This window comes from Pinus tabuliformis, chromosome 7 (genome assembly GCF_031772625.1).
Source record: "Pinus tabuliformis cultivar Carrire ecotype Pingquan chromosome 7, CPIR1, whole genome shotgun sequence".
Classification (NCBI taxonomy): domain Eukaryota; kingdom Viridiplantae; phylum Streptophyta; class Pinopsida; order Pinales; family Pinaceae; genus Pinus; species Pinus tabuliformis.
Window position 1 is genome coordinate 1,294,921,281 of NC_142293.1, and position 72,089 is coordinate 1,294,993,369.

The 72,089-nt window shown below is 35.7% G+C and overlaps 1 protein-coding gene across 1 annotated transcript; it reads right to left on the bottom strand.

The window, feature by feature from the left end:
- Nucleotides 1-19,872: 19,872 nt before the first annotated feature.
- On the bottom strand, nucleotides 19,873-21,827 carry LOC149252245 (cytochrome P450 750A1-like). Its single transcript, XM_089459661.1, has 2 exons — nucleotides 20,832-21,827; nucleotides 19,873-20,723 (listed from the first exon to the last, which is right to left on the bottom strand). The coding sequence occupies exons 1-2, from the start codon at nucleotides 21,786-21,788 to the stop codon at nucleotides 20,100-20,102; spliced, it is 1,581 nt and encodes a 526-aa protein (XP_089315787.1). The 5' UTR covers nucleotides 21,789-21,827; the 3' UTR covers nucleotides 19,873-20,099.
- Between the last annotated feature and the right edge of the window lie 50,262 nt (nucleotides 21,828-72,089).

Here is a 72,089-nt window from a genome sequence, read left to right on the forward strand (position 1 = left end):
CAAACTGCTTCCTTGCTTGCATGAGTGGCTGCCATGTATTCTGCCTTTGTAGTTGATAGTGCCACTACAGATTGTTTCTTACTCATCCAATTGACTACACCTCCAAATAGGTTAAATACATACCCACTTGTAGATCTTCTCTGATCCAGATCTCCAGCCCAATTTGCATCAACAAACCCACAAATATCCAACACCCTGTCCAATCCTGGTCTTCCTTGGTAGCACAAACCATAATCACTATTGCCACGCAAATACCTGGAAACCCGCTTCATTGTTGTCCAGTGCTCCTTCCGTGGTTTTGACATAAACCTTCTCAATACTCCCACTTCATGTGCAATTTCTAGTCTAGTACAGACGATCGCATAAATCAGGCTAATGACTGCACTTGCATATGGAACAAGAGACATGTCCTCTTCCTCTTCTTATGTCTTGGGACACTGTTCAGCAGATAACTTTACACCTACAAGAATAGGAACCTTCACCGGTTTACTATCCTGCATTTAAACCTCTGCAATATTGTCTCGACATACTTCCTTTGGTTTAACCAGAGCTCCTTCTTTATCTGATCTCTTTTAATTTCCATGCCAAAATATAGTTTGCAGCACCAAGATCTTTCATGTCGAATTTGGAGGACAAATGGGTCTTCAAATCCTGGATAATTTCTTTGTCATTTCTAACCAGCAACATATCATCCACATACAAGACTAGATAAATAACATGGTCACCAATTAATTTAAAATACACACAATGATCTTCTTTGCTTTTGGTGAAGCCAAGTCTCCGTATAAATGTATCAAATTTCTGATACCACATCCTTGGTGATTGTTTTAACCCATACAGAGACTTCTTTAACTTGCATACCAGTTCTTTCTTACCCTTCACCGCAAAGCCTTCAGGTTGCTTCATGTAGATCTCCTCTTCCAGATCCCCGTGAAGAAATGTTGTCTTCACATTCATCCGTTCTACCTCAAAATCAAAAGCAACAACAACAAATAAAAGTAATCTATTAGAAGTTACCTCGGCAACAGGAGAAGGAATATCACCAAAATCAATTCCCGACACCTAGCAATAGCCTTTTTCTACCAACTGAGCTTTGTATTTCTCCACCTTTTCTTCTGCATTTGTCTTCTTCTTGAACACCCATTTTTTGCTAATGGGTTTCCTTCCAGTCGGCAACTCCACCAGATCCCAAACCTCATTTTTGTGCAAAGATGCCATTTCATCAACCATGGCCTCTTTCTAGAGTTTTCCATCCTCTGAATCTATTGCTTCCTTCACAGTTCCGGGATCATCATCAGTAATAGATAAAAAAAAATTTGAACAAAAAGCAGATGGACTATACCTTTCTAGCTGCCTTCTTTCTCGAACTGATCTTCTCACACCCAGAGTTTGTGGCTCTTCATCTTCTGATTCCTCCTCTGCTGTAAAGTTTGATTCTTCCTCCTTTAGCTCCAACTCTATCTTCTCAGGTTCCTTTGGTTGGACTTCATTTTTAATAACATCTTTTACCTCTTTGAACACCACATCTCGGTTGTACACAACCTTATTACTGGTATCCAAAGCTTATAACCCTTTAAACCATACTTATACCTAATACAGATGCACTTTTCAGATTTACTATCCAACTTGGTTCATTTCTCCTTTGGAACATGTACATATGCATCACATCCAAATACCCTCAGATGTGAAAGAGAGGGTTTTTTACCAGTCCATACCTTTTGTGGAGTCTTATCCTCCAACGCTGATGAAGGTGATCTATTGACCAGGTAACATGTTGTCTCCACCGCCTCTACCCAGAATTCCTGTCCTAACCCGGCACCACTGAGCATGCTTCTTGCCCTTTCCATCAATGTATTGTTCATTCTTTTTGTAACTCCATTTTGCTGAGGTGTATATGGAGTAGTCTTCTGCCATGCTATACAACACTTCTTAAAGAATTCTTCAAATTCCTTACTGAAAAGCTCTCCACCATTATCTGTCCTCAGCACCTTTATCTTCTTCTCTGTCTGGTTTTCCACTAGAGCCTTAAATTCTTTAAAATTGTCAGACTTCATATTTCTTCTCAAGGAAATATATCCATGTATTCCTTGAGAAGTCATCTATAAATGATACATAGTACACAGACTTACCCAGTGATGGAACCTTCACAGGTCCAAACACATCACTATGCACAAGCTCTAATATCAGTTTCGCCCTCTTACCACAAGAGGGGAAACTCACCCGATTCAGCTTCCCATATACACAATTTTCACAGAAATCAAAATCTAGAGAACTATTACTCATACCTTTTACCATACCTTTACCATGAAGTATTCGAAGGCCCTTCTCTCCAGTATGTCCAACCCTTTGATGCCACATCATGGTCTTCTCTCAAGAGACCACTAGATTTTTTGCTTCACTTCCAGGAACCACAGAGTTGTTGCACCCATCAACAATAGTGCTACCTTTCAGCTTGTATAGAGTTCCAATCCGAACTCCCCGCATCAATACCAGTGCTCCCCGAACCATATGGTAGGTATCCTTCTCGAACACTGTTTTTACACCTGCATCATCCAGCTTTCTTACAGAAATCAGATTTCTGGCTAATGCAGGAATATGCAGAACACCTGAAAGTGTTCTAACCCTTCCACCTTGCAACTTCAACTTTATTTTTCCATGACCAACGATTCTAGCCTTCCTGTCATCCCCCAAGAAGGCGTCACCACCATCATATTTCTCATACTCATAGAACCACTCTCTATGGGGAGTGAAGTGAAAGATGCACCTGAGTCAATCAACCATGACTCATGATATACATGTGTACTTGAAGAAGCCAAGTACACATCCCCACCTTCATCTGAGGTGGTTTTCGCCTCTGCAAAAGGAGTATCATCAGATCCCTTTCCTTTATCATGAGCTTTAGATTTATAGTCCCTTTTGTAGTGCCCTTCCTTTCCACATTTCCAACACACCACCTTTACAGGTTTTCTTGGAGATTTAGATCTCCCTCTAGATTTAGATCTCCCACTCGATGACCTATTTTTGTTTCTGTTCTGGGACCATCCTCGTACAGACAAGGCATCACCATTTTTGCTCTCCATATTTTTCCGTCTCATCTCCTCTGTCAGCAAGGATGAGATTATTTCATCAAACTGTAAGGCAGTTGCGTTGCTACCTATTGCAATAACCAGACTATCCCACGAATCTGGTAGAGAACACAACAAATCTTCATCTGAAATTTTAATATCAACAGATGATAACTGACATACCACAGTATTAAATGCATTCAGATGCTCTATCACCGAGTCTCCATCTTTCATCCTTAGGTTATACAGCTTTTTCCATGGGAACAATTTATTCACCAGAGACTTAGATTGGTTCAAAGTCCCTAACTTGTCCCACAAAACCTTCGCTGTAGCTTCCCGTGATACATTCAACAATATTGAATTTGGGACACATAATCATATTGTGCTCTTTTCCTTCCAATCCAACTTCTTCCATTCTTCATCGGACACTCCCATTGTTTTAGTACCTGGATCTACCATAATCCCCTGATCTTTATCCATCAACAGATCTTCCATCTTGAGTTTCCACAACTCAAAAATCTGACCATTAAATTTCTCGATCTCTATCTTTGCATTACTCACCATCTTCTTTCACCACCAGAATCGATCTCGTAAATCTCCCACTGAGCAAGGTCTACCACAGGCTCGAGCCAAACCCCTCAGCAACAAAGGTGTCCCCTTGAAGCCAAAACAACTCTAATACCAAATGTATGTTTTAACCTTGTACAAAAATTACCTGCACACGAATTCTAAAACACAGAAAATAAACAATGCGAGAGCATAACACATAAAACACATATACATAGAGATTTTCCCCCGGATCCCAAAACCGGGACTACTAGCTTGATTTTTCATTATGTTCCTTTCAATGTTACAATACATATTTATACATGCCAAAGCATCCAATACCATGGACTCAAAACCATCGTGTGCAAAACCATGGACCGAAAACCATCGCATCCAAAACCATGTGCGAAAATTCATGCACAAAACCATAGGTAGGTCCATCCAACCTAATATAGGGTCCAAAAACAAAATTTTTCAAACCCCCTGTGACTTCCCTCACTATGGAATCAGTGCAATGAAAGGGGGGCTCCACCCCCCTTCTAACCCCAGTTAACTACATGGGCTAGTCGTGGAAAGAATATAACAAAACCCAATAGTAAATATATAAACCTTTTTTTATATTTACTCCATAAACATTATATTATGAAAACTCAAAAAATATGTTTTATTTAGGTGAAGCCTATGGCCCAAACACCATGGGCCAAATTATTATTAATACCATAAAAAAAACATTATTAATACTAATATTAATATTTAAAGATTAATATTATTATTATTATTAAATCTAATATTCATATTAATATATTATAATATTAATATTATTAAATTTAGTAACTTTGGATTAATACAATATTATTTTTTTTATATTATAATATATATTAATATATCACGATATATATTAACTCTAGAAAAATATAAGGAAGGGAAGAACAAAGATATAAAGTGATAGAGGTGGAGACATAGGGGGAGTGACAAGGGAGAGATGGAGATAAACTGAATGAGAGGCGAGAGGAGGAATGAAGAGAGATAGGGAGAGATGAGTGAGAGAGGTAGATAAGGGTAAGAGAATGAGAGGGAGACACAAAGATGGAGGGGGGGAGAGAGAGGAGAGATGGAGTGAGATATTGAGAGGATTGGAGAGAGAGAAGGAGAGAGAAATGGGGGAAGAGAGGGAAATGTGGGAGAGAAAGCGGGGGGAGGAAGGATGAGAGAGAGAACTTGTGAGAGAGGAGGAGAGAGGAAGGGGAAGAGAGATGGAGTTGGAGGGTGAGAGAGGGAGGGATAGAGAGATGGAGTAGGAGGGGGAGAGAGGGAGGGAAGAAGAAAGACATAGAGAGTGAGAAGTGGAGAGAGAGAAGGAGTGAAAAGGGAGAGTTGGAGAGAGAGAGTGTATGTTTAGGGGTGAGATAAAGAGACAAAGAAGGAGAGGTGGAGAGAAGGGGTGAGATAAAGAGACAAATAAGGAGAGATAGATATAAGGGAGATAAAAGGAGAGAGAAGGAGAGGGGGAGGGATATAGTAACATAGTTAGAGAGAGAGAGAGAGAGAGAGAGATTGAGTGATGGGGGAAGAGAGAGGATTGGAGGGAAAAGAGAGAGAGAGAGAGAGAGAGTGATGGGTGTTACAGGGAAAAGTGTCTATATAGAACTGCTCTATCCCACTAAGGTGTGACATCTGCCTTAGAAACAAATAGATTAAAGCTACTTTCGTTTTTCCTTTATGAATTATAGATAGAGAGGAACATAAAGACCAATCTCTGTCTTGCACTAATCTCCTGATTTGATTCCTCTCTTCCTTGACAGTCTTTCACTACTTGTTCCCTTGCACTACCAGCTTCACAAAGTACCTGTAAGATCATAGTAGCATAGCACTATACAAAGACATGGATCTATAATCGTAAACAATCTAGGATCAGATGTAAATTGACCATACAAATGCAGCAAATATCAATGACACAAGAGCATGGAGGAAAACTTGAATAGCGTTTATTGATAAACAAGAAAGAGCCAAGAGGAGTTACAACTAGTTGTTCTGACCCAACATCAACCTCTCAGCAAGGAAGCCCTCTTCACCTCATACAAAGCTTAGATCACCCAACAATCTGATGTTTGTCTCAAGAAACCAACAGAAATTCCTTACAATATGCAAAATTCCATCCTCTGGATCTCTGGGATGAGGGATCCATATATAGATATCTGTAATGGAGATGAGTCAGCTTATGATTTGATTAGTGTTTTCCCTCTGATAGTTCTTGCTTCCACTTGGAGATTGATGATCTCTTACTCATCCTTGGTCGAATTCAGAGAGGCAAGTGTCACAGGAGAAGTTTTTGGAAACTTCCATTGCCTCTCCACCTCGCGGAATGACACTGCCATTTGTCATTTCTCACCCATCGCACCCCATAGAAGGGCTTTTTGAAATGAAATGCACCCACACAGTGTATCTAGGTGAGATGCAACGCACCTGGCCAGTGGAGCAGCTGAAATGATCTTGTTTTGACTAATTCTGAGCAGTTTTTCATGGAGAACTTCTGGGAGAAGCTGTAATCTGTTGACCTTGTTCCTTTAGGGGTTAGAAAAACACTTTTAGGGACTTAGGAGCCCTTGGTTTATTGACATTTCATGCTTGGGGTTGTAGGGCCCAAAAATGTCTATAACAATGGGGGAAGAGAGAGGGAGGTAGGAGAGAAAGGGGGAGAGAGAGGAAGAATGAGAGACAAGACTTGAGAGAGAGGATGAGAGTGATAGGGAAAGAGAGAGGATTCGAGGGAAAAGAGAGAGAGAGATAGAGAGAGAGTGATGGGGGGAGAGAGAGGGAGGTAGGATAGAAAGGGAGAGAGAGGAAGTATGAGAGAGAAGACTTGATAGAGACGTGGAGAGACAGAGGGAGAGACGGAGGGAGAGAGGGGGAGAGATGGAGGGATAGGGAGATGGATTTGGAGGGGGGGAGAGGGAGGAAAGAAGAAATACATAGAGATTGAGAAGTGAAGAGAGAGAGGGAGTGACAAGGGAGAGATGGGGAGAGAGTGTGTATGTTTGGGAGTGGGATAAAGAGACAAAGGAGGAGAGATGGAGAGAATTGGGGAGAGAAAGAGTGAGGAGAGAGGGATAGATATAGTAATAGAGTTGGAGAGAGAGAGAGAGAGAGAGAGAGAGAGAGAGAGAGAGAGAGAGAGGAAGGAAGACAGAGAGGATGTGAGATAGTGGAGAGAGGGAGGGAAAGAGATATGGAGTTGGAGGGAGAGAGAGAGGGAGGTAAGAAGAAATAAATAGCGAGAGAAAGGTTGAGAGAGAGAGGGGCAGTGATAAAGGATATAGAGAGAGGGATAGAGGACAACAGGAGGGAAGAGATATAGAAGTGCGAGAGGGAGAGAAGGGGAAGAGAGAGAGAGGGGGAGAGGAGGAGGGAGGGATATATAGGTATATTGGAGAAAGAGAGTGTTTCTTTTGGTGTGATATATAGAGACAAAGGGAGATAGAGATATAGATGGAAAGTTAAGAGAGAGAAGGAGAGATGGAGAGACGGAGGAAGAGATAGAGAGATTGATATATATGGAGTGAGAGAGCATGTGTGTTTGGGGGGTTGACATAGAGAGACAAAGAAGGAGAGACGAAGGGAGATATAGATATATATGAAGAGGGGAGAGAGGGAAGAATATTTCTTGCACTCAATGCATTGATTTCAGTGTAGATGGTGATTTCTAATCCTATTTTCTTGTTTGCACTGGATGCATTGATTTTAGTGTAGATGTTGATATCTAATTATATTTGATTTCTTGCACTAGATGCATTGATTTCAATGTATATTACTTATAATCCTATTTAATTGTTTGAACTAAATGCAACATTGACTTCAATGTAGATGGTGATTTATAATCCTATTTGATTTCTTGCACTAAATGCATTTGTTTCAAATGTAGATGTTGATTTCTAATAATATTAGATTGTTTCCACTCGATGCATTGATTTAAATGTATATGTTTTATAATCCTATTTGATTTCTTGCACTAAATGCATTGATTTCAATGTAGATGGTGATTTATAATCCCATTTGATTGCTTGCACTAGATGCATTGATTTGAGTGTAGACGATGATTTCTAATCCTATTTGATTTCTTTTACTAGATGCATTGATTTCACTGTAGATGGTGATTTCTAATCCTATTTGATTGATTGCACTAGATGCATTGATTTCAGCGTAGATGTTGGTTTATAATCTTATATTCTTACTTGCACTAGATGAATTGATTTGAGTGTAAATGTTGTTTTCTAATCTTATTTGATTGCTTGGATTAGATGGATTGATTTTAGTGTAGATGTTGATTTCTGATTTGATGTAATTGGATGTGTGATGGTACATTACTTTTAAAGTGATTGGATTAACATTGTGCATTGATTTCAGTGTAAGCACAAAAAATTATTGACAATGTACATTGATTTTTTTGTTGTAGTAATTCAACCTATTAATATTGGAGAGAAAGAGAGACAATGTATGATGTTTAGTGCAATAGCTAGAGCTAAAAATTTAAATGGTTTATGATTTAACCTTTCATTTTCATATAATCAATATGAAAATATGAAAATCGATATGAAAAGGTGACAAAAATAACTAGGGTGATAATAAGAATAGTAGAAGAAAATAGTTTGAGATTAATCACAATGAAGAATATTTATATTCTTATCATTCATATTTTCTATCATTCAACACTTTTACATTGTCACTTTACATTGAAAATTTATATTTCATCTTTTTCCATCATTTAGGTTATTAATAATATTTATCATCTCAACAAACTGAGGTAACTAAGAAAATTTAAGATTAAAATGACTAGATTAATCTGAGACACATTTAGCATATTTAAAATGATTATATTAATATTAGATGAATTTACATATTATTGATAAGATTAATCATATGTTTGTTAGATTTTACGTAAATAAAGTAGTGTAATAAATTAATTTAAATGAAAAGTTGTAACTGATGAAGGTATTTATGGAATTTACAAATGTTATCTCATTGGTGGAGATGGGGGAATAAGTAAATATTTGTAGCTATTATAATTGTAAATTAAGAAGAGTAATGATTTGAAAACTCTTTTTTTTTAATTATGTCTTCTATATTATAAAATTAAATCTTATATAATGTATAGTTTTATCAAAGTTGACTAATGGTATTTAACTAGAAGATCAATTGCTAATAGAAAACGTTTGAGTCTTGTAAGTATCTTTTCCAAATAATAATTTAAAATTTTTTATAATTTAATTCAAATGCTAAGACTATACATTTATAGACAAAGCAGTTACCAGTAGAAATCTCTTTCTAGTATATTGCTACATATTTTGTACATCCATTACTACATCACAAGATCTTCCCATCAAGGTAGGTTTTAGGGAAATCCTTTGAGAACAAAAATATTGAAAAATAGAGGTGCTCTAAACACATAAACATGTAAACGTAAACATAAACACCTAAACAAATTAGGTAGGTTTTAGGGAAATCCTTTGAGAACCAAAATATTGAAAAATAGAGGTGCTCTACAGCCCACTATGGGGGTATATCTCACGCAAAAACGTAAACATAAACACATAAACATGTAAACGTAAACATAAACACCTAAACACATTAGGTGAAGTCTATGGGCCAAATAATTATTAATACCATGGTCCAAATACCATATTTATAAAAGAGGTATGGTAAATAAATAAATATAAATGAATTTTAAAGAGGTATGGTAATTAAATAAAAATATATCATATAGAATTAGAAATACACACACACACACACACACACACACATATATACACACACACACTAAGCCTTTGGGCCAAATAGGATGGTAAATAAATAAAACCTCTTTTTATGTTTCCTCCATAAGCCTCTTTATACTTACTAACACTCAAAAAACAAGTTTACTTAGGTGAAGCCTATGGGACAAAGACCATGGGCCAAATTATTATTAATACCATGCAAAAAAAACATCATTAACCCTAATATTAATATTATTATTATTATCAAAATCTAATATTCATATTAATATATTATAATATTAATATTATTAAGTTTAATAAATTTGGATTAATAAAATATTAAATTTGCTATATTATAATATATATTAATATATCTTATATATATTAACTCTAGAAAGATATGGGAGGGAAGAACAAAGACATAGAGTGATAGAGGTGGAGACACAGGGGGAGTAACAATGGAGAGATGGAGATAAACTGAATGAGATGGGAGAGGAGGAATGAAGAGAGAGAGGGGGAGATGAGTGAGAGAGGTAGAGAAGGGTAAGATAAGGAGAGGGAGACACAAAGATGGAGGGGGGAGAGAGAGGAGAGAGGGAGTGAAATAGTGAGAGGATTGGAGGGAAGAAAGAGAGAGAGAGAGATAGAGAGATGGGGGAAGACAGAGGAAGGTAGGAGTGAAAGGGAGAGAGAGGACTTGTGAGCGAGGAGGAGAGAGGGAGGGGTAGAGAGATGGAGTTGGAGGGGGAGAGAGGGAGGGAATAAGAAAGACATAGAGAGTGAGAAGTGGAGAGAGAGAGGGAGTGACAAGGGGGAGATGGATAGAGAGACTATGTATGTTTAGAGGTGAGATAAAGAGATAAAGAATGAGAGATAGAGAGAAGGGGTGAGATAAAGAGACAAAGAAGGAGAGATAGAGAGAAGCGGGGAGAGAAGGAGAGGGGGAGGGATATCGTAACATAGTTGGAGAGAGAGAGAGAGAGATAGAGAGAGATGGGGGAAGAGAGAGGATTGGAGGGAAAAGAGAGAGAGAGAAAGAGATAGTGATGGGGGAAGAGAGAGGGAGGTAGGAGAGAAAGGGCGAGTGAGGAAGAATGAGTGACAAGACTTGAGAGAGAGGATGAGAGTGATGGGGGAAGAGAGAGGATTGGAGGGAAAAGAAAGAGAGAGAGAGAGAGATGGCGGAAGAGAGATGAAGGTAGGATAGAAAGGGAGAGAGAGGAAGTACGAGAGAATGGAATTGAGAGAGACGAGGAGAGAGGTAGGGGGAGAGGAGGGGAGATGGAGGTAGGATAGAAAGGGAGAGAGAGGAAGTACAAGAGAGAGGACTTGAGAGAGACGAGGAGAGAGGGAGGGAGAGAGGAGGATAGATGTAGGGATAGGGAGATGGAGTTGGAGGGGGGGGGAGGGAGGGAAGAATAAATACATAGAGAGTGAGAGGTGAAGAGAGAGAGGGAGAGACAGAGAGAGAGTGTGTATGTTTAGGGGTGAGATAAAGAAACAAAGGAGGAGAGATGGAGAGAATGGGGGAGAGAAAGAGAGAGAGGAGAGAGGGAGTGATATAGTAATATAGTTGTAGGGTGAAGAGAGAGAGAGAGAGAGAGAGAGAGAGAGAGAGAGAGAGAGAGAGAGGGAGGGAGAGGGAGAGAGAGGAAGGAAGACAGAGAGGATGCGAGAGAGTGGAGAGAGGGAGGGAAAGAGATATGAAGTTGGACGGTGAGTGAGAGGGAGGTAAGACTAAAGAAACAGAGAGATAAAGGTGGAGAGAGAGAGAGGAGTGATAAGGAAGATAGAGAGAGAGGGACAAAGAACAATAGGAAGGAAGAGATATAGAAGTGCAAAGAGGGATAAAAGGGGAAGAGAGAGAGAGAGAGAGAGAGAGAGAGAGAGAGAGAGAGAGAGAGAGAGAGAGAGAGGAGGAGGGAGGGCTAGATAGATATATTGTAGAAAGAGAGTGTATGTTTTGGGGGTGATATAGAAAGAAAAAGGGGGATAGAGATATATATGGAGAGTTAAGAGAGAGAAGAAGATAGAGATGGAGAGAGGGAGGAAGGGATAGAGAGATTGATCTATATGGAGTGAGAGAGCATGTGTGTTTGGGGGGTTGAGATAGAGAGAGAAAGAAGGAGATATGGAGGGATATATAGATATATATGAAGGGGGAAGAGAGGGAAGAATATTTCTTGCACTCAATGCACTGATTTAACTCTAGATAGTGTTTTCTAATCCTATTTTCTTGTTTGCATTAGATGCATTGATTTTAGTGTAGATGTTGATTTCTAATGATATTTGATTGCTTGCACTAGATGCATTGATTTAAATGTAGATGATTTCTAATCATGTTTAATTGTTTGCACTAAATACACCATTGATTTTAGTGTAGATGGTGATTTCTAATCCTATTTGATTGCTTGCACTAGATGCATTTATTTCAATGTAGATGTTGATTTCTAACAATATATGGTTTCTTTCACTCGATGAACTGATTTCAATGTAGATGATTTCTAATACTATTCGATTTCTTGCATTAAATGCACTGATTTCAGTGCGGATGGTGATTTCTAATCCTATTTTATTACTTGCACTATATGCATTGATTTTAGTGTAGACAGTGATTTCTAATCCTATTTGATTGCTTGCACTAGATGCATTGATTTCAGTTTAGATAGTGATTTCTAATCCTATTTGATTACTTGCACTAGATGCATTTATTTCCGTGTAGATGTTGGTTTATAATATTATTTGCTTAATTGCACTAGATGCATTGATTTGAGTGTAAATGTTGTTTTCTAATCTTATTTGATCACTTGCATTAGATGCATTTATTTTAATGTAGATGTTGATTTCTGATTTGATGCAATATGTGTATGATGGTACATTAATTTTAAAGTGATTGGATTAACATTTTGCATTGATTTTAGTGTAAGCACAAAAAATTATTGACAATGTACATTGATTTTTGTGTTATAGTAATTCAACCTATTAATATTGGAGAGGAAGTGAGACAAGGTATGATGTTTACTACAATAGATGGAGCTAAAGATTTAAATGGTTTATGATTTAACCTTTACTTTTCATATAATCTATTTGAAAATACAACAAAAGTAACGAGGGTGACAATAAGAATAGTATAAGAAAATAGTTTGAGCTTAATCACAATGAAGACTATTTATAATTGATTATATTCTTATTATTCACATTTTATATCATTCAACACTAATACATTGTCACTATACATTCAAAGATTTTATTTCATCTTTTTTCATCATTAAAGTTACTAACAATATTTATCATCTCAACAAATTGAGGTAACTACGAAAATTTAAAATTAAAATGACCAGATTAATCTCAGACATATTTACAATATTTAAAATGATTATATTAATATTAGATGAAGTTACATATTATTGATAAAATTAATCATATGTTCGTTAGATTTTCTTTGGACGCACACGATTGAAACCGACCTAGATCCATCTTAGCTTCAGATCTATCAAGCTCTGAGAGGGATCAAATCTCTCGAGGTGCAAACCTTTCCTGAAGTTTTTCACTCAAAAAAGAGGTTTTCACCACGAGAGATTTGATCCCTCTTGACGCTTGATAGATTCAGAGTTAAGATGGATATAGGTTGTTCTTTAATGATGTGGAGAATTCGATTCTCTTCAGGCAGAAAGAAAAAATGGTCAGATAGCATACAATTAAACGTAAATAAAGTAGTGTAATAAATTAAGTGAAATGAAAATTTTTCACTAATGAGGGTATTTATGGTATTTACAATAGTTATCCCATTGGCGGAGATGGTGGAAATAAGTAAATATTTGTAGCTTGTTATAATTGTAAATTAAGAAGAGTAATGATTTGAAAACTATTTTTTTTAATAATGTTTCATATATTATAAAATTAAATATTATATAATGTATACTTTTATCAAAGTTGAATTAATGGTATTTAACATGAAAATCTATTTCTAATAGAAAATTTGGAGTCTTGTATCTATCTTTTCCAAATAATAATTTAAATTATTTTATAAATTAATTCAAATGCTAAGACTATATATTTATAGACAAAGAAGTTACCATTATAAATCTCTTGTCTAATGTATTGCTACATATTTTCTACATCCATTACTACATCACAAGATCTTGCCATCAAGGTAGGTTTTAGGGAAATCCTCTCAAAACCAAAATATTTGAAAAATCAAAATAGCCCAATCACAGAGTTGTGTATTTTTCCATTCCTCCACATTTCAGCTTTGTTGGAAGTTTAATACATTGTTGTAGAAAGAAAACATAAATGTAAACAAAACAGAAAATTCCATAGAGACTCCTATGACTATACCAAAGAAAACATGCTTATATATGAAGTAATCCTTCGTGAATTTATTTAGTGGTTTTGGCTCCTTGCCCAATACATCTACTAGGGTTGTAACCTCACCATACTATGAGGTGATGATGCAATACAAAATCTAGGAAATTGGGAATATCCAATAGTACCAAATCCACGATTTGGGCATTTTTTTGCATATTCATTCAAAACCCATTAGGAGAAGATGATTATGTAATTAAATTAGTCATAACCAACTTATCTTGGCTATATTAAATAGGAGAAATATTCTTACATAGAAGTTTGGGAATGAATAATATGAAAATGAGATTGAAAAGAGAATAGAACACTACTGCTACTATTGAAGTCATTTATAATGGAGACTTACATTAACCAGAAATGAAAAGTAGTTAAGGATGAAGAACCAACCAAACTTCTTAGTTGTACATTTGGATTGAACCATACTTTAAGCAATAAGAGTGTACATAACTATCTATAAGATGATGTATGGAATCTCAATCACCACCTATTAAAATAGTTACCAAATATTACATATGTAAATAGGAAGTTATTCCAATTTTTGGTAAATAAAGAGTTTGAATGTATAGCATAACATGAAAAGGTGATACAACACCAACCTTAGCGATAGAATAAGATAGTGAAATGTACATTCATGCAACCCTTTCTCTCTAGAACACGGTTCTCTCAACAGTAAGGATAGGATGTATAGTTGAACAATTGTTGGCTCCTAAAATTATAACTACTCTAAACAAAGCCCTAACAGTGATAAAGAGATCCTTGATATGTAGTAACATATTTCTTAGTATTAGAGAAGAGTGTATATCATACATATGATACAAAATGAGAGCATCAAACTTTTTGTTGAATTTTCTATCCAAACAACATAATGTTTTGGAAAGCAATCTCTCTTACCAAGTTAAATTTCAAGTATATACTATTTTGTGCTAACCTTCTACAAGATCCTTCTAAAAAGCAAAGCAAAAACAAGTGTGACGAATCATCTAACAACATTATAATCAAGACTCCACAAGTAATTCCACCATTTCTTCCATAAATGGGATGTGAACTATCTGAAGAACGAATCCAAGTATTGGGTGGAAAAGTATATATCCCTTACTCTCAAAGATGGAGCATTGAGTTCTTTAACCAAGGCTTTATTCCACCTTTATTTCCAAGGAAAATGATGAAATGTTAGACTGTGAGTTTCCAGTGGATATCTTTGTATTTTGTAAACTTGTTGTGCTAGCTATTATAAGTGGAAGGATTCTATTGCCAAAGGTTTGATAACTTTAATGCTTACATATGGAGGGAATATTTTTTGTAATTCGTTTAAAAGTATATCACCAAATGATGTTCAATGGAAATAGAGATAACTTCCAACATCCATGTAGTTGGGTTGTATTTTCCTTTGATCTTTGGTATTCTTGGAATAGCCTACAGTTTGTGATGGTTAAAGTAAGAAAATTAACTCACATTTAGACACCAAATTAACAATGCTCTATTCAAATCATTCATTTTCTAACTACAAGACTCTGCTAAGTGATTACCTCAAACTATTCAAGAATCTTATGAGAATTCTAGCCCAACATCCTAAAATAAGTGACTTACTCCTCTTTTCATCGAGAATAGTTGAACCGAAATTTATGGTAAGTTAGAAATCAACACCACTCATAAATAAACAATATAAGTTAACATATCATATATACATTAGTTTAACTCATCAATACATTCAAAGATGTTAATGTTGGGATGATGATACATACAATTGTACTCTTAGTGTCTATTATATTACAAATAGTTTGCATAAAATTTGTAGTTACTCTGGCATCCAAAAGAGAAGTGGGATCACCCATGAAAATTATAGGAGTTCTAGCAAGCTCAACACCTATTTTCAGCTTTTTCCTGTAATGCTATATGGGCATACTAGTACATCTCTCAAATTATCTAATTCCACAGGTTCCATGACCTCATCAACAAAATCTTACAAATTGGAATCTTTTGCAAGTGAGTAACATCAAAATTTTGCACTGTGTCTATAAAAAACTTGATTAGTTTTGGAGACTTACAACTTTGGTTCTTTGTCAACATGCTTCATCAAAATTTTGCACTATTTCTAATAAAGGAACTTGATTAGTTTTAGAGACTTACAACTTTGGTTCTTTGTCAATGTCCTTCAACAGGTAGAGAAATGATGAATATAAAATGATTCATGGATAATAACTTTGGAGAATATATGTCATTTTGCTCACAAAAACTAGAACTGCAAGAAAAGGTTTCTCAGACATTATGAGAAAGGATAAGTTGTATGGATATGAATCCATATGACAGTTGTGTAGAACCCAACAAAAAGAATGGCAAGGAATGATTGCGTAGTAACGATAGTGGTGGAATTTTCACAAATTTTGGTGGAAATAATTGCAGTGACGTAGAACGATTGAGTGAATGATCATTTCATTATATTCCAATGTGAAGATTGTAATCAGATATTCAAAATATGAACCAGTCAAATACTCAAAAACTTGTTTTTTAATAAGATTGAAAATGTTTTTTAAAATTAAACATTAATCAAAGCTCAACTAGTCATAGTCAAAAATAAAAAAATAGTGCCACAGTAATAAGCATCATGATAGAATTACTCAACCAGTCATAGTCATAAATAAAAAAATAGTGCCACAGTAATAAGCATCATGATAGAATTACTCAACCAGTGATAGTCATAAATAAAAAAATAGTGCCACAGTAATAAGCATCATGAGAGAGTTACTCAACTAGACATTGTCAAAAATAAAAAATTAGTGGCAAAGTAATAAGCATCATGATAGATTTTGTTACAAATCATGACTTAACAATGCCAAATACCCCAAACACTGTAATTCATTTTATTACACTTCTTCATATGACTATTTTTTTTAATTAATGAATTTAAATAAATAGGAAAAAACAACATAACTAATTTAAAATAAATGTCAACCTTTTATTTGTATATACTACTAAAAATATTCTAGAATATGCTATAAACCTTAAATCCGTACTATGCACTTAATAATTATTGATATAAATTAAAATTAAGTAAGTCCAATACCAAAATAGACATTCCGGTAAAATTACTCTCATTTATAAATGTAAAGGAAAAGAATAATATCAATGTAAATAAATCTAAGTTAATAATATGCATTGATAATATCATTAAGGTTTTTTTACGAGATGTATTAAATTATCATTATTTATAAGCATATAGTAGAAGAATAATGTTAATGTAAAATTTGACAATATAAAATTTGACATTTTTCTAGAGAAAGTTTCAAGGATGAAAATTTATTTTAAAGTTTATAAATTTTGGCCAATCTCACTAGTATCTAGTAAGAAAACTATAAACTGTTTGTTACTATAAAATGTTTGCTGATATATTTATAGAAATATCCAAATTTCTAATTATTTTATAGTTAGAATCCATATCATTTTGGCAATTTGTAGGGTACAATTGGCAAATTTTCTTTTGGAAAAATCATGGCAAATTAATCCACTTGGAAAAATCATGGAAAATTAACCCACTTGGAAAATTAGAAGAATGTTCATATTAGTATACACAAATGAATGGTTGAGATTTATTTTCAAAGTAGTTATGCTCTTCTTACCCTTTTAATTTAGTTGATTAATTTAAAAAGCTTCATATAAACTAATATTATATTGGTCCATGATGTTGTAACAAAGCCAAGTCAAAGATTAAGACTTTCCATGGTAAAGTGAGGCTAAATAAACATGGTTAAAAATCTTGTTCCATACTTTTATAAATATATATACGTTTAATTTATATATTATTCTTTTTATAATTATTATTAATTTAAATTTATTTATTTTTATTTGTATATATGTTTAATTTTTATATTAATTATTTTTATAATTATTATTAATTTATTTTCTTTAGCAATATAAGATGTATGTTGAAGTTTTTTTATACTTATTATGGATTGATGCCTATTGAAGTATTTGGAATAAAGAGGCTTCACAACTCAAACTTGTAATTTAATAATTCCAACAATTCCTTGATTGATTGAAAGATTATCCAATAATAGAACTATTCAATTTTATTGACAAAGCTTAAGGCAATTGCATGGAAACTCATCATGTAACTTGAATTACATGGAAGCTCATCATGTCACTTGTAAGAATTGAACATATGTGGAAAGGGTCCCAATCATTCTTCCCAACAAAATCCAATTTCTCAAAATGAGAACCTCTTTTTGAGTGCAAAACTTGAGGACAAGTTCGGACCTCAAGAGATTTTGATTGCTCCAGGTGCTTGGTAGATTGGAAGTTAAGATATATCTATACTAGTTCTAAAAAATAATACTATTTATATCACATATAAATTTCACTTCTCTATATATAATTTTTTTTTTTTAATTTTTAATTTTAGTATTACCGTAATAATACATATTATTACATATTAATGTGGGAAGTGAGATATTTTGTTTATATACTACATTTTACACAGTGAAATGTTTTTTTATTATTAATATATTTTAAAATACATGCTAATATTATTTAACTATGTATATTGAAAATTTTCATTTGTCTCCATTGAACTTTTTTATTATTAATAATAATGATTTAAATCCAAAACTTTTTTTTTATGGGTGCTTCACCACTAGGTGGCCGGCCAAACAAGCAGGGCCTAACCCCAAGGGTGTTCAAGGAGATTTGACCTCGCTACCTCCCAACTCGAGAGGTACTTAGCAACCGGTTTGAGCTTCCAAAACATTAATTTTATTTCAAAGTTCAAATGATTTAGATATCTCCCTTTTATTCAGAATGTGATTGAACCTTTTTATTTTGAATTACTCTTTTTACATTGAATTATTTCTTTTCTTTGTATATTGAAATATTTTATTACAATGATATTATACACTTTCTATAAATATGAAATTAATATTAATATAAATTGAATGACATTGATATTTAAATAATTTATATAAAAATTTTACTGAAATAATTTTAAAAAATTATAAGAATGGTAACTTTTTAATATTGAAAAGAAAAAATATAAGATTTTTATTTTTATATGAATATGTTATAAAATTATATTTCTTGGAAATATTTATTTTGTTTGAGAATAAGAACTACTTGTAATATCAATTGGCTTAGTAAACACAGTAAACTAACAAAACATATATGTCCATTATTAATTTGTATTATAGTAATCTTCATATTATTATTTATAAAACATTTTATGTTTACTTTAAAAACGTGACCACATAAATCACACTTCGGCCTTATAATTGAACAATTATATAATAAGGACATTTTCACTTAAGTAAACGTTACATGATGAAATGTGATTATATAATATTAAAAATTACTAATCAAATAATTAACGTGAAACTTTTCTTATATATAAACAATATTTTTGATATATATTTTTTCCAACCTATAAAAAATAATAATAATTAAAATATGTTAAATTAATTATCTACATTGCGTTGCGTTATTTTATTTTGTTTAAATTATTTATAAAAATGAGTTAAAGTATCTTTATGAAGATTAATTAATATTGGTGTCAGTTTCCATACATGGAAATCTTAATTTGATTGTCCTCAAATTTTCTTTTGAAGAGGTCGCGGATTGCTGGTTATAACAATCCCAGTCAGCAATCATAAGTAAAGTACCAAAATCAGCACGTTAACGTAATCAAGTAACGCAATTACCATAAACTAAATTAGAACAACATGTGGACGAAACCATCGCTTGCGAAATTAGAATACCATAAACTAAATTATCACTCTCAAACTGGGTACCTGTTTATATGCTGTTTCCATATAAAGAATTGAGCAAAGTTACATTCAGTCATACGTGGCTTAACGGTGATATCTGGTTTAAAGGTAAGTTTAGTTAGGTGATAAGTAAAATTAATAAATTGTTGTTTAAATCTCATTTGAGTATATTAAGTATATTATTTGTTATGATTTCGGTTTAGGAAATATACTCTTCATTTCAAAAAAGAAAAAAGAAAATTGGATTAGTAAAACAAAAAAATGGATTCTGGACTTCCTTTAGATTTATCCAAAAAAAAATTAGTGATTCACCATAATTAAAAAAAAATGAAAAAATTACCGATAGCTAGTTATATTATTAACCTTCCAAATTCTATGCTAACAATCTCAAACACCAAATAAGGTAAAGTACCATGATTATAATGTAATTACCATAAGGTAAAGTAGAGTAACATGTAGCGAAAGCATTGCTAGTGAAAGTAGAATATCACTAAATTAGGATAACATGCAACGAAAATAATATCACTAGGGAAACTAAATAGGTTGTAGCGTACTAGCGAAAAAAGGAAACCCGCTCCATAAGAAGCCGCACGGTACCTCGCCCCTTCTTAGACTTCATCGCTGGACTATAGTGGAAAGCCGACCCTCAATCCTGGATATGCACACAGCGGAACTTGCCTTGGCATCATCAGCCCACACGATTCCGTCATATCCAGCAGCGATGGATCACCTTCAACTGTCCAGTCAAAAATGTGCATCAGCTGAGCCAATGCGAGTTCAATTGTGGGAATAGCCATGGGGGTCCCTGGGCATCCTCTCCTTCCTGCCCCAAACGGTATCATACGGAAGTCTGATTGATCTGCTAAATTCACATGTTCCTCCTCCATGAATCTCTCCGGCTTGAATTCAGAAGCATCTGGCCCCCACACATTGGGATCCCTTCCTATAGCCCACACATTCACCATTACCATTGTTTTCTTAGGGATATGGTATCCTCCTACTGTCACAGCCTCTACAGATTCATGAGGAATGCCCAACGGCCCCGCTGGGTATAGTCTTAGCGTCTCTTTCACTACGCAGTGGAGGTATTTCATCCTTACTACATCGGATTCAATCACTTGGCGATGTTTGCCCACTATACATTCGATTTCTTCCTGCAAACTCTTCATGGCATGTGGATGTCTGAGCAGCTCACTCATTGCCCATTCTAACGTAGTTGACAACGTGTCCACAGCAGCTACCAACATGTCCTGCACAGATACGAATTCAATTAATGCAAGAAATTGATTAATTTAACTTAAAGAATGATGATAAAAAATGATAATAGAATGGCCGAGGGCGGAGGCGGAGAGACACACAAGAACAAGAGCCTTCATAGTTTCCCGTGTGATTTTGGAGTCGGCCTCAGCTTTCTCGAGCAGCACATCCACGAAATCTTTGACGTGAGGCTCTTCGTCTTTCTGGTGACTCGCGGCCATGCGATGGCCAACATGGTCATCTATTATTTTCTCCGCAAATTCATCGAATGCTTTATGGATTTTGTTCATGCGTCCCTTGATTCCTTGCAAATCAAGCCAATCCAAATAAGGAATAAAGTCTCCGATGTTTAAAGCTCCCATCGCAGTCATCAGGTCTACTAATAAATCCTTCAAACTCTTGAAATCACCACCCAAACTATAGCTAGGAAATTTCCTCCCCGCCAGTATCCGCCAAACTATATTGCAAGTGAGAGTAAAGAGGCCCTTGCTAATATTGACACCAATTTTTCCGCTCTCACTCTCCTCCCATATTGAACGGATCATCGCAGATACTTCTTCCTCTCGCACGTGCTTGAAGGACTCAATTCTTTTGGCATTCAGCAATTCTGTTACGCATATTTTTCTCTTTTCCCTCCAGTGATCTCCATACGGGGCGAAGGCCACATCTTTGGAGTTGAAAAACATTAATCTCCAAGCGGCCCTTGGAGGTCGGCTAGCAAAAATCAAGTCATGAGTTTTGAGAAACTCTTTGGCTATCTCAGAAGAAGAGACAACGACGGTAGGGACAGAGCCTAAGCGCAGAAAGAAAATGGGACCATATTTGTCAGCAAGGCCTTTAAGAGCACGGTGAGCAGGCGGTATCAGTTGGAAGAGATTTCCGACGATTGGCCATGGAAAGGGTCCTCGAGGCAATCGAGCCCTAACCCTTCTCTTATGCAATAAGAACATGAAAAATAAACAGGAAAACAAACCAACAATAGCTGCTGTATTAGCACCTTCAGAGCCTTTCGCAGGCAGTGAGAGGAACACAGATAGAGGCAACATATGGAATTCCATACCGAACACACCTATGTAAGTGATACGATGATTGCAATGAAGAAGCGTATGGTATTTAAAGCCACCCTATGGTGTATCAAAGCTCAGATAATCCCGAGATAATCCCGTTAATATGCGGGAAGGTAAATGGTAAGTGAAATAATCTTACTGCAAATAGTACTAAATTTCAGATAATTCAAACCCTGGCACAGATCTAATCTGGGACCAGGAGGTAATAATAAATTATTTTTAATATTGAAGTGTTTTGTAATCTAGTATAATTTAAATGGTAAAAGTGAAGTGGTTTATTAAGTTGTGTAGTGTATAGGGTTTGAAATACCCCGGAGCACCGACTCAGTGAGCTTTTGCGTGCTGTACCATCGCCATGGCCCCACGGGTCCCGAACTCGACCTTCCTCTTCCCCTGAGCTAAAGGTGTTTCAAAAGCTTGTAGCGGCAGGCAATAAACTTCCAAGGAATGAAAACCAGCAAAAGTTTGTCAAAAGATTGGAAACCATCCCCAGAGTTGCCTTGCCCACTAAAGAACCCTATAGATCAGCTCTGAACCTTGCAGAGGGAGGGCTTATTGGGCAGTTCACCATGCTATGGCCCTCGCCTAAAGTTGTTGATGCGTGGGTGCAATGGAACTCGCAACCTCTTGTTAAAGAAGGAATCAAAAGCCATTTAGTCGGAAAAGGCTTCTTTGTGTTCGTATTTGAATGGATAGAGGACAGGAATCTCATATTTAGAAGTGGCCAATATTTCATGGGCCCTCACGGTTTGTACCTAAACCAATGGACCCCAGAGTTCGAACCAATGGACCCCGGATTTCGATCCATCTAAGGATGTTCCCTTGGCTATCCTCCTTTAGGTATGCCTACCACATTTACCTCTACACTGCTAGAACCCCAAATCCCTAGAAACCATAGGCAGTAAGCTTAGCAAATACATAGATCATGCAGAAAGGAGGGATCACTGCTCCTGCGCGAGAATTTGTGTAGAAGTCGACCTAGAGGAAGGCCTCCTTGAAGCTATAAAGCTCACGGTGGTTGATTGGTCTCACATTCAAGTGTTAGATTACGAGCAATTCCTGTTTAAATGCCGGCATTGCCATGGCTACGGGCACTTTGCCAAGCACTATAAAAAGAAAATAGAGGAGGAGGCCGAGAACTCGAAAAGAGAACAATGAACTCGAGTTCATAAATCAGCATTAGCTAAGGAGAACAGCTAAACCAAAGGGAAAGGAGTGCCCACGGGGAGCGGTGCTCCACCCATGGTACAAGGGGAGGGGAGCACGGTCCCTCCAAAAGCAGACATATCCAACAATCCCTTTGAAATACCCATTACATCAAAAGAACTCCTAGCTCCAACAGATGAAGTAGTTGAACAACAACCCAATACTATGGATGAAGATAAAAGATAAGAGGAAACAGGCCCTCTCCAAAATGGAACTCCAAGAGGTGTCTCTAGCCCTCCATCCTACGTAGAGATGACAAGGAAGAAGACTCCAAAGATTTTTAAATCCTCGGAAGATATGACATCCGAGAGGCCTTCGAAAAGAGTTGGGAGGAAATCTCACAGAGAGGCAAGGGAAGAAGAGGCAGAGAGACAAAAAAATGCAAGGAAGCTAGCCCACGATTGACATGTCCATTAGCGGAAATACTAGAACCAGGCCTCCCAGGGAGGGTCTGCTCTCCCCTCTGCTAGTAAATAATATAGTTAGTCTCTTGGAATTGCAGAGGCCTGGGGAATCCCTTAAGAGCTGAATTTATGAAGAACCTTTTGAGAACAGAATTTGTTGAGATCCTCATGCTCCAAAAGACTAAAATAGAAGGGGATGCCCTTCTTGATCTTAGCAAAGTAAAATTGAAAACAAAAGTTGGAAAAGCAGTAAGTGCAAAGGGTTCATGTGGTGGGCTTCCCACCCTCTGGGAGGAAGACAAATTTCATCTCGAGAGCTCCTTCCAAATGCACCACTGGATTTACATTGAACTCTGGAACCTTGCAAGTAAGATCACCTTCGCACTATTTTATCTTTACGTCTGTGTCCTCTATGCAGAAAAGAACGACTACTGGCAAACCCTGTTTGATTTTCTTAACGCTTACTCCCCAAAGAATATAACTCTAGCAGGAGACTACGATGTAATCTTCGAACGAAAGGAAAAAGGAGGAGGAATCAATAGCAGGGACCACCTTCTTCCATTCGTGGAAGACCTGGTTCGACAATGGGACTTACTGGATTTTAAGCCAAAAAAAGGGCTCTACACTTGGTCAAATGATAGAGCTGGGGCAGAGCATATATTAGCCTGTTTGGACAGATTTTTACTGCAGAGCACCTTCCTCTCCAAAAAGAAGATTATCTCCACTAAAATTCTACCAATGTTGACTTCTGATCATAAACCCATTCTTTTGTTGTTCGAAGAAGAGGAAAAACTAGGGCCCATCCCCTTCCGGTTCAACCCTATCTGGTCAGACAGGGAAGGGTTTATGGACACAGTCATGAAGGCCTGGTCCATCCCTATTCTTGGATCGCCCAACTATGTGTGGGAACAAAAGCTAAAGGCCATGAAAACAACCTTGAAAGAATGGATAAAAATCCCTCAAATTCCCCCACTAGGCTTACAAAGCAAAATATCGAGCAGCTGCTCGATTTGCAACTAGACATGGAGCTGCAAGATATTACCCATTCAGAATTTTAGAATGAGCAAGAATTCCAACACAGCACTCTTTGGTCATTAAGAGTGGAGGAAGAATCCTTGAGGCTCAAATATCGTAATCTATGGCTTATCTTTGGAGACAAAAATTCTGCCTTCTTCCACAAGCAACTTCGAACTCGTCTTTCTAGAAATCACATTGCTAAAATCATCTCCCCATATGGGGTTGTCCTCAAAGGCACAACTCTGGTAAAAGAGGCTGCAACCTCTCATTGCAACAGTTGTACAAAGAAGAAGGTGCAGACATTGATGAGGAATCAACAGACTTTCTCACTCACATTCCAAGAATGGTAAACGAGGAGGATAACTCAAGACTCCTGAAGCCCTTCTCTAAAGATGAAATCATCAATGTCATCTGGAAGATGGAACCAGACAAAGCTCCAGGACTCGTTGGGCTCTCCATTCATTTCTATAGAATTTGCTGGGACATCATCAAGGCTAATATGTTTCAAATGATCAAAGGATTCCTCCAAAAAGCCAAAGTGGGAGGAAGCACAAACTCCACTTTCACAACGCTTATCCCAAAAGAAGTGAACCCTATGGCTTTTGATCATTTTAGGCCAAATTTGCTATGCAATGCGTCCTATAAAATTCTCTCCAAGCTAGTTGCGAATAGAATAAAGCCGCTGGTGGAAAAAATCGTCTCTCCCAACCAAGGTAGGTTTGTTAAAGGCAGTCATATCCTGGACAATGTGATCCTAGTGTAGGAAATCATTCATTCCATCCACCAACGCCAAGAGCAAGGCATGCTCATTAAGCTGGACATGTCGAATGCCTTTGATCGAGTAAGGCATTCTTTCCTCCTCTAAATTCTTTCCTCTTTTGGATTCAGCTCTGATTTTATAAAATTGATTAAAGCATGTATAGGAGAGACTTGGATAGCCCCTTTAGTAAATGGCAGGCCTGCTAACTATTTCAAAGCCTTGAGGGGCATAAGGCAAGGTTTCCCACTGTCCCCCTTCTTGTACATTTTGATGGCAGATTCCCTAAGCCGAAAGATGACAGCAGAGAAGTTAAATGGGACACTACTAGGCATCAGGGCGACAAAAGGAACAAACCCAATCAACCACGCCTTGTTTGTCGATGACTCTCTGCTTTTGGAGGTGCCTCCATTAAAATTGCAAGGGATTTTAATGATGTTATTCAAAGCTTTTGCAGAGTTTCTGGAGCTCTAGTCAATAGGAGGAAAAGCATAGTGTATGGTTAGGCGGTAGATCAGCAAACTATTCTTTGAATTTCTCAAGCCCTGGGCTTCATGGGCTTCGCCTCTTGGGGAAAATCCAAGTACTTAGGCCTGCCTTTAACTCTAGGAACTAGCAAGGCCCCTCATTGGATGAAATTATCAGCAAAATCAAGGCAAAAATGACTACGTCAGGTGCCCAGTGGCTTACCACAATCAGGAAGCTTATCCTGGTAAAAGTTGTTGTCTCCTCCCTTACAATCTATTAGGCCTCATTTCTTTTAGTTACAAAAATGATCATCGAACAACCTTCTAATTTGATTTGAAATTTCCTGTGGCAAGGAGGAAAGGGGAATACAAAAAAAATCACTTAGTAAGCTAGGACATTGTGAAAAGGCCACTATCAGAAGGCGGACTTCAGGTAAGAGACCCCGGGTTGGCCAATCTGGCTTTGGGAGGAAAGATTCTCTCAAAAATCTTCTCAAATCATTGTCATCCTGTAAGTCAAGTTCTCATTAAAAAGTATTTGCATGGGCTCTCAATAAATAATATTGATGAAGGAGCCTCTTGCAAAGGAACCACTCCATGGAAGCTATGCAGCCGAGGCTGGGAGTTCTTTAAAGATCACCTCTACAGAATCCCTAGAAACGAAAAAAGAATAAGAATGTGGGAAGACAAGATCATGGGCCTCCAACCCCTCAATTCCGCCCCTGAAATTGTAGATTTGCGTGACTGGCTAACTCAACATGGCATCCACAAGCTGACTGATATTTCTTCTTGGGGCTCTCATGGGAATTGGATTGACTGAGCTTTCCATCACCTCCTAGATAGGCTGCATCCTCAACATCACCCCTTATTTGTTGTGATTCTGGTTCTTGTGCACCTCCATTCAAGGGACAAATGGGGTTGGGGGAAGACAAGTGCTTACACAGTATTGCAAGGCTTTGCAGCTCTCCAAGAACATCATTCATAGATCCAGGTAGAAATCCTAGGACTTCTCAAAGCATGCTAGCTTGCTCAGGGGAACGGAGAAAAAACCTCTAAATCTTCGGGGATTCAGAAATCCTAGTACAAATCTTAAACACAGGTGATCATATCAATAATCCAGTGGTCAACAAGACCCTTCGGACACTCAAGAAAGTGCTACAAAGCTTCACTACCAACTCATTCTACCACATCCTTCAAAATATTAACAAGGAAGCGACATAAGGGCAAACATGGGATGTCTCTTAGCCCAAGAAGATCTTTTAAAGAATGATGAAGCATCAGTATGGCACCCTATTCCATAAGATAGAATTTCGAGCTGTGCAAGAACAAGGAAATGGCAGCAATGATATCCTTGCTACGCCCTGTATCTGGCAAAGCAATTGTCTCCATGATTTCCAAATAACTGACACAAGCAACACAAAATCGATCTAATCACTTCTGATTACTGATGAATGCATTACCCTTGTCACGACTCTGTTTCACCATCACAATCAGGACCACATTTCGTGCCTATCCCATTCAACACGACCATTACACACCTACGCATTCAACATATAAGCAAAGTGATAAAACAACGGCTCAACAATTTTTTTCCTTGAAGGCAGAGGAAATCAGATCTAATGAGTTGAAGGATTTGATTCTAGGCACCTTTAGGTTTCAACTCTTCCTATCAGAGAGAAACTGAATTGGATCACAAGTTGTTTCCCCTCCTTTTTTGAGGTTTTTGTGTATCATCCAAGGTTCCCTATGTAACTACCCCAAAAACTAATGCTTAAGATTGTTTTTCATCGCATGGCCAATGGATTCATTCGGATTTTGTTGATGCACTATCGCCTAGAAGCAAACTGCCGAAGCACTATGTAATAGTGGTTGTTAAGGCGCCGACCCAACCTTTCATCACTAATAGTGGTTGTTAACGCTGCGGCCCAACCTTTCATCAATAAATAAAAATTAATCGCTCTTGTTAAAAAAAATTGTCATAATTTAACAGTTAATGAAGAATAAAAATAATTATCATTAGTTCCTACGAGTGAATTTTAACTTTATTTATAAAAAAATACCAAAAAAAAGATTTGTAATTGGCCCATAAAAAATGTACTTTCACTTCTAGATGATGCCTCCAAAATATTGGATCATTCATTTATTTCCTTATGTTTGAAAAAATTAGACTCTTAACTAATCAAAATAACTCTTAACAACTAGTTTGACAACTTTAAAATATATATATATATAGATCTTATTCCGTTAAAATAATATTGGAAAACAAATCAATTTCCATTATAATCATGACAAAAGATCCCATATCTAAAACAAGCTAGTACCATATAACTTGTTAACATGTTGCGGAAAAAATATATTCATTATTTTTATTTCAGCAGTCGAACTGTATACATTATTTTTAATTGCTACAAATATATTAAAATAAACCGTATACCCGTCGTATTAAAAAATATATCAAAAATGGCATCGAGTGTCAAGCTAGGTCTAAATTGAATGCGATAAATCATTTGAAAGTGAACGAAAGCCGAGATGTTTAAAACGTTTCAGCGTCTTAACATTAGAAATATACCATAACTGTAACATGTCCTTTAAAATTGAACGTGGCGATGGACCAATGGCCGAAAGGGAAAGATTTAATATGTGCTCGAGCAATTGACAATAATGTGATACCCTCCGTTCGTCTTCATCCCAGTTCAGTGGGCCATGAGGTATCTGTCATGATCCGTTCCATTTGGGAGGAGAGTGACAGCTGCTCAATTCGGGGTGAAAGTCAGCAAGGCAAGAAATTTTCTAACGATGATCTGGTGTATGAAGTGGCCGCATTATTCCAAGTGAATATGTCAAGAGAAATGCCTCTCTATGTGTTGCCTTGAATTGACTTTAGAAATTTGGTAACTAGATTTCGTGATTGTCCGCCAACTTCACTGTTGGCCAGCAGCATTTCTTTTCTTAATGCTGTGTTGTAGCAATGTTTGTGTTGGCTGGTTATGTTAAACGTTATGGCCATTCTGAGATTTGCTTTATTGTTGGGCAGCAGTTTTCTTCCTGTAATGTTCTTCAGGGTTGTCTTACACGCTATGGCGATGTATTTTACTTGATGGTTTAGTTACATGTTCGCCATTATGAGGTTTGCGTTATGTTTAAATGTTTTTAAACTCCTTTTCCTTTTCCGTACTGTGCAGCCTCAATGTTTAAATATTTTTAAACTCCTTTCCCGTACTGTGCAGCCTCAATGTTTCCATATGTAGTCAGGTTTGTAATCAAGGTATCACTATTGTATTTTCTTTTACCTTTTCATGTAAATTTTTTTGAAGATTTTTCGTATTCAATTAGACAAAAGATTATGTCGATTTTAATATTAGTTTTCATATATATTATTATTTTTATTTATTAATAATATATATAATAGGTAGTTTTAATATGTAATTTTATTAAAAATATTTGACATCAAAATTATTAATATAATTATCTATATTATAATTTATTATTATATAAAATAATAAAAATAATTTATAAAATATATTATTAATACAATGATAACCTGCAAAATAATTATTTAATTTGAAAATATTTCAAATAGATCAGTATTGGGTTGTGAGTTTATGGTTATGTTATTAAAAGGTAGAATAATTGAGTGGTCATTGAGTTTTAATTTGATTTTTAATTTTAATTAAATAATTTTTTTTATTATATTATAAAGGTTTTATTATTTTGAAGTATTAATGTTTTATATTTTGGGAAATTTTTTATCTCGATTCTAATTGGAGAAGTTAGCATAAACAATGTTAATGGAAATGCTATCATAATTTTCAATGCAGAGGTCATCATAATTTTTTTAAGTAATTTTTCAATTGTTTCCACTTTTAACTTCATTAATCAAATAAAACTACTATGGACTTTCTCCTAAATCATGACCTCTACTTTAGCTCTATTTTTTTTGTTGAGGAACTTTCTAATTTGCATTTCTACCCGCCTAAAGCATTCACCTTTATTCGCATTGATCCGAAGTACATATATTTTATGCTTTTTTTACCAGATTTTCATTTACTTACACTAACAAACCCCTCGTCCAAATCTAATTGCCTTAAATCAAATCAAGATCTATAATTTGATAGTTATCAATACTACAATCCAAATACCACATAATACATAGACACCACTAAGTACTAAATAATTTAAAATGGTCTTTCTCCTTACTAATGACCATTCCATCTAAGAAAAAGAAAATATGTCTCTTGTTGGCATTATGGTTCAAGTGTTGTCCTTGATGGCAACTCACTCAGTGGATGGTACAGGTGCTCAAAGGTTAGTACAGGTGATGGCAACTTAATCAGAAGACAGATCTCAGTACAGCATGGCAAGAAAGCTCATACACGCTCTTTCGTTAAGCCCAAGTCGCGTGTACACGCAAGTTCGATTCAGAAAAAGCGCGTGTATGTGGAAAGGTTCCTTTGGTTCATGGTAGTTAGACCTTGGAAGTTGTGCCTATGATTTCGGACCATTATGTCTCGACGGGCGTGTCGATCCCTAGTTTTAAAGTTGATGGTATTGTGTTACTATGGTTTTGGCTCTTGGTATTGAGAAAGGCCTAAGGCTATATAAGGAGAAGAAGATCATTAGGCAAAGATCATCTTTCGACAAGGCATGAATATCTAAGAGAGAAAGAGATCTGATATGCAGGTTCTGAGTTGGTTGATCTGAGCTAAGGAGAGATCTCATCGGTTGATGGAGAACTAGATCTAAGGAGAGATCGGGATCAAATGGTTTGAAATGCACTATCATGATATGGTTGATTATGCGTATTTCTAGATCTGCATATTGTCGCAATGTTACGTTCTGAGTCTAACTAATATCTGGTACAGCTGCAAATTGAGAAAGTTTATTTTTAGATCTGTACGCAGGTTGGCTTCGGTAAAAGCGCGTGTATACGCGGTTTCTGCTCATTAAAGTAGCGTATATCTTTTGAAGCTTGATTTGAGTTTACAGTGGGGTCTGACTGTTATTACAGAGTTCTGTAGTCTGCTCTGTGTTCTGGTAACTGGTGATTGACAGGGTTCAGTGGTTCAGTGATTCAAAGTTGGGTTGTTTTATGCTTCAATGATCTGTTGTGAAAATTGAATGAATTGTGGTCTTCAGATTGTAATGTTGTGCTTCAGGAATATCCAAGTCTGAAAATGTATGAAAAGTGATACCTGGAAGAAGGAAGATTGTAGGTCAGCACCTACGTACTAGTATCTTGGCTAGTACAAAAGCAAAAGGGGGTTGGAGCTCCCTTCCAAGGAAGTTTGGAGAACGAGAGAAGGTTGAAGCCTTCTGCAGGTTGTAGCCTGCGTACTGGTATAAGGCTGCACCAGTACAAAAGATTGTAAACTGAAGTTTCATATTAAGAAAGATAGAGACAACTTGCAGCAGGTGGTTTTCACCCACATTGGGTTTCCACCTTATATCTTGGTGTTCATGTGTGTGGCTTTTTATCTGTTCTGTTATACTGCACATGTTTACTGTTAATATGATGAATAATGTCCTGATGCACTTAATTGAAGAATAAGCTAACTAAATTGTGAGTTTTCTGCTTATACGCTGTTTTACTTCGTCACAGTAGCGTGTACACGCTGGTTCACTTAACTGAAGTAGCGTATATGTTTTTGGGCATTTGAAAAGTTTGATTAATCTGATAATACTGATTCACCCCCCCCTCTCAGTATTATTTCCAACAATTGGTATCAGAGCAGGTCCTTCAGAGAAGCTTGATCGCTTGAAGGAAGATCATTCATCATGAGCAACTACGAGAAAGAAGCATCAATCAGGCCACCGGTTTTTGATGGAACAAATTTCAATTATTGGAAGGTAAGAGTTACTGCATATCTTCAATCTCTTGGTACAGAAGTTTGGGACATTGTAGAAACAGGCTATGCTTTTCCTTCAGCTACTCCTACAGATCCAGATGAGAAAAGGGCATATGAAACAAATGCAAAAGCAGTCGCTACTCTATTAGGAAGTATATCTCAAACAGAATTCATGAAGGTCATGCACTTCAAATCAGCAAAAGAAATATGGGACAAAATGATCACTAGCTATGAAGGAGATGAACAGGTAAAGCAAGCTAAACTTCAAACTCTCAGGATTCAATATGAGACTCTCAGGATGTATAATGATGAAAGTGTGGCTAATTATTTTCTCCGGGTAGATGAGATTGTTAATTGTATGAAAAATTTGGGTGAAGAAGTAAGAGAAACTATAGTTGTTCAAAAGGTTCTAAGATCTTTATCTCCCAAGTTTGAATCTAAAGTATCTGCAATAGAAGAAAAAGAAAACCTCCGTGTTCTCACTATGTCTCAGCTACATGGAATTTTAACCGCTTATGAAATGAGAAAGGGAGGTCCATCTGACAGAAGGGAAGCTGCTTTTAAGGCATCAGGAAAAGAAGATTACTATGAAGCAAGACAAGTTCCAGAAGAAGAGGAAGAAGAATCAAATTTTGTCAGAAATCTTCAAAGGGGTTCTGGAAGGTTCAGAGGTAAGCTACCTTTCAAATGTTTTGCTTGTGGGAAAGTAGGTCATTATGCTGCAAAATGTCCTTATAAGGATAAAGGAAAAGAACCTGCTAGATGGAACAAGAAACAAAGTGCAAATAGGAAAAGCTACTACACCCATGAAGATAGTGATGGCTTATCAAACAGTGATGAAGATGAACAAGGTAATAAATATAAGCTGTTAATGGCATTTGAAGATGATGATTATGAGGATGCTATAGATGTGGATAATCTCTATAATGAAATCACTAGACTCAAGAGAAGCATAGAAGAAAGGAATGTGATTATTGATACTTTGCAATTTCAGATTGATGAAAAGGAAAAACATCTTGAAAAACTAGAAGGTGAAATTGTTGGTCTCAGAAAAGAAATTGAGAAAACAAAAACTATTAATCTTAAATTTGTCAAAGGATCTGAAACCTTGGATGAGATTATTAGTGTGCAGCGGTCTCCTCTAAACAAAACAGGTTTGGGCTATAATGGAGAAACCTCTCAAGCATCCACCTCAAAAAGTTATCTTGATGCAGCAAGAGGAAATGAGCAGAAGAACAATGAAGATAATCAGGTAAAGCAGGGACGAGTTACAAACAGAAACTATCAGGGACAATCCTCCTTAAGGATGAACAAAAGCTACAACCAACCACAGGTAAAATCTTCTCAGTTTGGCTCAAGAATAGATGAAAATAGAAATTACAATCAGTTGGCTGGTAGATTCAATAACCGCAGAAGCTTCTTCAATGGACAATGCTTTTCTTGCCACAACTTTGGTCACAGAGCAGCTCAATGTGTTGCATATAAAACAATCATGACTAGGGAAGCTCAAAAACAAAGAAGTATGACAGGGATTACAAAAAGGACCTATAACAACTTTTCGGTGCTTGAAAATGAAGTTGAATGTTCTATTTGCAATAATTTTGGTCATAAAGACTCTGAATGCAGGAGCAGGTTTCAGGAGAAAAAGGAACAAGCCACAAGCACCAAAACATGGAGAATAAAGGAACCTCAAACAGAAAGATGTGGGATAGCATTTTATGCAGAAGGACAGGAAAATCTATGGTACATTGACAGTGGATGTTCGAAACATATGACAGGTGATAAAGAAAAACTTGAATCTTATTCTACTTTAGAAAAGGGAAAGAGAGTCTCTTTTGGAAATGATACTCCTGCAACTATAAAAGGAAAAGGTATTGCTCCTTTAAAAGAAAAGGTCAAGGCTGGAAATGTTTTGTATGTTGATGGATTGAAACATAATCTTCTAAGTGTCAGCCAGATGTGTGATCAAAAAACAGAGGTTATTTTCAGATCGAATGGATGTCTTGTTCGTGATCTTGATACAGGTGAAACAGTTCTCAAAGGCAAAAGAACTCCAAATAATCTGTACATATTTGAAGAAGAACAACAACAATGCTATCTTAGCAAGGATGAAGAGCACTGGTTATGGCATCGAAGGTTGGGACATCTAAGCTTCTCACAAATAAGGAAAGCATGCAAATATCAGGCAGTTCGCGATCTTCCAGATATCAAAATTCCAGACAACACCATATGCAAATCTTGTCAGTTTGGAAAGCAGACCAGAACTAACTTTCCAGAGAAGGAAGGATCAGCTAGCTTGCCTCTTGAGCTAGTCCATACAGATGTATGTGGTCCATTTAGGAAAAGGTCACCTCGAGGAGAAGAATATCTGATATTATTCATTGATGATTTCTCAAGGTTTGTTTGGTTAGGGCTTATGAAGCACAAAGATGAAGCATTCGAAAAATTCAAATCCTTCAAAGCATTGGCAGAAAATGAATCAGGACACAAAATCAAGTGCCTCAGATCTGACAGAGGTGGGGAGTTCACATCAAATGAATTTTTTGATTTCTGCGATGAACATGGGATAAGAAGAGAATTCTCTACAGCTAGAACTCCTCAGCAAAATGGGGTTGTGGAAAGAATGAACAGAACTATCCAACAAATGGCTCGTGCTATGCTCGATGAATCAGGTACTCCTGCAACCTTCTGGGGAGAAGCCGCACATGCTGCTGTTATCATTCTTAACAAAACAAATGTCCGAGTAAACAGCACTCAAACACCTCATGAGCTTTGGAGTGGTAAAACTCCTTCCGTGAAGCATTTCAAAATCTTTGGGAGCAAATGTTATATTAAGAACACTGATGAGCAACTTGGCAAACTTGAACCTAGAGCAGATGAGGGCATTCTTCTTGGTTATTCTCCACATAGCAAAGCATACAAGTGCTACAATAAAAGACTTGGCAGAATTGTTGACAGTATTGATATAGTGGTTGATGAGAAGGGATATATTCCTAGGCAAGTTCATCATGAAGAAGATGAAGGTTACTCTCAAAGGCGAAGTGATGAAGAAAAAGAACCTCAAGAAGAAGAAGAATCTCAAGAAGAACCAGAGGAGCAGACAAGAATAGAAGAGAAGACTCCATCCAGATATGTCCAAAAGAATCATCCAGAAACTCAGATTGTGGGGCAGAAAGAAGCAGGAGTACAAACAAGAAGGACACTTGCAGAAGCTTCAAGCTACTTGGCTCTACTCTCCTCCATTGAACCACAAAATGTGAAAGAAGCATGCAAAGATGAATGTTGGGTCAAAGCAATGGATGAAGAACTTGAGCAAATCGAAAGGAACAACACTTGGGAATTAGTTCCTAGACCAAAAGATAAGAATGTAATAGGAACAAAATGGGTCTTCAAGAATAAGTTAAATGAAAATGGAGAAGTAATTAGAAACAAGGCCAGACTTGTTTGTAAAGGGTATGCACAGCAAGAAGGAATAGATTTTGAAGAGACCTTTGCTCCTGTGGCAAGACTAGAGGCCATCCGAATGTTCCTTGCTCTCTCAAGCTTTCAAAACTTCAAGGTATTTCAAATGGACGTGAAATCAGCCTTCCTGAATGGAGACTTAGAAGAAGAAGTATATATTGAGCAGCCAGATGGGTTCATTCTTGGGAATGATCCAAACCTTGTATGCAGATTGAAAAAGGCTCTCTATGGGCTCAAACAAGCCCCAAGGGCTTGGTACTATCGGTTGGACAAATATCTTCACCAACAAGGCTTCTCAAAAGGATCAGCAGATAGCAATCTCTATATAAAAGTTGAAAATAACAAATTGCTAATTCTTGTTGTTTATGTAGATGATATTATTTTTGGCAGCAATGAAGAAACTATGAGTCAAAACTTTGCCTTGGTTATGCAGAAAGAGTTCGAAATGTCACTTCTTGGAGAATTGACATATTTTCTTGGATTGCAAATCCAACAAAATGAAGGAGGTATCTTCTTGTCTCAAACCAAATACCTCAAGCAGATCTTGAAGAAGTATGGCATGGAAGAGTCAAAACCAGTATGTACACCCATGGTTACAGGATGCAGCCTCAGTGCAAATGATGAATCAGCAGCAGTTCACCAACCCACTTATAGATCCATGATTGGGAGTTTGCTTTATTTGGCAGGTACTCGACCAGATATTACTCATGCAGTAGGGATGGTTGGAAGATTTCAAGCCAACCCAAAGGAAACCCATCTTCAGGCAGTCAAAAGAATCTTCAAATATCTTCAAGGGACCCAAAACTATGGCTTATGGTATCCTAGAAATACAGATCTCACTCTTCATGCTTACACAGATGCAGATTGGGCTGGAAGTGTGGATGATAGGAAAAGCACAAGTGGAGGTGCTTTCTTCATGGGTTCCAGATTAGTGTCTTGGTTCAGCAAGAAGCAAAGTTCGATTGCCTTATCTACAGCTGAAGCAGAATATGTGGCTGCAGCATCTTGTTGCACACAACTTCTTTGGATGATGCAGACCTTGCAGGACTTTCAAATCACTTGCACTCCACCTGTCTCTATCTTATGTGATAATACAAGTGCAATCAGCATTTCAAAGAATCCAGTCATGCACTCAAAGACCAAGCACATACCAATCAAGTACCATTTTCTTCGGGAACAAGTGCTTGAGCAGAAGGTCAAATTGGAGTATGTTCCTTCTAAGGAGCAAGTTGCTGATATTCTCACAAAACCACTGCCCAGGGAAACATTTGAATATCTCAGACAAAAGCTGGGAGTAGTTGATGCTTCATCCTGTTGTTGAAATTTGTTTGTTCTACAGAAAAGTTGGTATACGCAGGTTACGGAAGGGATATGAGCGTATACACGCGGATTTGTGCTGAGTAAGTCGCGTGTATGCTGGACGCTTGTTGCAGAAAGAATATCCGCGTACATACGCTGTTTTATACAGGATAAAACGCGTATATGAAGTTCTGAACAGCAAAGGAAAACTCTGAAGTTCTGAACAGCAATAGGAATGTCAGAAGTTTTCAGGCACAACAGGCACAGGTTCAGGGGGAGCAGCTCCAAAGTCTCATAAAGCATTGTTGGCATTCAGATGTTTTGGTTGATTGGTTTAAGAAGGAGCTCAGAAAGAAATTCTAGTTGCTGATCTAACAAGATGTTTATCAGATGCTGCTGGTGTCTTTCCTAAGTCTTGGTCTAGATCTGTTGTCTCTATGTCATGTATCTCTCTTGTCTCTTTTATGGTGTCAAGGTCATGTAACGGCCTTTGTTGGTTTCCCCACTATGCCTGGGATGAATGATGAAATGTTCATGTATTATCATGGTTAGGTGGATGAGTCAATATTGATGTATCCCCACTTGGTTGGGTGGATGAGTCATTTTTTTGTATATCCTCACTTAGTTGAGAAATGGATGTATGTATGAGTCTTTGGTGATAGGAAGGTCTTTTATGATGTATAGAGTCATGTTCTTCTTGAAGAACATCTTTTGCAGATCTTGCCTACAGTCAAGGGGAGCATGAACAGCACTTGGTGAGCAGGATGGATAGATTGGTACTCTTTGGCATTCACAAAGGGGGAGCACACTTGGAGATTTCAGCATGTCTCCCTTTGCCCTTGATGTCAAAGGGGGAGAGTGACTTGGTGTGGTGGTTGCCATCAAGTCCAAAGGGGGAGATTGTTGGCATTATGGTTCAAGTGTTGTCCTTGATGGCAACTCACTCAGTGGATGGTACAGGTGCTCAAAGGTTAGTACAGGTGATGGCAACTTAATCAGAAGACAGATCTCAGTACAGCATGGCAAGAAAGCTCATACACGCTCTTTCGTTAAGCCCAAGTCGCGTGTACACGCAAGTTCGATTCAGAAAAAGCGCGTGTATGTGGAAAGGTTCCTTTGGTTCATGGTAGTTAGACCTTGGAAGTTGTGCCTATGATTTCGGACCATTATGTCTCGACGGGCGTGTCGATCCCTAGTTTTAAAGTTGATGGTATTGTGTTACTATGGTTTTGGCTCTTGGTATTGAGAAAGGCCTAAGGCTATATAAGGAGAAGAAGATCATTAGGCAAAGATCATCTTTCGACAAGGCATGAATATCTAAGAGAGAAAGAGATCTGATATGCAGGTTCTGAGTTGGTTGATCTGAGCTAAGGAGAGATCTCATCGGTTGATGGAGAACTAGATCTAAGGAGAGATCGGGATCAAATGGTTTGAAATGCACTATCATGATATGGTTGATTATGCGTATTTCTAGATCTGCATATTGTCGCAATGTTACGTTCTGAGTCTAACTAATATCTGGTACAGCTGCAAATTGAGAAAGTTTATTTTTAGATCTGTACGCAGGTTGGCTTCGGTAAAAGCGCGTGTATACGCGGTTTCTGCTCATTAAAGTAGCGTATATCTTTTGAAGCTTGATTTGAGTTTACAGTGGGGTCTGACTGTTATTACAGAGTTCTGTAGTCTGCTCTGTGTTCTGGTAACTGGTGATTGACAGGGTTCAGTGGTTCAGTGATTCAAAGTTGGGTTGTTTTATGCTTCAATGATCTGTTGTGAAAATTGAATGAATTGTGGTCTTCAGATTGTAATGTTGTGCTTCAGGAATATCCAAGTCTGAAAATGTATGAAAAGTGATACCTGGAAGAAGGAAGATTGTAGGTCAGCACCTACGTACTAGTATCTTGGCTAGTACAAAAGCAAAAGGGGGTTGGAGCTCCCTTCCAAGGAAGTTTGGAGAACGAGAGAAGGTTGAAGCCTTCTGCAGGTTGTAGCCTGCGTACTGGTATAAGGCTGCACCAGTACAAAAGATTGTAAACTGAAGTTTCATATTAAGAAAGATAGAGACAACTTGCAGCAGGTGGTTTTCACCCACATTGGGTTTCCACCTTATATCTTGGTGTTCATGTGTGTGGCTTTTTATCTGTTCTGTTATACTGCACATGTTTACTGTTAATATGATGAATAATGTCCTGATGCACTTAATTGAAGAATAAGCCAACTAAATTGTGAGTTTTCTGCTTATACGCTGTTTTACTTCGTCACAGTAGCGTGTACACGCTGGTTCACTTAACTGAAGTAGCGTATATGTTTTTGGGCATTTGAAAAGTTTGATTAATCTGATAATACTGATTCACCCCCCCCCTCTCAGTATTATTTCCAACATCTCTCCCCACTTGCCATTAGTATCCCATCTAAGAAAAAAAAACATGTCTCTCCTCACTTGACAATGTCCAACATTATGGAAGCCCATCCTAGAGAGAGAGAAAAAAAAGAAGTAACACAAGAAACAAACACTTCCCACATATCTCATGAATTTTGGTTTACTTCAACTTTTCACATTGTTTGCATATATTTTTAAACGCCATGTCCATGCAATCTGATAATTCACCTAGGATATCAATTATTTCTCAAGCATGGTGAAGAAATGTACACAAGATGAAAGAGATGAGTGATACTGTAATTCATTATTCCTTCTTCCTCTGCAACCATTCTTTCTATTAATTACCACTTAGGAGATGTCCATTCACCCAATCGGTATCACCCTAAATCACTCTATCTTTGAAATTCACCCTATCACTTTAAATGGGAAAAAGATGTATTCAAATAATTAATTTTTCATTTAAATTTTATAATTTTATATTAAAAAGATTAAAATATTAATATTAAAGTATTTATTTTTTAATATGTAAATTGTGTAGGTGTTTTATAAGTGTTTCTCATTTTTTAGGGATTTATTTTCTTATGTATAAGAAAATAATTTGACAAGGTATAAGATTTAATTGATTTATTGCATAGTCCCTGCCTCTACTAGTTTAATTGATTTTTTTGTATAATATTTTCTCCGTAATAACATATTAATTTTCCAATAATAAAACAAAATAAATAGCTCCATACAATGAGCTAAGTTCCATGCAATGGGCTATAAGCTTTGCACAATGAGATAAGTTCCCCTCAATAGGCTATAATCTCTGCACAATGAGCTAAGTTTCCCACAATAGGCTTAGTTTCTCGTACAAAAGTTATTAGTTGTTTTCTTGGTAATGATGTATTCCTTTTTCAATAATAAAAGTAATGACCTATTCTTTTTCCAATAATAAAATAAAATAATAGCTTTGGACAATGAGCTAAGTTCCACACAATAGGCTATAAGCTTTGCACAATGAACTAAGTTCTGCATAATAGGATAATGCTTCGCACAATGACCTAGGTTCCGCACAATAAGGAGTATAAGCTTCGTGGAATGATCTAAGTTCCACACAATAGGCCAAGTTTCTCGCTTCTGCAAAATAGGCTAAATATCTCGCATAGAAGTTATTAGTTGTTTTCTCGGTAATGATGCATTCATTTTCCAACAATAAAATAATATAAATAGCTTCGAACAATTATTGATTATATTTCAATTGTAAATAATTAGGCATATGTGCAAAAGAGACGATGAGTTGCATTGCGCAGAGGAAGATGTGTTTATGGATAGCTTTCTACATACAACTAGTCGTTTTCTCATATAAATGCTAGTAAATCCTTATTCGAGAGTGTTTATTGTACTTTCATTTTCTCATTATTTTTTCCTTTGTTTTCTTGTATACACGTTATTAAATCCTTATTCAAGAATGTAACCGTTATTCGAGAGTGGTTTTCACACTTTCATTTTCTTATTCTTTTTGCCTTTGTTTTCTTGTATATACGTTATTAAATCCTTATTCAAGAATGTTTTTCTCACTTGCATTTTCTCGTTATTGTCATTTCCACACAACTTCTTTCGCAAAATTAGTAACCATTTTCTCTCGTGTGCAATATTATTATTTCTTTTATTTAAAATAAATTAAAGTGAGATTATTTATTGTTAAAGGATAACAATGAGGAGAATATGCACTTGTCCTCATAATGAGCCTTACAAAACAAGTTCATGAGGTAAGAAACTAGAAAATGCGAATCAGAAATTAACAAAGGTTAATCGTTAATGCAAGATTCACATTTGATTTTAATCATATCTAGCAGTATAACATATACTATAACCTATAGCATATTATGCTACATCATATACCATTAGTCAACACATGTGGATTAGTGAATCAACACTGTGAATAGAAGAGGATAACTCTACCATGGATCTTGTGCTTAAGCTATTTGTGTAATGCTTTGTTGTGACATCAAATACAAACATAACATATTAGCATACATTCATTAATTCGTATATGAGCTTCTTAGTGATACATAAAAAAAATGACCTTGCAACATCTTATTTTGCATCTGCAAAGCTTTGTCCACACAACTAGTCATTTTGTTGTTTAAGTTCTCAATCTTCCATTATATGTACTTCTACATTCAACCAACTAAATTAAAACCAATATCAAAACACATTATAATTAAAAGGATCGTCTGCATTTTCCTGATCTCGCACAATTCCCGCACATGAATTTTTCTCTACATAACCTCCACACATGAATAACGATCCCCACACAACTCCTTCCCTATATAATAATTAAAAACCCCATCATGCAGAAGAAGCTTTCAAGCTTTCATTGTATAATTATTATTGTCTCTATTTCTATTTAATTAATTTTGTTTGCATAAATATTTGTAGCCTATGTTCACATTAAAGGTTTTTTATTGAAATGGATACTTCATGCTTATATTATTGATAATAGTTTAATTGTAAATCATTATTCATATGAGCGGAAGTGAGGATGAGTTGTATTGTGTGGAGGAAACTTTCAATGTGTAGATCGCCTCACTTAGCACAAAAGGCTTATTATTTTTAATAATTTAATCACTATTAAATAAGACATATTTTCTCAATAGCATTGTCTATCCTTAGATTTTTATTTAATTGATTATATCTGATAAGGCAGATCAATGCTGCATGGCCTAAGAAAATTAGAACATTGGAACAATAACCTATGGACCACCCCACACAATGGAAACTAACAATATCAATCATTCTTCAAAGATACATAGCTCTAAAATCAAAAGCCATACGCAACTGCTCTTCCACACAAACTTCATAATCCACACAGTAAAATATCTGTACAACGAAACATGATAATATTCTTCGTTCTCCTGCACATACCCCATCCTCTGTAAACATTCATACAATATGAGATCTGGAAATTTGTAAGAGTATCTCTGCAAAATGACTTCTGTAGTCTGTCGTCACCCCCCCCGCTTATCTTATTAATAATATTTTAATTTATATGGAAGCACAAAGAAATTTCATTATGCGGAGGAAGCATTCAATGTACAATAAATACTGTGTATTTGTTTGTGTATACAAATAATTAAGTGGGATCCACATTTTGCCCACATTTTTGTCTCAACGCATGGATAGAGTATACTAGAACAAGTAGCTTTTTTAGTAACCCATTGACATATACAAAGTTATTGCTAATATTTTGATTGTAAATATTTCGAATATTTGTTTCTTCAAGATTTTGTATGGGCGGATATTTTCACGTTGTACTAACTAATAATATTATTGCTCATATTTTAGTTATAACTACTTCTATTTAAGAGTATGTACAAAAATAGAATTAATATTTAATGTGGGTGGGATTGTGAATGCATATTTTTCCCACAGTTATGTGTCAGACTATGTCTGTTCCACTCTTCTTGTTCATCATAATGATGTCTCCAAAGCTTCGTGTGCACATGATATATCTTTATGCTTATGTTGGGATCTTTAAATATGTTTCAAATAAGGAATTTTCCTTGAAGTTCATAAGAAGGCTATCGTGTGGAGGAAGACTTAAACATGCAGAATGATGCACTTCGCACTAAAGGTTTCTATTGCAAATATTTTTGTATTAAACAATATATATTTGGTGTTCGCAATAATAACGATGAAACTCTTGAACTTATACGATATTGTTGCTAACATTTTAGTAATAAATAATGCATATCCCCATGTCTCTACAACTAATTAAGTGGGGTTTGCATGTGCTCACACTTCACACTATTAGAAAAACAATGAAAACCACACTCTATGAAACCCTTTAATAGTCATTAACAATTGATTTTACACACGCTACTGATAATAACATTAAAAAGATAATAAATATAATGATGAGATATGATACAACATAGTCCCTACCTCTACTGCTTATTAATTGATTCTCTTGACAAAAATATTTCCACACAGTGATAATTTGTTCTCTGCACACACTTCCTTTGAATAGTCACCTCTGCACAAATTTCTCCACACGTTCTTCCTCTACACAATAGAATATAACTTTGGAAACTTGCATGTAAAATAAACCTCGAAAATAATGCCAGAAAGGAGAAGCGCATAGTTGGCATGTCACAGTTTGTTATTATATTGCTAGATTTTATTGTTTAGTAGAACAAGGCATAACTAAATGCAAAATTATGTTTTAGCGTGCATGTGGTTTTTTTTAGGAAGTTAAATTTAGTTTTTCATTTGAAAAGAAGGATTTATGTAAATGTCATGCCTCGATTAGGATATTTTAATGGTTACTCCATCAATTAACATGTCTCCGTCAATTAACATGTAAGTGCTTCTTGTCATTCAAGTTTCATTGTGCATAGGTTTACATTATTTGAAGGTGCATAATTCTCTTATCCCATGCTTGCTCCGCCAAATGATGGTTTTATAGCTTCCTTCAATGTTGAAGCGTTCAATGTACAATAAATACTGTGTATTTGTTTGTGTATACAAATAATTAAGTGGGATCCACATTTTGCCCACATTTTTGTCTCAACGCATGGATAGAGTATACTAGAAAAAGTAGCTTTTTTAGTAACCCATTGACATATACAAAGTTATTGCTAATATTTTGATTGTAAATATTTCGAATATTTGTTTCTTCAAGATTTTGTATGGGTGGATATTTTCACGTTGTACTAACTAATAATATTATTGCTCATATTTTAGTTATAACTACTTCTATTTAAGAGTATGTACAAAAATAGAATTAATATTTAATGTGGGTGGGATTGTGAATGCATATTTTTCCCACAGTTATGTGTCAGACTATGTCTGTTCCACTCTTCTTGTTCATCATAATGATGTCTCCAAAGCTTCGTGTGCACATGATATATCTTTATGCTTATGTTGGGATCTTTACATATGTTTCAAATAAGGAATTTTCCTTGAAGTTCATAAGAAGGCTATCGTGTGGAGGAAGAATTAAATGTGCAGAATGATACACTTCGCACTAAAGGTTTCTATTGCTAATATTTTTGTATTAAACAATATATATTTGGTGTTCGCAATAATACCGATGAAACTCTTGAACTTATATGATATTGTTGCTAACATTTTAGTAATAAATAATGCATATCCCCATGTCTCTACAACTAATTAAGTGGGGTTTTCATGTCCTCACACTTCACACTATTAGAAAAACAATGAAAACCACACTCTATGAAACCCTTTAATAGTCATTAACAATTGATTTTACACACACTACTGATAATAACATTAAAAAGATAATAAATATAATGATGAGATATGATACAACATAGTCCCTACCTCTACTTCTTATTAATTGATTCTCTTGACAGAAATATTTCCACACAGTGATAATTTGTTCTCTGCACACACTTCCTTTGAATAGTCACCTCTGCACAAATTTCTCCACACGTTCTTCCTCTACACAATAGAATATAACTTTGGAAACTTGCATGTAAAATAAACCTCGAAAATAATGCCAGAAAGGAGAAGCGCATAGTTGGCATGTCACAGTTTGTTATTATATTGCTAGATTTTATTGTTTAGTAGAACAGGGCATAACATAAAGCAAAATTATGTTTTAGCGTGCATGTGGTTTTTTTTAGGAAGTTAAATTTAGTTTTTCATTTGAAAAGAAGGATTTATGTAAATGTCATGCCTCGATTAGGAGATTTTAACGGTTACTCCATCAATTAACATGTCTCCGTCAATTAACATGTAAGTGCTTCTTGTCATTCAAGTTTCATTGTGCATAGGTTTACATTATTTGAAGGTGCATAATTCTCTTATCCCATGCTTGCTCCGCCAAATGATGGTTTTATAGCTTCCTTCAATGTTGAAGCGTTCAATGTACAATAAATACTGTGTATTTGTTTGTGTATACAAATAATTAAGTGGGATCCACATTTTGCCCACATTTTTGTCTCAACGCATGGATAGAGTATACTAGAACAAGTAGCTTTTTTAGTAACCCATTGACATATACAAAGTTATTGCTAATATTTTGATTGTAAATATTTCGAATATTTGTTTCTTCAAGATTTTGTATGGGTGGATATTTTCACGTTGTACTAACTAATAATATTATTGCTCATATTTTAGTTATAACTACTTCTATTTAAGAGTATGTACAAAAATAGAATTAATATTTAATGTGGGTGGGATTGTGAATGCATATTTTTCCCACAGTTATGTGTCAGACTATGTCTGTTCCACTCTTCTTGTTCATCATAATGATGTCTCCAAAGCGTCGTGTGCACATGATATATCTTTATGCTTATGTTGGGATCTTTACATATCTTTCAAATAAGGAATTTTCCTTGAAGTTCATAAGAAGGCTATCGTGTGGAGGAAGACTTAAATGTGCAGAATGATACACTTCGCACTAAAGGTTTCTATTGCTAATATTTTTGTATTAAACAATATATATTTGGTGTTCGCAATAATACCGATGAAACTCTTGAACTTATATGATATTGTTGCTAACATTTTAGTAATAAATAATGCATATCCCCATGTCTATACAACTAATTAAGTGGGGTTTTCATGTCCTCACACTTCACACTATTAGAAAAACAATGAAAACCACACTCTATGAAACCCTTTAATAGTCATTAACAATTGATTTTACACACACTACTGATAATAACATTAAAAAGATAATAAATATAATGATGAGATATGATACAACATAGTCCCTACCTCTACTGCTTATTAATTGATTCTCTTGACAGAAATATTTCCACACAGTGATAATTTGTTCTCTGCACACACTTCCTTTGAATAGTCACCTCTGCACAAATTTCTCCACACGTTCTTCCTCTGCACAATAGAATATAACTTTGGAAACTTTCATGTAAAATAAACCTCGAAAATAACGCCAGAAAGGAGAAGCGCATAGTTGGCATGTCACAGTTTGTTATTATATTGCTAGATTTTATTGTTTAGTAGAACAAGGCATAACATAATGCAAAATTATGTTTTAGCGTGCATGTGGTTTTTTTTATGAAGTTAAATTTAGTTTTTCATTTGAAAATAAGGATTTATGTAAATGTCATGCCTCGACTAGGAGATTTTAACGGTTACTCCATCAATTAACATGTCTCCGTCAATTAACATGTAAGTGCTTCTTGTCATTCAAGTTTCATTGTGCATAGGTTTACATTATTTGAAGGTGCATAATTCTCTTATCCCATGCTTGCTCCGCCAAATGATGGTTTTATAGCTTCCTTCAATGTTGAAGCGTTCAATGTACAATAAATACTGTGTATTTGTTTGTGTATACAAATAATTAAGTGGGATCCACATTTTTCCCACATTTTTGTCTCAACGCATGGATAGAGTATACTAGAACAAGTAGCTTTTTTAGTAACCCATTGACATATACAAAGTTATTGCTAATATTTTGATTGTAAATATTTCAAATATTTGTTTCTTCAAGATTTTGTATGGGCGGATATTTTCACGTTGTACTAACTAATAATATTATTGCTCATATTTTAGTTATAACTACTTCTATTTAAGAGTATGTAAAAAAATAGAATTAATATTTAATGTGGGTGGGATTGTGAATGCATATTTTTCCCACAGTTATGTGTCAGACTATGTCTGTTCCACTCTTCTTGTTCATCATAATGATGTCTCCAAAGCTTTGTGTGCACATGATATATCTTTATGCTTATGTTGGGATCTTTAAATATGTTTCAAATAAGGAATTTTCCTTGAAGTTCATAAGAAGGCTATCGTGTGGAGGAAGACTTAAATGTGCAGAATGATGCACTTCGCACTAAAGGTTTCTATTGCTAATATTTTTGTATTAAACAATATATATTTGGTGTTCACAATAATACCGATGAAACTCTTGAACTTATACGATATTGTTGCTAACATTTTAGTAATAAATAATGCATATCCCCATGTCTCTACAACTAATTAAGTGGGGTTTGCATGTCCTCACACTTCACACTATTAGAAAAACAATGAAAACCACACTCTATGAAACCCTTTAATAGTCATTAACAATTGATTTTACACACACTACTGATAATAACATTAAAAAGATAATAAATATAATGATGAGATATGATACAACATAGTCCCTACCTCTACTGCTTATTAATTGATTCTCTTGACAAAAATATTTCCACACAGTGATAATTTGTTCTCTACACACACTTCCTTTGAATAGTCACCTCTGCACAAATTTCTCCACGCGTTCTTCCTCTGCACAATAGAATATAACTTTGGAAACTTGCATGTAAAATAAACCTCGAAAATAACGCCAGAAAGGAGAAGCGCATAGTTGGCATGTCACAGTTTGTTATTATATTGCTAGATTTTATTGTTTAGTAGAACAAGGCATAACATAATGCAAAATTATGTTTTAGCGTGCATGTGGTTTTTTTTAGGAAGTTAAATTTAGTTTTTCATTTGAAAATAAGGATTTATGTAAATGTCATGCCTCGACTAGGAGATTTTAACGGTTACTCCATCAATTAACATGTCTCTATCAATTAACATGTAAGTGCTTCTTGTCATTCAAGTTTCATTGTGCATAGGTTTACATTATTTGAAGGTGCATAATTCTCTTATCCCATGCTTGCTCCGCCAAATGATGGTTTTATAGCTTCCTTCAATGTTGAAGCATTCAATGTACAATAAATACTGTGTATTTGTTTGTGTATACAAATAATTAAGTGGGATCCACATTTTGCCCACATTTTTGTCTCAATGCATGGATAGAGTATACTAGAACAAGTAGCTATTTTAGTAAACCATTGACATATACAAAGTTATTGCCAATATTTTGATTGTAAATATTTTGAATATTTGTTTCTTCAAACTTTTGTACGGGCGGATATTTGCACATTGTAATAACTAATAATATTATTGCTCATATTTTAGTTATAACTACTTCTATTTAAGAGTATGTACAAAAATAGAATTAATTTTGAATGTGGGTGAGATTGTGAATGCATATTTTGTCCACGTTTAAGTGTCAGAATATGTTTGTTCCACTCTTCTTGTTCATCATAATGATGTCTCCAAAGCTTCATCTGCACATGATATATCTTTATGCTTATGTTGGGATCTTTAAATATGTTTCAAATAAGGAATTTGCCTTGAAGTTCATAAGAAGGCTATTGTGTGGAGGAAGATTTAAATGTGCAGAATGATGCACTTCGCACTAAAGGTTTCTATTACTAATATTTTAGTATTAAACAATATATATTTGGTGTTCGGAATAAGACCGAGGAAACTCTTGAACTTATACGATATTGTTGCTAACATTTTAGCAATAAATGATTCATATCCCCATGTCTCTACAACTAATTAAACGGGGTTCGCATGTCCTCACACTTCACACTATTAGAACAACAATGAAAACCACACTCTATGAAACCCTTTAATAGTCATTAACATTCGATTTTACACACACTACTGATAATAACATTAAAAAGATAATAAATATAATGATGAGATATGATACAACATAGTCCTTACCTCTACCGCTTATTAATTGATTCTCTTGACACAAATATTTCCACACAGTGAGAATTTGTTCTCTGCACACACTTCCTTTGAATAGCCACCTCTACACAAATTTCTCCACACGTTCTTCTTCTGCACAATAGAATATAACTTTGGAAACTTGCATGTAAAATAAACCTCGAAAATAATGCCAGAAAGGAGAAGCGCATAGTTGGCATGTCACAGTTTGTTATTATATTGCTAGATTTTATTGTTTAGTAGAACAAGGCATAACATAATGCAAAATTATGTTTTATCGTGCATGTGGTTTTTTTTTAGGAAGTTAAATTTAGTTTTTCATTTGAAAATAAGGATTTATGTAAATGTCATGCCTCGACTAGGAGATTTTAACGGTTACTCCATCAATTAACATGTCTCCGTCAATTAACATGTAAGTGCTTCTTGTCATTCAAGTTTCATTGTGCATAGGTTTACATTATTTGAAGGTGCATAATTCTCTTATCCCATGCTTGCTCCGCCAAATGATGGTTTTATAGCTTCCTTTGAACACACTATATATAGATGCGCATGTGAAGTTCTCGCTAATAGTTTTAAGTGTAAATAATGCTTGTTTTTGAATTTTTTTTGTTTAGGCTCTTATGGAAGCTCTTTGTGTGGATTTGTACATTTTGCACTAACCGCTAATACTATAGCTAATATTTCAGCTAAAAATAATGCATATCAACACTCAGTTTAGTAAAAAGTAGGTCATCAAGTAATTTTAGAACAAAAAAGACACCTTCATATATCTTTGAGCGCATAAACATCATACAAAACATTTTTTTTACTAGTATTATTTCTAATACTTTAGTTATATATAATGCATATCAGTAGTCAATTGAGTAAAAGTTATGCAAAATGCATAAAAAACTATGTACAAAACCACATTTCATTAAACAAAAGCTTTGTTTGTACGGAGGAAGTTCATTGTACATAGAAATCTTTTTTATGTGGAAATCCGCACCTCGCACTAAAATCTTTTATTGCTAATACTATTGGTAATATTCTAAATTGGAAAATTCAATTTTCGCATCATTGGATGCATTCACAATTCACGCTTAAATGATTTAATCAAATCTTAACTCAAATGAATTGCAGTTAACAATGATGTTAATTTTTATTTTGATCAATAATGCAATATGAGATATAAAACAAAGTATCAAAGCATATGGTTGAATACAAATAAAATCTTTATCATAAAATCGATATAGTCAAGTGGTTTTGAATTCAAAATATTTCTTGCAGTTCAATTTGTAAATAGCAACTAGTTCACAAAATGTTTAGATTCAAGAGATAGGCATTAAAAACAAATTTTGTCAACAATATTAGAGCTTATTTAATTTAATTTATATCTATGATTTTTTTGTTTATAGTTTTTTTTAAGTACGATATTCCTTATGTAAAGCTTTAACTGTGCAGAAGCAATTTGTTGTGTTGAGTGAAACTTTTCATTGTAGTATTCTATTATTAAGAGATATATGTCTAGAATGTCAAATCATTGCCAAATGTTAAATTTCGTTTAAAGCAACAACACAACACTAAATGTAATAGAAAAGTTGAAAGCATATTTTTGGAAATTTATAGAAAGCACTATGTCAGAATAAAATGCCAATGAGTTTGGCCATAACTCACATTTATACTAGAGAATATTCAAAACATGCTCTTCAAAGACAAAATTGCTATGTAGAATCATAATTGTGAAAAGAAAATTGTAAAGTAAATGGATTTGTCGTAGTAGAAATTGGTTTTATGTTTCCATGAACAATATCTATAGCTATAGGAAAATAATTTGTAAGATGTATTACGAGTCAACAACTCATTGAAGAAATATGTTGATCATTGTTTTAATGTAGTCCTCATCTAGGGAAACTATGACTTCCATCTTCACGTTTTTGGTGAAAATCTATTTTTCAATTTCTCTAGTTTCTTCCTACATGTTGACAACCAACTTAGTATTCTACTTATTGAAGATGGAAAAGGTAATTAGCCAGGTGCCAATTTTTTTAATTTAAATAAATGATGTTATTAGACTCTGCTGCCATTTTATGTTTTTTCTCCCACAATTGAAATCATACTTAGAATCATGCTGCATGCCCAGACCCTCTAAGCCTTTTATAATGTTAATTTCCCTTAAATATGCATCATATCTCCTTTTGGATATTTCACTACAATTATACTTGAAATTCTCAAGTGTAGTGACCCTTCCCACCCATTGAGCTTCCAACTGCTTCACTCCTTCAACATTTGGTAACTGTTGGTTTTTGTTTTCAAAATCAGAGAGTATTGCTAGCCTATGCTTAAAATTATTTAATTAATTGTCAACGAATTGCCTATTTTCTCTAATATTACTATTAAATTAGTCCATAAATTTCATTATTTTCTCTTGGAAATGCGTTAAATCGATAACTTCTTGCAAGGCATCTTCAATAATTTCTAATATTTCACTTATATTCTCAAGGATATATGTGTCCACTGCATTACACATTTTCATAGCCTTATGGAATGTTTGTGGTGTTGCAACAACATGACTTGATGATGAGGGTGATCGTACTACCAGTGGAGTCATTAACTGAGGAGTTGGATCTTTAATGTCTTTTTGTTCTTTTAATTTCTTTTTCAACATATGAATTTCTCCAAGAACATTGGTAACACTTTGAGTAATTACATCATTGGTAAAATGTTGCAATACCATGAGCCCCATCGTATCAATGTCAGATGGATCAATATCCACATGTTTTTGAATAATAACCTTTTCATTTTCAAGATTTACCTTTTCAACTCTCAATTTTTTACTCGTCTTGTCATACTTTGCATTTTCCAATGTGATGGGATGTTCATTGAAAATAATGTCCTCTTCTAAAATTTTCTCCATTATATTTTTATTTTCCACTAAAAAAATAACAATCCAGTTAGGTTGTTCACTACTATCAACTTTTTACATCTATAGCCTATTCAATGCTTTCTCTATTGATGACACTTTTGGAGTTTAGTGTTTGAACTATACTTGTTTGTTCTATAAATAATTTGTGAAAATTATCTTGCTCATGTTCATTACTAGCTCACTTACCACTAACCAATTTTCTAAAACCGAGTTTTTCTTTTTTGCTTGAGTCATGGATGACATTCGGTGGTGAAGGTGAAGATCGTTGTGCAATATTTTGCGTTTTTTGTTTTTTTGTTTTTTGCCTCAACTATTACTTGGGCGTCCATTGTCGATATTTAATACTTTGGTTTCCTACAAATTTAATAAACCATGTGTTGTGTAAACATATTTTCTTATAGATTATGACAGGCAAAAAATGCACTGGTTCTTTCTTTGCATGAAATTTAAGTTATTAGGGAAAAGAAAATGCACATACCAGAGGAGAAAGAGAAATCAATAGTGAATTGATAACATGAAAAGAGAAAATACAAACCCCTAATTAATTTATAAATAATTGGTAGAGTTTCTATGTTCGTAAAATGCATAAAGAGAAAATACAAATCCCTAAACAATTATGCACATAAAGAAATGTTTTATAGAGAGAATTGTGAAATAACCTAAGCAATTGAGAAAATGAATTGTTGAATACTGCTAAATCCATTGAGAAGTGAGACGAAGAAAATATTTTGTAAAGAAAATTTCAATGTTTTTGTTCCTACTCGTTGTCGGATTCGAATATCACTTCGTTAATTGTACAATTGCAAATAGATTGATTCATTTAACTGCAACTTATATTCGTTTCCAATATCGCGTAAATTTACAATTTTCTTATGCAATGGAACTTGACAGTTGTTGCTATTTTTCATGTGCCAACTACCAAATATGACACTCGTAATAAATAGAAATTGAAAATATCAAATTCAACATTTATGGGAAACAATAGAAATAAATATCGATATTTCAAAACCATCTCCTCCACTAACTACATATATTTTCGTTGATTTAATATCATTGAAATACGTGTTATACAAACATAAATTGCAATACAATATAAGACCATTGTGTACAAATACTACATTCTAAAAGGTTTTCTAATGCATTTTTTGGCTTCAATTTCCCACAATCTATCAACGATTTCTTGATACTTGTACATGTTTTCAAAATGGCTAGATGCATATATGCAGTAATAATAGAAAAAAGTCATGAGAATTGTGACAATTAGCTTTGGAATTGTCAACAGTAATTATTAATAGTCATAAATGAATATCATGTGTAGACATGTTTCACTATTTCTATATCAAATTAAATTAGTTATTGAGCTACCCCCATTGGTAAATCATTGAGGATTTCTTTTATTTTGATACTAACAAAGCCAATTGTCTATTGAGGCCACAAATTTTACCAAAAAATTAGTTTTTGTAGGATTTTGGCAAAATTCCTAACAGAATTTCCAGAATCTTCTGAGCAAGTTTTTCATCTCTAACAAGGGTTTTCTCTTACTAAAACCATTAATCATGATTAATAGTATGATGCCAGAAGTCATCACCATGATTATTCCCTAGTTGTTACCAGATTTAGATCTAATTTATTGACACATTTGACACTTTGAATAAATAGCAACTGAAATTTTCAAAGTAAATGTTAGCGGTAGATGGTGAAATAAATCTCGAAATTCAAACATTATTTCTCGAATTTGGAAAATTATTTTCTTTATTAATTTGCTAATGATTTTTTCTTTACGAGTCAATACATAAATATCATGCATAAGCACAATGCAAATCTATCACTCAGAAAAATGCCAAAACCTTTTACATTTAATCTAGTAATAAAGTCCCTTAATTAATTGTTTTATTGACAGTAAAGCATGTTGCTAAACGTTGAAATATAGCTTCCTTTGCACAATCAGTATATTTCTTTTTTGGATAAATTATGGACAAAGCTTTGGGAACATCAAAAGAACATGCTTTTGTTTCCGGATATGCACAACCATTTCAAGATAGCTATCCTGTGGATATAGTCAAGCTCAGTGTGCTTCTCCAATTTATACTAGAAAATCATGTTCTTCTTTCAAGTGATGGTGCAGGTCATCTCAGTCGTTTTTTATTTGTGAAAGTATCATGTTGGGTGCATGAAGCATGAAAGAGTTTTGAAATTCACGTTACCCTTCATCACAAGCTTTATGTTTTATTGATATTTTGTTATATTTGAAGAATGCTAATAGTTCCTTACATCAATATGCATTCCAGACGGTTCGACATGTTTCTTAACGAGTTGGTTCAAAATTCGACTCTATCTACAATATTAAATGAAAAAATGATTGGATTCGCATCTCTTGTTTTCATCTTTTGGATCTTGCAGCACAAGAGAGGAAGAAAGGGTAGCAAGTTTCCTCCAGTGCCCTATCCTTAGCCAATAATTGGGAATATTCATTAATTGAGTCTACCTCCTGAGCGTGCTCTCAAAAATTACGTGGACAAATATGGCCCCATCATGTTTCTCTTCCTGGGTTTTGTCTGGGCCGTAGTCTTTTCATCTTCTGAGATGACTAAGAACTTTTATAAAACACATGATTTAGTCTTTTCGAGTCGGCTACTAGCAACTGCTAGAAAATAATTATTGTACAATTCAAGGGTGTCATATTTACTCCATATTTTGATTATTGAAAACACATGAAAAAAATGTGCCTGATAGAATTGCTGAGTGCCAAAAGAGTTGAATCCTTCAAGGGAGTGTGAGAGGAAGAAGTATCAGTCATGATCTGTTCCATTCGGGAGGAGATTCAGAGTGGCGCAATTGCCATGAATGTCAGTAAGGCCTTCTTTACACTCACCACCAACAGAATTTGGTGAATAATGGCGAGGAATAAATTTTCTAACGATGATTTGGGTAGAAATGGAAAAGGAATTAGAGATCTATTGTTAGAAGTGGAAGCTGCAGTTGGAGATTTTAACATTGGAGAATTTATTTGTTATTTGGATTGGATTTATTTTCAAGGTATCAATCGAAGCATGAAGGAGGCCAAAAAAATATTTAATGCATTCGCTGAGAAAGTGATAGAGGACCATTGCATGGACTCGACCTCGGATGACTAGGTGGAGGGTACAGAAGCATGAAATAGTAGTGAAGGTTTCATTGACATCCTTCTTTAGATTCAAAGTGATAACAAAGATGCAAAAAACACAAGGGAAACCATTAAGAAATTTATTTTTGTAAGTCTAAGGGGTCTCATTCCATCTTTCATTCTTCTAATTCCTAAGACTCAATCGATCCACATAATTTCCTTCTACTGATATGAAAATGAATCAAGAATTTGTCAGGACATGTTCACTGCCGGAACTAAGTCAATGGCGACTATGTTAGAATGGGCAATGAGCGAGTTTTTCAGACATCCGCATGTAATGAAGAGATTGTAGGAAGAAATTGAATCGGTCATTGGAAAACAATGCAAAGTGAGCTATTATGATGTTACAAGCTTGAAGTATCTTCACAATGTGGTGAGAGAGACGCTACGATTATACCTAGCAGGGATGTCATCAGTTCCTCATGAATCTATCAAAGTTATGACAAGATATGGCATACCGAAGAAAACAATGCATGATCCAAGTTGAGTGATGAATGAAGAGATAAGGTGAGTTAAGAGCAGTGCAGATTTAGAGTGTGACTTAACTTAGTTAAGTGTGAGTCTGGTAGAGTTATATTTGGAGAAGTCCAAATTTAGTGTGTTTGCATGTTAAGTTATTTTGGGCAAGTTGCTAATCGAAAACGTTTAACATCAAGTTTTGTATGATCAACGAAAGAGTCACAACGTGTGTGTGTTTTTTGTGTGTGAATTCTATGTCTTTCCTCCTCTTCCTTTCCATCAAATGGATTGACCTTTGACCTCGAGTTGGGGTTCACCTCCCGACCAGCCTTAGTTCAAGCGAAATCCCATGTGGCGGTAGCCTATTGTCATTTTAGTTTTGTGTGTTTATATAATAAACGAGATAGAGATAAAAGATTTGGATTAAATAAAAGAATATGGAGGAGGTGTCTCGTCGTGTGGGGAAGGTAGATTTAAGCATAGGTGTGTTGGCTTAGAGGGGATAGTACAAGATTTTTTTCACTGAAATCAAATTCATGTAGTGGAAGAAGGATCTTGGGAAAAATAAGCATGCAACAGAAGGTGCTTGCATCACTCTCATTTGTAAATGACCATATCTCATTCCTACATGATTTAAACATTAAATATTTTCCTAAGAGTGTTGGGAAATTGATTAATAAGAGTTTTTTATTCATATCTACTTAAACATCAAATATTTACCTAAGACCATTGGGAAATTGATTCATAAGAGTGCTTGATTTATGCTTATAAGTGTTTAATGAATTGCCTCATAAGGTTAGGGTTTTGGATCCTAAGGGCTTTTTCTTTGCATTAAAAAACCATTTTTCGACTTCTTTTCAACTTTTACAATATTTAACTATTTTATAAAGAGTTGGGATTTTATCATATTACTAATTTGTATGGTGTATTTCATTATCTATCTCTTTGTTTTGTTTTTCACGTAATCTAAATTATTTAGAATTTCAAACCGTAGTTAAAAAATTACATTCAACACTCCTTCAAACTCATCTAAATTCTAACTATAAATGAAACATTTAATTGAATATTTTCTATTCCTATAAATTATAAACATCCTCTTGACAAAATTGCATATAACACCCCTTCAAACTAGTCTATAAAATTCTACCTATAAACAAAACACTTAGTGGTAAATATCTTCATAGAAACAAATGATATTAAAGACCATGAAAAAAAGCCAAACACATCACTTCTTTTAAATTCTAACAACTTGTGATTTCAAATTTATATAAAATTGTAAATTGCTAATTTAATAATGGTGGTAACAACACTGCATATGACACATTGACTGAAATGGTACTATATAGCTGGTGAGTAAAACCTCATTTCGAAAGAATGGATTCCAATGTTTCACCAGATATACCTCTTATTGACACTAAAAGTTAATAGATCTGTTTTGCAATTTACATCTCATCAAGCTGGGGAATTTTTGGTATGCCAACTTGATACAAGTGGATTTCAAAAAATTTCAAAACAACTCTAGCTCTTATTGACTATTTACAATAATAGATCTCATTTGTAATTAGCTCAAGCTCTTGACTTTCTGGCACTCCAATTTAATCTAAAACTTGTGGATTTACACCAACAATCTGCACTAGCAGTCCAAACAATTTTTTTTAAAGATAAAGTACGAGATCATATTCGAAGAAAGGAGGTGTGAACCCTATGGCTTGACCTAGTTGGTTCTTGTGATTTGGTATGGATGACCATGGACTCTTTGACAAAATCCAAATGGAATCGCCATAGAAACGGTGCATTGTGAATGGATGCTTTAGCGGTGATGTCACCTGACATAGACGAAGGACCTGCAAGGAACTTTAGGTGATGAACCATGGATATCATATACCGAATAAATCAATGTTAATGGTGAATTTGTGGGCGATAGGAAGGGACCCTAATTCTTAGGCGATAGAAATTTAGCAACTAGATTTCGTGATTTTCCACCAACTTCATTGTTGGCCAGCATCAATTTTTTTTTCTTTTCTTAATGGTGTGTTGTGGAAATGTTCGTGTTGGCTGGTTATGTTAAACATTATGGTCATTCTGAGATTTTCATTATGTTTAAATAAATTGTATAAATAACAGGGTTCACGAAATTTACTCTTGGGAAGTAGTTTTCTTCCTACAATGTTCTTCGGGGTTGTTTTACATGTTATGGCTATGTATTTTGCTTCATGATTTTGTTACATGTTCGCCATTATGAGATTTGTGTTATGTTTAAATATTTTTGAAGTCCTTTTCATGAAGTGAGAATCCACACTCTGCAGCCACAATGTTTTGATATGTAATCACATTTGTAATTAAGGTATCAATATTGTATTTTCTTTTACCTTTTCATGTAACTTGTTTGGAATATATGTGATGGATAACTTTGCACTCAATTGGAAAGTAAATTACTGTGAATTTTAATATTACTTTCCATATGCATTATGATGAAATATATATGGTGGACCATTAGAAACAAGTGCAATAACCATGGTGGACCATTAGTTAGAAATGATGACTACATAGAGGGAGGAGGAATTTTAGGAATTTTCCCTAAGGAGAATTTGTTGTAGGGGCATTAATAATCATTAGTACTTCATGTTGTATCCAAGTCAAATAGCACCAACCACTCCACCTGTGTTGGTCTAGCCACGATGTCATCAAGGTTGTAACATCTCTCGTTAAAAATCCATGTAATAAATTTACTAAAGTAAAAGTAAGACCAAGTTCATGGGACACATATTCCAAGCTCAATGTTGGGAAAAACATCCTAGAGGGTCGTTCATTTGGTTTATTATGGCTAAGGAAATTGACAAAAGCAATGGAAAAGGATTTGAAAATGCAAAGAGACATTTGTTGGCATTTTATTTATGAAAATAAAGGAAATTGGGAGAAAAGGAAGGTGAAAGGTCACAGGTTACACATCAGGAGGAAATAATAGGAAAATAATGGAAATTGAAGAAAATATAGGCCTCGTTAATAAAAAGGATTTTGAGGATAAACTCACAACTTTTGTCAGTACAACCATTTATCAATTAAGTTTTGCAGCTCTCTCTCTATTCTCTCTCTCATATTCTTGCACACTTGGTGCATTCTTGGAGCACTCTAGCATTCGAGAAAGAAAGGCAAAGGAAGGATAAGAAAGGAAAGGAAAACAAAGATCAAGCAACTACAATGGCATTACTTTGTAGGTATTGAGTTGCATGTATGATTTCCTTACTAGTTTTTGCATGCATGGTATATGCATGTGTGTATTTCGTTCTCTTGTTGTCATTGACATGGGATTTTCCAGGTGTGACAGTGGTTTTCATCCTTGCCTTGCGATTTTCAGATAGCCATGGTGTGATGGGGTTCTTTCATTTGGTTGAGTTAGATTGACGAATGGTTTTGGAACTGGGTAAAGTGGTCTCAGGAAAATTCCCAAGGGCCTAGGAATCGTTTGACCAGTGATGACGAGATACACAGTAAATCTTGAGGGTGGAGACGGGAAAATTTCTCCAAGTATTAGTGAGGAAATAGGGAGGCATCTATGCCTGTTTAGGGCCTAGTGACTCCTTTAACAATAATGATAGGATTGCGATAAATGCTGGTAGTGGATGCTTATTGTTTGGCCTAAGAATCCCTTGACTAGTAATTATGGGAGTTCGCTAAAGCCTAGCTATATAGATGAGGGTTTCGGACCTAGGAATCCTTGACCGGTCATGGTGGGATAGATGGCAAATCCTGAGGAAGCCCTCGTTGTTTTCTTGTGAGTTCCACATTCACACTTGGAATATGGCACATGGGTAATTGATTGAACGAAATATTTGGTTCAGCCCAATCTATGGTCGGGTGGTATGTGGAAGTCCCTGAATTGGTTGGTATTTGCATATGTTAATAAGAGGTCTTTTCCTCTTGTATTTCATGAGTATTTATACTTTTTGTTATGTGGATTTGATGGCTATTCTGTCATTCTTATTATTTTGGTTATATGTTGGTTATAAGTATGACTTTATAGAAGACTTTAGTTATGGCTCTCATCATGTTTGGATTAGTAAATGAATAGTTAACGAATGTATGACCTAATATATTATAATACAATATTGTGAGAAGGCATCAATCATTCTTGATGATTCTCAGATAATTGTGAGATCTCTACGTCCATATATGTAATTATGACCTTTAGATTACATGTTCATGATTTGTTTGACAGAATGACTGTCATGGTTAGGCCTACTTAGAGAAATTTCCCGTCTAAGTTTTGTATGGAAGGCCTTTTCCCTGTGTCATTTATCATTTCTGAGAGTTTCATCAAGTTATGGGAAGTGGTCTAGAGACTAGTGCTGAAAAAGTGGTATAGTCTGGTTGGTGCAATAGGTAGCAATGCAATTGCTTTGAAGTTTGATGAAATAGTGTCATCCTTGCTATCAAAGGAGATGAGATAGAAAAATATGGAGGGACAGAATGGTGATGCCTTTTGTGTTCGAGGACAGTCCCAGAACAAAGACAAAAGTAAATCCTCCAGTGGGAGATCTAAATCTAGAGGAAAACCTGTAAAGGTGTGCTAGAAATGCGGAAAGGAAGGGCACTTCAAAAAGGAATGTAGATCTAAATTTCCTGAGAAAGGAAAGAGATCTGATGATTCTCCTTCTACAGAGGTGAAAACCACCTCAGATGAAGTTCATGATGTGTACTTGGCTTCTTCTTCAAGTACACATGTATATCATGAGGCATGGTTGATTAATTTAGATGCATCCTTTCACTTCACTCTCCACGGGGAGTGGTTCTGTGAGTATGATAAATATGATGGTGGTGTTATCTTCTTAGGGGTTGATAGGAAGGGTAAAATCATCATTAGTAGAAAATTCAAGTTGAGGGGGAAACCATATACAACTGAAATATCTCCTTCATGAATATATCTACAATTTGGGTTATTCCAAAAGTAGAGTGAATAGGTATAAAATGGGCCACTTTACTTTAATTTTTCCATAACGACTATAATAGATTCCTTTTGTATTCTAGTTGTTGGAAGACCAGTGATAAATTCTAAAGAAATAACCTTTTATTTCCATTCAAGAATGGTGTTAGGTCCCTATACTACTAGTGTAACCCCTTATTGGTATTAGTGCAACCCGCTTGTTACATTGTTGTGCCTATGTAGTCCCCATATTGTTATTATTGTGCCCCATAGAAGCCCACTATTGTAATTATTGTTCCCTTACATTATTATTGTTATGTAAGCTTTGATTATATTATGACCCTTTAGACTCCTATATATAGAAAGGAGGTCTTATCATTTGTATCATCCAAGAATTGTTCATGTAATGTAAAGGAGGTTGCCCCCTCAGAAAGGTTGATTTATAAGGCATTCATCTATCTTTTCTATCTTTTTGTGAGCTGGTTTCATAACATTTGATATCAGAGCTTTGGATTCTAGGGTTTTGCTGCTCCAAACAGGTCATTGTTGAATTTTCACTATCATTGTTTTTCTGCGACATTTTAGAAGCTAAAAAAATACATTTGAGAAGAAATCACGCTGAATCTCACGCGCAAATTTTAGATCTTGTCCCGCTATATTTTCGGATATATATCTCTGGAAGTTAGGGTTTTTGCAAGCTCCATAATTTCATCTAAAATAGGTCATTGTGGAATTTTTGCTATAACATTTTCTCTATGAAGTTTCAGAAGCTATAGACAAGACACATTTGAGAAGAAATTGGTTTGAACCTTGGATCCGAATTTCAGATCTTGTTTCCTTATATTTTGGGATATATGATCTGAGGAATTTAAGGTGTTTTCCAGCTCCCGAATTACATCTCAAATAGGTAACCATGGGAACATAGTCATAGCTTTCTCTCTGACCATCAGATTGAAATTTCGTAAGAACTTACAAAAAGAGGACAACCTATTGTTTTCTTTATATCGGTTTCATATACTAAGGTCGAAACAGTGATATGTGGCACTTCGTACAAGTTTGCTCTAATGAATTAGTCTATAATCAGGTCACCATGGGAGATTTGGCTTAACTCTTCCTTGGAGAATCCAATATTGATAAGACTTGTGGGGTTAGAAAGAGTACTCAGAGGGCTATTGTAGGACGCAATTTCAAAACTTGGAGATCTGAAATTACATAATTAATGTAATTTTAAAATCGAGCTTCTAAAACCAAGAAAAGGCGATATGAGGAACTTTGATGGCAAGGATCTGGTAAATTGTATACTACATATGGAGCAATATTTTGATCTACATGAGGTGCAACTGTTACAAAAGGTATGTATTGCATCTGTATATATAGAACGAGATGAATCTTTATGGTATAAAGGGCTTTGTTCTCATAAACCACTTGTTATGTGGTCAATTTTCACTAAGGAAATGATAGCACAATATGAGGATACAAAGAGCAACACCTTATTTACCCAATTGATAAATATCAAACAAAATTTCTCAATGGAAGAGCACATTGAGGACTTCCAAAAATTGAATATAAGGGTAAATGCTATTTTGGAGAAGCAAAGGATTAATGTCTTCATAGGGACTTTAAAGGATAGCATTCAACATGAGGTTCGTCTTCGGGAACCTGATTCATTGGAGAAGGCATTCAGGAGGGAAAGAAAAATTGAAAGCAAAATTATGGAAACAAGGAATCCCACCACTCATGACTATAATTATGGAAGTGTTTTTTCTCCTACCCTTCCACAACCTACAAGGTTTACACCACAACAATTGGAAGAAAAAAGAGAAAAAGGGCTTTGTTACAATTGTGATAGCAAACACACTAAAGGTCATAAATGTGTTAAGAAGAAATCATTTTACATATATTATGAAGAGGAGGAAGAAAAGGATAAAAAAACATCAAAAGAAGAGGATATACAGCAGGAAACAATCCCATATAAAGAAGGAATGAATCTGATCATATCTTGTAAAGCATTGGTAGGAATTACCACTCCTCAAACTCCGAAGATAGAAGGACATATCAAGAAGAAAAAGGTTCAAGAAGTGAAATATGCCATCGAGAAAGAAGAAATGAATCTAACCATATCTTGTAATGCATTGGCCATAGTTACCACTCCTCAAACTATCATGATAGAAGGACATATCAAGAATAAAAATGTTCAAGAAGTGCAAGATCACATCGAGCATCAAGAAATGAATCCGACGATATCTTGTAATGCATTGGAAGAAATTAACACTCCTCAAACTCTCAAGATAGAAGGACATATCAACAATAAAAATATTCAAGCAGTGAAAGATCACATCGAGCATCAACAACAAGTTCTCCAAATTTTAAAGGATAATGCCACTTTGGTGCAGAATCGAATGAAACAACGGGTAGATTAACATCGCAGTGAAAGGAGTTTTCATGTAGGCAATTGGGTATTCTTACGGCTATATCTAAAGCAAGCTATTTATGAGAAGGAAATGTTGGAAATGCTACATGCACTTAAGAAATGGCAACATTACCTAATGGAAAGACACTTCAAGGTAAAAATGGATCATGATGGTCTTAAATAATTTAAAAAAAAGATTATATTTAGAAGAACAAAAAAATGGGTCACAAATATGTTGGGTTATGACTTTGAAATAATCTACAAAATAGGGAAGCAAAATGGTGTTGGAGATGCACTCTCAAGAAAGGTTGAGGATGTTGAAGCATTGTTTTGTTCTATTTCTATTATCCAACCAGATTGGATAAACGAAGCAAGGGATGAATGGAAGAAGGACGAAGAAATGTAGCCACTCATTCAAAAGTTGTAGAAGATCCTAGTTCAAACAATATTGCTAGAACTTGATGAGGAAGGAAAAATCATATTGAAACCTGGAACAACCACAGAAACGAGAACCCGACAGCTACAAAATCGATCGATTTCAGAGTATCGCATCAAGTGGAATAACTTACCCACTAAAGATTCCACATGGGAGGACAATAATCTTATATAGAAGTGTCAAGAACTACTCAAACGTTGAGGTAAACACTTTTTGAAGGAGAGGGGCACGTTAGGTCCGTATACTACTAGTGTAACCCCTTATTGTTATTAGTACAACACCCTTATTACATTGTTGTGCCCATGTAGTCCCCATATTTTTATTATTGTGCCCCATAGAAGCCCACTATTGTTATTATTGTGCCCTTACATTATTATTGTTATGTTAGATCTGATTATATTATGACCCCTTAGACAACTATATATAGAAAGGAGGTCTTGTCATTTGTATCATCCAAGAATTGTTCATTTGTGTAATGTAAAGGAGGTTTCCCCTTGAAGAGTTTGATTTCTAAGGTGTTCATCTATACTTTCTATCTTTTTGTGAGCTGGTTTCATAACAAGTTGCAAGGTGGAAGGATTAAAACACTTTCTGGTGTTTTGCATATTCCTGCATTGTCTGGAAATGTGATTTCTGTAAGCAAGCTAGATGATGCAGGTGTAAAATCATTGTTTGAGAAAGGTACCTGCAAGATGGTTTGGGGAGCACTGGTATTGATGTAGGGAGTTTGAATTCGAACTATGTACAAGCTTCAGGGTAGCACTATTATTGAGCACTATTATTGAGTATAAAGGTGCTGAGTATAGATAATGGTGGAGAGTTTTGCGAGAAGGAATTTGAAGAGTTATGTAAGAAGTGTGGTATAGCATGGAAGAAAACGACTCCATACACACCTTAGAAAAATGGAGTTGCAGAAAGAATGAATGGGTCGTTAATGGAAAAGTAAAGAAGCATACTCAGTGATGTCAGGTTAGGACAATATTTCTAGGCAGAGGTGGTGGAGACTGCATGTTACATGGTCAACAGATCACCTTCATCATCATTGGAGGATAAGACTCCACAAGAGGTATGGATTGGTAAGAATCACTCTCTTTCACATCTCAGGGTATTTGGATATGATGCATATGTACATGTTCCAGAGGAGAAGAGAACCAAGTTCGATAGTAAATGTAAAAGATGCATCTTTATTGGGTATAAGGATGGTTTGAAAGGTTATAAGCTTTGGAACCTAGAAACAGGGAAGGTTGTATACAATTGTGATGTATTTAAGGTGTTTTCAGGTGCAGTAAGTTGGATGAGCAAGAGATAGTTTGTAGTGGCACTTTCAACTATAGAGGCAGAATAGATGGAAACCACTCATGCAAGAAAGGAAGTTGTTTGGTTGCAGAGATTGTGTTCAAGTATGGGGTTGGCACACTGAGCTATAAGGATAGATTGTGACAGCCAAAGTTCAACTTTCTTGGCAAAGAACCATGCTTATCATTCAAAGACGAAGCACATTGATGTTAAGTATCACTTTATGAGGGATATGGTTGAAGGATAAAGGGTGTTGCTAGTAAAAGTGGACACTTTTAAGAATATTGTAGATGCATTGGCAAAGTCTATGATCCTTGAGAAGTTCTCTTAGTGTAGAGAAACAATGGGATTTATAGCATTGGACCAATGACTAAGATCTCCTTTGGACCCCCAATGGGAGAATGTTGGGCGTGCGTTATATTCCATTCGTGACTAGCCTCGTGCATGAGGGGGCCACAGGGGGGGCGATAGTCTCCACTGTTCGTTGTGTTAGGCGCAACATGGGGGGAACAGGAGGGGGGGAAGTCCCCCCTATCGGGGGGTTCGAGGGGGGTTGTAGCCCCCCTTTATGGGGTACGAGACAATGTCAAGGAGAAATTTATTTTGGACCCTATAATGGGTGGGAAGACCTATCTATGGTTTTTTGCGTGGTCTTTGCACATGGTTTTGTCCATGATGGTTTTCTACCCATGGTATTTGGCAGATCTAGTCAAGGGAACTACGGTTATGTTCTAATCTATGGTTTATGGATGCTTCGACATGTATATATACATGTATTGTAACATTGAAGGGAATATAATGAAAAACGAATTTGGAAGTCCCGGTTTTGGGATCCAGGGGAAAATCTTTGTATATATTTGTTTCATGTTTTATGATCTCGCCATTGTTTATTTTTTGTTTTTAGAATTCATATGCAAGTAATTTATGTACAGGGTTAAAATATATATCAAAGTCTATCATCTCAAATTTTATCATGCTCAAATTCTTCATGGTTTTGGCCCAAATCGTGAAGGGTGCAAAACCCCATGCTTGGGTTCCAAGCCCACAAACCGACTTGTGGCGTGTTTCCCTCCAAACCTCAAACACTAGGGCTTGGAGTACCTCCCAATATACACAAAAATAAACACCCCCTCTTAGTGAGGGAGGTACTTCGAAGACTAGGAAGTAACCATCATCATCGGGTGACACTAGCCCATCAGGCATCCATCACTATAGCATCCCTACAGAATGAATCCAACAATATTGGTAGTGCCTCTACCTCATCACATCTAAACATGAAGATCCCGAATGTCCATAGGGCTACTCACTCTGAGGTCAGACTCCCTATGAGCCTACACGATCTCCACTGGCTTAGTTCTGCAAGCACTCATCCTCCCAGATCAAATACTACGTGTGCAAATCCCACCAATCTCAGATATGCAACATCACAATCCGATGAAGACTCTAGCCTACTAACTAGTAGTCCATCACATGACGCCATCTTGATCATAATGATCTCATATAAGCTAAAGAAACTCTAGAGTTGTCCCAACCATCCATGAAAAATCAATGCAAGTCCATGATCAGTAATCTTCCACAAAACAAACTATTGTTCACCATGATCACCACCAACCCATTAGAAATCCCAGCCAATCTCACTGCCAAGCCAGTCAAGACCACATCTCCATGTCTTCAACTGAACCCTCTCCTCCATGATCTAGACATTGACAACTCACTTTGAGTTTATTTGTTGTGCACACTCTAATTCACTATCCCTCAAAGTATCTCAAACACCCTCTGATACCATGTTGAATTTCCAAGATCTTGGGTTTAAGATAGAATCTCAAAATCTTTGATGCCACCAAACAAAAAATCTCAACAATACTACTTTTAACAATGGAATATAAACAAAAATAAATCACACATGCACAGAATATAGATAACCTTTTACATTTTTCAACCTAACTACATTATATTAGACAATATATCATACACCAATATAGGGCTCCCGTACCAAGGATAATGTCCCTCATACATCCACTAGTACAAGAATACAAATTGGCTCCTGATGTCAGTATATCAACAACCAATCTTCCCTGAACAAGATACTCTAACTGTTTAGCTTATGTAGAGATCCTCATAGCTTCCTTGGTGGTACCTTATAGCTACCTCGTCCTTCGGCTCCCGATCTACAACTCCTACCTCTATCAATGATCTAAGTCCATCTGACCACTGAATCTCATCTATCCAATTTGCTCACTAGTTGATTGTTCTTCCGTCAATGCATGAACACATTGAAACTACTATCGAGTTGTTCAAAGCTCCACTTCTAAACAACTCTCAACTTCCCACTACTTCTCCTCAGCTACTCAGGGCCTTCAACCTGCTATGGTCTTCCTATGGTGCACTGATGAAGACCAACATAGAGACTGAAGGGTTTCCACCTATCACTACAATATGTCCATCTCCCAAAATGAACACGGGCTAGGAGGATTACCCATCATCTGTTGTATAAGTCCTTCTCAACAGAGAAGTCTCGGTCTCCACAAATTCTCCTCTGGTTCATCAACCCTTTAGATCAACAACTACCTTTTCCCATCAAGGTGTTACACACCGAGCTTCAACATGGACACTATCATGTTTTTCTCTAGTAGACCATAACTTCCTAATCCACGTTCACACTTGGTCCACTCTCAGACTGCCCTCCAATAGTCCACGATTGACCATGTCCATGTTTTAGCATCTACACCTAGCTAGGGAATCCTCATGCCTAAGAGACCCCTACACATGGCTACCAACAAACTTCTCCACATCTACCCTTTTCTCTACAATAGAAGAGCTATTGCAAAAATATAGGCACCAATATATTTGCAAATCATCAACTCAAGAGGATGACCAAACTTCCCTGCATCATTCTGTTTCTCTTCTTCAAATGACACATACAGAAATACTGATGTAATTCACCTGAAGATGTGCTCCAACTGTCCTAATATAGGCCTTCTAAGTGTGTCATCATTTTTATGTACAAGGTTATTTATGACAACATTTCTAGGGCACCTTATCACCTTCATATTTTCCTTACTAACAATTCTCAATGATGATAAGAAAATCTGTCCATACTGGGACTCCATCCCTTACACAAATTCAACACTGAAACAACATAACATACCTTGAGATCCGAAGATTCTTTGTTGTAGGTGACGTTGACTGGTTAGGGAAACTATTAGCTCATAGTTGATCCATCATCTGACCTCCTAACTATCCCTTATAGTTACGACATGTTTATTTTGTGACCCTATTATTCTACGTTGGTCTATAGGCCTTTTTCTAGCTCTTTGGTATATTAGGTAACCTTCTTACCATTGTAATCTAGGGCTGGAAATTACCCTCACCACAGAACATACCTGCATATTCCCTCACAAGACATAGCAACCACCAAACCACATGCTTATCCACCTAGAATTACACCATGAATCAATGACACCATTCCCTAAACTTTTGGCCCAACAAACAATCCAAACAATGTCGTAACTCAACCCTATTTCTCCCTTCAAGGTTGTGGATAAGCTTCTGTTATGTTTCTCTATGCAATGTGCACGTGGGATATCTCAAACGACTCCACAACACCTCCTATATATACACTAATGGAGGGCTCCAATGAATTCCTTGAAGAGACATGTCTCTTGGACCAAGCCTACATGACTTGACTATCCATAATTAATTGTCAACTTTAGAAATTCAGATCTCAAGTTCTAGAGATCTGATTTGGGTATTTTCAAAGCATTGGAATCGACACGAAAATATCTATCACCTAATTTTCTTTTCATGCTCAAATTATTCATGGCTTTGACCCAAATCCCGATGGGTACAAAACCCGATGCTTGGGTTCGAAGAAAAGAAACTCTCAGGCTATCCCAACCATCCATGACAAATCAATGAAAGTCCATGATCATTAATATTCCCCACAACAAACAATGTCCACCAAGATCACCACCAATCCACCAGAACTCCTAGCCAATATTGCTACCAAGCCATTCAAGACCACATCTCGATGTCTTTAGATGAACCCTCTTCTCCATGATCTAAACACCGACAAGTCCCTGTAAGTTTCTTTTCTGTGCACACTTTGATTCACTATCCCTCAAAGTAGGTCAAACACCCTCTGATACCATGTTGAACTCCCACAATCTTGGGTCTACAATAGAATCTTAAAATATCTAACTCTACCAAACCAAGAATCTAAATGATACTACTTTGCACAATGGAACATAAAAAACAGTAAATCACACATGCACAAAATATAGACAACTTTTTACATTTGTCAACCCAACTTTGTTATATTAAACAATATATAATACAATAGTCTAGGGCTCCCCTACCAAGCATAATGCACATCATACATTCACTAGTACAATAATACAAACTGGGGCTTGATGTTAGGATATTGACAACCAATTCACCGTCAACAAGATATTTTAATCGTCTAGATAATGTAGAGCTCCTCATAGATACCTTGGTTGTACCATATATCCTCCTGGTCCTTCAGCGCCCAATCTGTAGCTCCTGCCTCTATCAATCCTCCAATTCCATCTGGCCACTTAATCTCGCCTATCCAATCTACTCACTAGTTGATCGTTTGTCTATTAACGCATCAACACATCGAGGCTCCTATCGAGTTGTTCACAACTTCACTTGTGAACACCTCTCAACTGCCCACTACTACTCATCTTAGTCCCACTATGGCTTTCCTGTGATGCATCAATGGAAACCAAAATAGGTCATGGAGGGCTTCTATCTATCACTGCAAGGTGTCCATCTCCCTGAATGAACATGGGCTAGGAGGACTGCCCATCCTCTACACACACAAGTTTTAGGCTCCACAATGGCTCCTGTAGTTTGTCAATCCTTGAGCTCAACAACTGTTTCTCTAGAAACCACCTTTGTCGATCAAGGTGTTGTACACAGGGCTCCAACTTAGACACTATCACATTTTCCTCGAGCAGACCATAAGTTTCCAATCCACGTCCATAATTGGTCCACTCTCACGCTTCCCTCCAATAGTCCACGAGTCACCAAGTCCATGTTGTAGCATTTGCACCTAGGTAAGGCATCCTCATGCGTAGGAGACCCCTACACATGGCTTCCAACAAACTTCTCCACATCTTCCCTTTTCTCTCCAATAGTGGAGCTATTGCTAAAATCTAGGCACCAATCTATGTGCAAATATTCAACTCAAGAGGATGAGAAAACTTCCCTTCATCATCATGTTGCTACTCTTCACATGACACATACCAAACTGTTGATGTAATTTCCCTTAAGATCTCCTCCAATTGTCCTAATCTAGGACTTCCAAGTGTGCCCTTCTTCTACTGTACAAGGTCCTTCATGAAAGCATGTCTGGGGCACCTTGTCACCTTACTAAAATCTCTCGAATATGAAAATGAATTTTTTCCATACTAGGAGTCCATCCATTGCACAAATTCAACACTAAAACAACATAACATACCTTGAGATTTGAAGTATCTCTGTTGTAGGTGGGGTTGACTGGTTAGGGAAACTATCAACTCATAGTTGACCCATCATATCACCTCCTAACTGTCCCTTATAGCTGTGACATGCTCATCTTGTGACCGTGTTCTTCTATGCCGGTGTGTAGGTCTATTTCCTTCCTTCTGGTATATTATGCAACCTTCTTATCATTGTAATTTAGGGCTGTAGATTACCCTTACCACATAACTTATCTGGGGATGCCCTCGCAAGACATAAAAACCATCAAAAGCCATTCTTATCGAAATAGAATTACTCCCTAAAGCAACAACACCCTTCCCTGTACTTTTGGCCCAACAAAGGGTCCAAACGATTCCCTAACTCGGACATGTATCTCCCTTCAAGGCTACACCTAAGCTTCTATTATGTTTCTCTATGAAATGTGCACTTGGGATATCTCTAATGACTCCACAACACCTCCTATATATACGCTAATGGAGGGATCCAACTAATTCTTTGAAGAGACATGTCTCTTGGACCAAGCCTACATGACTTGACTCTCCATAATTAATTTTCAACTTCAAAAATTCATATCTCAAGTTCTAGAGCTATGATTTGCGTGATTTTTGAAGTGTTGGAATCAACACACCAAGCTCTATCACCTAAAATTTTCTCATGATAAAATTATTCATGGCTCTAGACCAAATACTGATCGATGTAAAACCCCATGCTTCGGTTCCAAGCCCACAAGCCTACTTGTGGCTCTTTTTCTTCCAAACCCTAAAAATTAAGGCTTGGAGTACCTCCCAAGCTACACAAAAATCAACAGGAATTAGATGACTTAAGTTTCTGTGAGTTATATTACTCTTGAGGCATAACGGCCTTTGATCCTTTAGATAGTTTTCGATATTATCATTCACAGTTATATTCCTTATCTTTCTAGGTGCGAATCAGGTCCTTGTGAGTAGGGGCAGACATTCTAAAGGTGATCAGGCTATTGAAAAGTCATGCAATGATTTTTTTTTCTTTCATAATCCACTATTTTTGAATAAACCCAGCCTCTCCATTCAAGAAGGATTTTCTCCAATAATCCTTTATTGAGGTCCACTTTCACACATATGCCAACAAATGTGAGGATTCCTTTTCTAAATATATCATAGTCAATTTTGATGAAGGATCCCAGTAAGATTCCCACATATTTTATGATATTTATGTGTGTTATATGGATCAACATATTGGGGAGCCTCATCAAGATTTGATTTGTCAGAGCCAACATAGAGACATGATTAAAATTCACTAAATAAGATTGAAAGGAGAGTCCAAGCCAACCCCAAAACCAAGGTCCCTGATAAAAGCACTTCTAGAACCTCTATCTTAGTGAACAACAGAACAAAGAATCCTTTGAATCAGAAATATAACATAGTATTCTAAGGCTAATTCTAGTGTACCCACTCTTGAAGAACTTATGCTAGAGGCAAAAATCCATTGAAACAACAAATAATCACTTATTGTCCATAATATGCAGTTATGAATCTACGTATAACATTATCCACTTCAAGAGAAGGGTTTTCCTCTAGTTGTTCCACCGTGAATGTAGTTCCATAAAGATCTTCTAGGGTTTGGTGGCAAAGGTATTGGTTTTAGGACATCCTTAAAGGATTTGAGATGGGATGAGAATGAAATACCCCAACCTTTTGATCCACTTCTTACTCTTGCACTACAATGTAAAGCATGGAATCCTTGGCTATGTTGTACTCACTAAGGGATTGTTTTATACTAGAGATGACAGCCTCCATATAGCATCCAAATAAAAAAATATGGAATTTTCAACCTATTGTATATTATAGCTATTGATAAGCATAAAAGGTATGTGTCTTTAATCTACAAACAAAGGGAATCCCCTCCAAAACATTCTAAATATAAAAGTTACAAACCTTCTTCTAGTTTTCCACAATGGTGACACACCTCAGAAGAAATCCAGAGCCTTATTGGTCCCCTCTCAACTGGAAATAGAGATAACTTTGTGAGGACAAGCCAAATTGAATTGTGATGGGGTGAATGATCTTAATAGACTTATGGATGGTTGAGTGTTTACTTAGATTAAAGAATCCATCTTTCAGATAAAATTAATTTTGATGGATATCAGACCCTTGCAAGCAATATTTAATGTTACTAATTAGGAAAAACAATGATATGCAAAGAAAAATAATACATGCAAGCACAAAATTCAGAAAAACTAGTCTACACACATGGAAACTCCAAAAGTCCCATCCAGCTGAGCCATTTTATTAAATGTATGGAGCAAGAGTACAATGGTATGGAAGGAGTGCACTTGGGCTTTCGTCAATGGAAATATTTACTAGACCCAGGTGATAGAATAGAATTCCCCGATGAGAGAATGAGCTGCTCCCAAGATGCCCTGCACTACCCCAGAAAACTACACTCTCTGCTAGAAAGATACTATTGCAAATACCACCTCCGCTACTCAGAAAATTATAAAAACTTAGCCCCAAGCTCATCCAAAATAACCCACCAAAATCCCGAAAGAGTTTGGCCTGGTTCTAACCTCTGAAAATTGATCCCAATTACCACATCCTTCCCAACTAGTTGGAAAATATGGCATGTCTATAATCTTCCGAAACAATCCTCCTAATCATTCCAAAATGGTTGAGTTTCACCTCCCTTAATATCTCCTCAATTCTCCCAAAAAAATCTAGCTCCCAAACACTTTCCCCAATCTCCCATGTGTGCCCAGAAAATGACTACTATGCAAGCCCTGGGTGAAATAAATTCCTTCTATCTCCAAACAATAATCTCTACCACAAAACTCATCAACTAGCTTGGTCTTCCCCTCGAGCCAC

Excerpts from the sequence above, each read along its gene's own strand:
- LOC149252245 (XM_089459661.1), bottom strand. The coding sequence starts at position 21,788 with ATGGAATTCCATATGTTGCCTCTATCTGTGTTCCTCTCACTGCCTGCG. Across the intron at positions 20,724-20,831 it reads CTATGAAGGCTCTTGTTCTT|GACATGTTGGTAGCTGCTGT; the intron begins GTGTGTCTCTCC and ends GTATCTGTGCAG.